This window comes from Micromys minutus (genome assembly GCF_963924665.1).
Source record: "Micromys minutus genome assembly, chromosome: 10".
Taxonomy (NCBI): domain Eukaryota; kingdom Metazoa; phylum Chordata; class Mammalia; order Rodentia; family Muridae; genus Micromys; species Micromys minutus.
This window is the reverse complement of record NC_137979.1, coordinates 50,865,837-50,937,925: the sequence shown is the minus strand read 5'-3', so window position 1 is coordinate 50,937,925 and position 72,089 is coordinate 50,865,837. Positions and strand designations below refer to the sequence as shown.

At 46.4% G+C, this 72,089-nt stretch overlaps 1 protein-coding gene across 1 annotated transcript; it reads right to left on the bottom strand.

Moving 5' to 3' along the window:
• Window positions 1–15,271: 15,271 nt before the first annotated feature.
• On the bottom strand, window positions 15,272–65,117 carry ITGB3 (integrin subunit beta 3). The gene is made up of 15 exons (XM_080924638.1): window positions 65,027–65,117; window positions 49,584–49,669; window positions 41,126–41,321; window positions 39,920–40,172; window positions 37,763–37,925; window positions 37,010–37,171; window positions 34,672–34,767; window positions 33,980–34,069; window positions 32,925–33,059; window positions 31,282–31,711; window positions 24,229–24,451; window positions 22,209–22,309; window positions 20,058–20,177; window positions 17,086–17,252; window positions 15,272–15,389 (listed from the first exon to the last, which is right to left on the bottom strand). Exons 1-15 carry the CDS (start codon window positions 65,100–65,102, stop codon window positions 15,324–15,326), a joined length of 2,364 nt encoding a protein of 787 aa, XP_080780764.1. The 5' UTR covers window positions 65,103–65,117; the 3' UTR covers window positions 15,272–15,323.
• Window positions 65,118–72,089: the final 6,972 nt, after the last annotated feature.

The following is a 72,089-nucleotide window of genomic DNA, read 5'->3' as shown; positions in this document are numbered from 1 at the left end:
CACCTCTCTGCAATGTTCCTCCATCCCGTTACACTGAGATTCACCTTCTCCTTCAATACTGCATCTCTTCTCCTCAGCCTCTGAGAGGTCTTAAACCTTTTCCTCAGCAAGCCTCGCCAATCCAGCTCTGTCACCTGTGGGGCCTTGAGTCTCTGAATCGTTTTTGAACCTCCATTGCCCAGGTGTCCCTTGGGTTCTGCATTCTGTGCTTCGTCTCTCTTAGAAGCAGAGAGGCCTCCATCCTGTGCTTCAAGCCTCCTCACAGGATGCTCCAGGAGCCTACACTCGCGCTCCCTGCCCGCGAGGCCCCGCCCCCGAGATCACCTGATCAGCCCGAAGCTCCGCCCATGGGACCGCCTGAGGGATCTGGCACAAAGACCTAGTCAGAGGGGCGTCGTCCCGGCTCCCCAGGAAGCGGCTGAGCTGGTGAGCACCTGCCGCCTGGGCGCCTCCTAGAAAATGCTGAGGTGGCGCGCGCATCCCCCACACCTCACAAGGGCCTGTGACCTCATCCGATCCAACCGAGGCCGGTTGTGGACATCGTTGGAAGACCGTCCTCAGACCTGAGTCCCAACTACCCCCTGTTCGATGTTCTCTCTTTCTCTGGTACTCTCGGTCTGGCTGTGGCCTGTCCCCAACTTGAGGTTTGTCTCCTGGCATTCCTTTGACTACTTCCACCATCCCTTCTAGCACCTTCCATGCCTCCTAGTCTCTAAAGGACAGCAACTCAAGGTCATCTGTCCCGCGGAGTTGTTTATATGAGGCCTGGCTGCTTCCTTTGTGGGTCTGAGCTTGGGGTATGGGAATCAGGGAGTCCCATCCATGAAATAATGTTAACAATGTGTCAGCCCCATCCTGTGGGGGCGGGAATAAAAAATATATATGTTTTAAATTCTGTGATGTAAAGAATGTTTTGAAGAAAATACTTTTGTTCAGAAGTCTATGACATGATGTGTCTTTAAAAAAGAACTTTATCATGTGGTTTGTTTTAGATAGGAAGGCAGTATATTCATTCCACAGTATACGTGTGGCGATCAGAAGAGCCTCTAAGGTGTTGGTTCTTGGTACACACTTGTGGAGATCAGAAAAGGATTTAAGGAGTTGGTAGTTGGTTCTACCATGTGGGTTCCAGGTATTGAACTCATATCATCAGGTTTGACAGCAAGCACCTTTCCTCTCTAAGACATCTTGCTGGCCGTCAAGTATATTATTTTTATAAACAGATCAGTGAATTCTTTCATACTATTAACCCAACCGAGATTCTTCCCTATTTACATTGGAGTGAACAGCACAGGCCTTAGATAGATTAATACAATTCACATTCTGCTCTTACTGTGGACAACTTGCAAATTTCTTATGCTCTTTGAATCTCTTTTTTTTTTTTTCATCCTTCTAAAGTTATAAGAATTAAAAGTATGCCTGTGGACTGGCCTGGACTCCTTAGAGCCCCCCCCAGAGACTAGACCAAGAACCAAGGAGCGTAAAGGGCTGGTTCATGGCCCATGTGTGTCATACAGGACTGCCCTGTAGGACCTCAGTGGGAGAGGGTTCACTGAATCCTGTGGAAACCTGATGCCCCAGAGAAGAGCGATGTTGGAGGGGTGGGTGAGTGGGTGAGGGAGCACCTTCTCAGAGGGGTGGGTGTTGGGCTAAAGAACTTGGGGAGGGGCAACTGGGAATGGGAGCAACTTGCAGAATGCAAATAAAATAATTTTAAAAATATGTCTGTGGTGCTTTAGCACATGTTACTGTATGACATTCATTTAGTGATCTGTCCTAATGCTTTGCAACATGAAGTAAATTTATTTATTTTTATTTATTTTTAAAATAACAACTCATAAATTAATAATTCCTAACTATGTTATGATACATGGTGTGTTTTAATATATGTACTGAGAGTAGAATGGTTGAATCAAGTCCTCACCTCACATCTAAAATTTACTCCCCAGGCAATTTTTAAACATAAAAGACACTGGTAACAGAATGCTGTGAGATAGATTTCAAATGGTATCCCTCTTATGAGGAACTCCCGTCCCTATTCTGTATCATTCTCTGACAACCAGAAAGTTCTTATCTACTTCGATATGACTTTTCTCATATTTTCTCATATTCTACATATATGTGAGTATTTGTCCTGGGCCTGGCTTATTTCTTGTGGCAAAATGTCCATCCATTTTCTTTGTGTTGTCACAAATTACAGGATTTCCTTCTTTAAGGCTGAAATAATCTTTAACTATGAATGTACACAGTTCTGTATCCATTCATCCATTGACAGACACCTCTGTGGATGTACAGTTTTCTTATTCATTCATCCATTGACAGATGCTTCTGTAAATGTACAGTTTCTGTATCCATCCATCCATTGACAGACACCTCTGGGAGTGTACACAGTTTCTGTATCCATCCATCTGTTAACAGATGCTTCTGTTATCATATGTTGGTTATCAGGAATAGCGCAACAGTAAACATAGCTATGTGGCTCTCCTTGGATAGACTGGCTTCTATTCTCTTGGGATTGCTAGATCATATAGTAACTGTTTGTCATTGTTTGAGAAACCTTTGAGAGGGGACCAAGTCTTTAATCCCAGCACTTGGGAAGCAGAGATAGGTATGAGGCCAGCCTGGTCTACATAGTGAGTTCTAGGACAGCCAGGGCTACAAAAGGAAACCCTGTCTTGAAAAAAAGAAGAAAGGAATGAAGGAAGGAAAAAGAGAACAAATAATAAATAATGAATGAAAGAACAGTATACAAGGGTGTATACTTTATGTTGCCATGCTAAAATATTGCCTAGATGAATTTGGGGGAGGACAAGCTTTAGTTGGTGTCACACTCCATTTTGGATAGAATTCATGGCAGAAGCTCAAGCAGAAACCTAGAAGCAGGAGCTACAGCTTTCTACCCTGCTTCCCTCTCTTCAGGTCCCTGTCTTAGATAATCCAAGAGCACCTGCTCAGGAGTGGCACCACCCATAGTAGTCTAGAGCCTCTTCTGTCAACTAAGTAACCAGAAAATGGCCCCACAGATAGGCCTACAGGCCAGTCTGACAGAGGTGACTCCCCCGTTGAGACTCCCTCTTCGTAGCAGTTCCCAGTTGATCTTTGCCTCTTCCCAAGTGTCTCCCCTTTGTGCCAGGCTGACAAAACCTACCCAGTACAGTGCCCCTGCCTTTACGTCCTTAGCAACATGTAGCATTTGCCTTCTTTGTAATAGGTGGTCTAACAAATATAAGGTAAGATCTCACCGCTGTCTATTTTCATTTCCCAGATGAGGCATGATGCTAAATATTTTTCAGATATCTGTTGGCCTGTCTTCTTTCCAGAAAATGTTAAGAGCCTTTGCCCACATTTTCCCACACATGAAACTATTTACTTGCTTATTGCTTATTTATTACATCTTGATTAGATATTGATTGTTTATTTAAATCTGTTCATTGACAGCTTCATAACACGTATACAGTACCTTCTGATTGCTCCCACTCCGAGTCTCCTACCTCCCTCCCACCCCCATCATCAGACCCAAGTCCGTTTCATGTCTTTTTGTTGCATGACTCAGTGAGCCTAACCAAGGCCTGGGACCTCACCACCAGGACCTTTGCCCTGTTTTCATTGAATTGTTACTTTTCTTGCTATTGAGTCATTTGGTTTCTTGCTATTGAGTCATTTGGGCTGCTTATATACTTCCGCTGTGAAGCCCTCACAGAAGTATTCTTTGCAAATATTTTCCAACATTTTAGGTTGTGTCTCGACCTTTGACTCATCTACTGTGCAGAAGCTTCTCTCTCAGCTGCTAATATCCTCTGTGTCTAGTTCTGCTTTTGTTGCCCCTGCCTCCAAGATCGAGTACAAAATGCTGCCAGGCCAAATGTCATGGGACGTATTTTCTTCTAGTAGTTTTATATTTTCAGATCTTACATTTAGGTATTTTATCCATTTTGCAGTGATTTTTAAATTATATTTATATTACATAATATAAGTTATATTACATTTTAAATGTATATTATATAATATATGCATGCCCAATTCCTTTCTCTGGTATGTAGATATCCTCTTTTGTCAGCATCATCTATGGAAAAGATTACCATTTCCCCCTTGTCTATTCTAGGTTCTTTTATTAAAAATCAGTTAACTTCTAAAGAAACATAAAGTCTTTGTCCATCAGCAAAAGCACAAAACAAAGAACTATGTCTTAAAAAAAATTTGTGAGACTAACTTTAATCTTTTTTTATTAGATACTCTGTATTTACATTTGAGATGTTATCTCTTTACACTGCCCTGCTCCCATCCCCCTCCCTCTCCATTGGCCTTCACAAAGGTGCACTCCCTCCTGATCACCCTCTCCACCCCATTGCCTTGGCATTCCCCTACATTGGGAAAACATGCCCTCCCTGGGCCAAAAGCCTCTTCTCATATTGATGCCAGACACTGCTATCTTCAGCTACATAAGCAACTGGATCAATAGGCCTCTCAAAGTGTGCACAGAGGTTGGTGTTTTACTCCATGGGAGTTTTAAAGGGTTTGGTTGGTTGATAATGTTGTTCTTCCCATGAGGTTGAAACCCCTTTCAGCTCCTTGGGTCCTTTCTTTAGCAGCCTCATTGGGGTCCCCGAGTTCAGACCTATGATTAGCTGCAAGCATGCTCAGCTGTATCTACATGACTCTAGCATAGTCTCTGAGGGGGGCATCTCTGTCTGGTTCCTGCCAGTAAATACTTCTTGGCATCAGCTATAGTGTTTGGATTTGGTGACTGCATATGTGGTGGATCCCAGGGTAAAGTGGCTTCTGAGTGCCTTAACACAGTAAAAGCAATATACAGCAAACTTGTAGCCAACACTAAATGGAGAGAAACTTGAAGCAATCCCATTAAAATCAGGGACTAGACAAGGCTGCCCACTCTCCCCCTATCTATTCAATATAGTACTGGAAGTCCTGGCCAGAGCAATTAGACAACAAAAAGAAATCAAAGGGATTCACACTGGAAAGGAAGAAGTCAAAATATCACTATTTGCAGATGATATGATAGTATACTTAAGTGATCCCAAAAATTCCACCAGAGAACTTTTACAACTAATAAACAACTTCAGCTTAGTGGCTGGTTATAAAATTAACTCAAACAAATCAACCGCCTTCCTCTACTCAGTGGATAAACAAGCTGAGAAAGAAATTAGGGAATCGACACCTTCACAATAGTCACAAAGACTATAAAACACCTTGGGGTGACCCTAACCAAGCAAGTGAAGGATCTGTATGACAAGAACTTTAAGACTCTGAAGAAGGAAATTGAACTTAAATCTTTTAATCCCATGTACTAGAGCTCAGTAAGATTTAAACGAGACTAAAAAACATCATTGAAAGATTTTTATTTCCAAGAACACTTACAAGAAAGTGTGATCATGCATGAGCACACACACACACACACACACACACACACACACACACAGAAGAGCTGAACCTGGTCATGCTGGTGACGCATACTATAATGTAGAACTTAGGAAGCACAGACAAGGTTGCCATGAATTTAAGGCTAGCCTGCTATACATACTGAGGTCAGTAAGACCCTGACTCAAACCCATGCAGAGAGGGGCTGAGAGGATAACTCAGGCAGGAAAGTGCCGGCCTTGCAAGCAGGACTTGACTTTGATTCCCAGCGCATACAGCAAATTGTCAGGTGTGGTGGCATGCTTTTGTACTTGGGAAACAGAGGCAGATCCCTGGGGCTCGCTAACTAGCCAACCTTAACTTGCATTCAATTGGGTTTTGTACCTGAGGAGCCATAGATAAGAAAGTGTACCCAAGAAACACAATCTTCTACTCCTATACCTATTTAGAGGCTACGAGTTGGTGCTATAATGGGATAAGATTTTGAGGCTGTGAGAGGGTGAGTTTATTTTACATGTGGGAAAGCTAAAAATAATTTGTGGCCAGAGTCTAGACAGTGGTAGTTTTAGAATATATCCACAAATCCTGCTGTTAACATTTTTCCCACAAATTTAGTGACTTAAACATTTCTGGAGGCCAAAAGTCCAAAGGGGGCTTTACAGGGATAAAATTAATGACTCCAAGCTCTAAGTGTTTATAGTCATATTGACTTATGGCCACATTGACTAACTTATGTCCAAATCACTCTGCAAGCAATCACTTGCTTACAGCCAATTCGTCACCCTACTCTGACCCTTTGGGTCTCAAAAGGACTCTTCTAAGTATATAGTGCCTACCAGACAATCCAAGATAATCTGAGCACAAGACCCTTAGTTATTTATTTCATGTAAGGTAACAGTCTCAGATTCCACTAGTAGATATCTTTGGGGAAAATAGGGACTGCGGCTCTGCCCATAAAAATTGGAACCTGCTCAAAAGGTGGCAATGGTTCCATCCTCAATAGAATATTGGTTGGTTCAGTGAGCTACTTAGACAGCTAGAACATAGCTTATGATGTGACATCATAAAACTAAGTCATAAAAATCATGTGACTTCTTCCCTATACTCTGTTACTTACTCTGAGAAAAGTCAACAAACAGGCAGTCTGGCCAGCACAGACTCTGTGAGAACGCCTTCTTGGGAAAAAAAAAAAAAAAAAAAAGATCTTCCAGTTCTTATGAACCTTCAGTTGACTGGAATACTTCGAACTCACTCTCACGAGACTCTGAGCCCAAACCTCTGAATGAAAGCCATTCCTGAATTCCTGACTCCAGAGGCTGGGCAGCAGTTGCTGAATTGTGATGTAACTTGTTCTGTGTTCATAGGCAATAAACACAGCCCCCTGGATCACTTCCTGATCCATTATGGCTGCTTTGCTTCTAATTCCCACAGAAAAGAAGGGGGGAGGCCATGCGTCTCTCCTTAGGTGATGTTACTGGAAGCCATGCACCTCCTTCATTTGCATCTTGTTATCTAGATGGGCAAAGCACATCTGGCTGTAAGATTAAGAGAAATATGCTGGGATACATTAACTCTGTCTCAAGGATGGCTACAATTGTCAGCTAAGTCCAGCCCACAGCCATCAATATTTTTCCTGTTTCTTAAGTAGCAACTTCCACTGGCCACCAAAGTGACATTTACACACCCATCACTGACCCCTCCAAATCTTGCCAATTATGCATTAGTCACTGGAAAGCCCAGCCAATACATTTTGCAAAACACTTAATTGTGGAATTTTTAAAGTTCTTTTCAGAGTAGCCCAGGATATAGCTCCACTTGTAGGGTTTTCTTAAAATGTACAAAGCCCTGGGTTCAAATCCCAGTGCTCCAGTTGAAGGCTGAAGGATCAGAAGTGCAAGGTCATCCTGGATTACATAGTGAGTTCAAGGTCATCCTGGATTACATAGTGAGTTCAAGGTCATCCTGAATTACACAGTGAGTTCAAGGTCATCCTGGATTACACAGTGAGTTCAAGGTCATCCTGGATTACACAGTGAGTTCAAGGCCAGAGTGGACTACATGAAACTGTCTCAAAAGAAAAAAAAGAGAGAGAAACTGTGGAGCTGAGCATGTGGAGCAAGAACAGAGCATGTGTTACTGGCTAGCCACCTCCTACTCCTCTCTATTTCGTTCCGTGCCTTTGGTTGGTAGCACCCAAATTCCAAGTGGGTCTTTCCCCTGTTTGCTGGGATGCTTCATTTTGGCTGTTAATTTGGCTCTGAATTCAACTAAAGCATGCTTTTGGGTGGGTCTATCTAGAAGGATTAACAAGAGGAAAGCCTCCCCTAGAGCAAGTAGCATCTCCTTGGTTACCCAGATGTGAGGTCCAAGGAAAGCCGTAGCTGGATGCCTGCTTCAACCCCTGGCTGGTTAGTGCGTCCTCTTGCTCGTAGCCGATGCTGCTGCCTGTCCTTCAGTAATGTGAGAACCCAGCTCCTTCAGCCTTCCAGTGTGGACTGAAGACCAGTAGCACTCCCGGCCCTCCACACCAGCTTGTGACAGTGCTGCTGAGGCATCTATACCCGGCACACACTGTGTGAGCCAGCCTAACACACCCCCTATGTGATACATACGTTCTATATGTTCTCTTTCTCTGGATAATGCCTCATAGGCCAGTTACCTCGAGATCTGAACAATACAGGTCACACTCACCAAGTGTCATATAAAAATGAAGACTTTGTTGTGAACAGAGATGGAAGCCATTCGTGTTACATCCTGACACACCCACATGGAGGAAAAATCAAGGCAGTAAAACACACAGGTGGAGCCAGAGATTTCACCGGCTCCTCTGAGCCAGGTTTTCTAGAGCCAAGAGTAGAAGAGAGGTATAAACTTATTTGAAAGACTTTGCTTCGAGAAGAGAGATCCAGATTACTCTGTTGCACAGAACTTTGAGGGAGATTTCTCCATACTCCATCCTGAACACTCAGAAGCATTAGCATTCTCCATGTGCTGGATTTTCTGACATACAGAGTGCAGACCTCGGGAATTCAAGGATGCTTTGGTCAGATTTCAAAGGAAGGCCCAAGGAGGTCAGGAGACATGTGGTAGCATCAGAACCCTGTGGACAGCCTCTGGAGAGTAGTGCATAAGCTGTATTTAAAAAAAAAAAAAAAAGGAAAGAAAGAGAGAGAAGAGAGAAGAGGGTTGGAGAGTTAGAGAGAGGGGGGAGGGAGAGAGAGAGAGGGAGGGAGAGAGATAGAGAGAGAAGTGGGGGAGAGAGGGGGGGGGAAGGAGGGAGGGAGGGAGGGAGGGAGAGGGGGGGTAAGAAGCCAAAGCTGCAGTGAAGACTCTCTGAGATTGGAGAGCACAGACTCTTCTGAAGAAAGCTGTGGGCAGCGAGTAGGCCAGCTTACCAGAGGAGCCAGGTGGGCACGCCACAAGGCCGGGGCTGCGCAGCACATCACCGCTCACAATACAATGCCCCAGAGGCGGGACACAGAACTACAGGACCAATTGCCTTATTGGGGAATAGTCACACTTTTGTCTCACTCTTTCTATACACCAAACCCCCTATTTAAATTTTTAGTTTTTTTTTAATTTTCATGTGTGTCCGTGCGACATGCAGACAGATATATGCCACCATGTATGTGGAAGTCAGGGGACAACTCTGTGGAGTTGGTTTTCTCCTACAACCTCTGTTCAGCTCCGGGGATTGAACTCAGGTCACCAGGCTTACCCCACAAGCACTCCACTCACTGAACCCTCATACTGGTCTCCACTGTTTCTTAAAGCATGTACCCCATTTGTTGGTTTTTTTTCCTAAAGGTCCCAGCTCAGAACCTCTCCAGAGTTGACTTTGGACTTGGACAGTAAAAACCATTTATACTATGTAGATCCTTAAAAACAGACTAAATGAATTTTTCATTAGTCATGGTCATAAGTTTCTGAGAAGAGAATGTAAGGGTTTGGATACAAAATAAACACGCACAAACCCTTATGTATCCAAGACTCATCCCCATTGCAATAATCAGAGGAGAGGAGTTTTAAGGTGGTATTTGAATCATAAAAGGCTCTGGATCTAATTAATAGATTAATTCACTGATAGATTCACAATTTGATGGTATTGGGGTAGTGGAACCTAGGAAAGAGGGCCTAGCTAGAGAAGGCTGGTCACTGGAGGTCTGCCTTTTGAATGGCATCTCATCCCCAGCCCTCCCCATACCCCTCCCACACACTGTTTCCACCTTACCGAAAAGCAAATGGATCCAAACCAACCAGACTGAGCACAAAACTGTGACCTAAAATAACTCTCTCAAGTAAGTATTTTTCTCAAGTATTCATCACAGAAACAATAAACTAGCATAAACATTCCATCCCCAGACATTTAGTTACCAAATATCTAAATGTAAATAAAACACAGAGACTCTCACAGGATCTCAGACGAGATTGAATACATTTGGGGTGATATGACTGTAGACAAATCCCTCAGATTTCAGCTTTTGATGGTTGTCTATGTCCACTCCAGTCTTTATGAGGCTGAATACTGTGTTGCCAAAAGAATGGTTTTTTACGTTTGTGTATGGGTGTTTTGCCTGCATCTATGTCTGTACCATGCATTCATGCCTGATGCCTTAGGAGGAGAGCATCAGATCCCCCTGGGACTACAGTTATAAACAGTTGTGAGTCACCATGTTCATGCTAGACACTGAACCCCAGTTCTCTGGAAGAGCAGTGAGTGCTCCCAATCACTGAGCCATCTCTCCAGCCCCAAATATTTATTTTTTTAAGTTTTTCTTTTTTGGGACAGTGAGTGTCTCACTGTGTACCCCTGCAGTCCTGGAACTTACAGGCCTCTGTCTGCTTCCATCTCCCAAGTGCTGGGATTAGCCTCATGTAGTAACACATTCTGGCAAGCCTTTTTTTTTTTTTTTTTTTTTTTTTTTTTTTTGCACAGGGAGGAAGGTATGTGCACTTGAGTGCAGGCGCTCACACTCCAGAAGATGCCGTAAGATCCTCAGAAGTTAGCTACAGGCAGTTGTGGGAGACCTTGTGTGGGTTCTGGGAACCGAATTTGTGTCTTCTAAAGAACAATTATGCATTCCTAACCACTGAGCCCTTTCTCCAGCCCCACCCCGAAATGTTCATGATGTAAGGAATTTTTGAGGCAAAGTTAAGGGCTATTGTAGACAACTAGCCTTATACTTCTGGTTTGCCGGGGACCCGGACATGATGTTTCTTTGAGTTTCTGTTGTTTTGTTTTTCTGTTTGTTTTTAAGGAACATGTGATATGAAGAATTCCAAGATGAAAATGGATCAAAAGTGGATTTTCAAGGCTGGCGAGACAGCTCAGTGAATAAATGCACTTGCCACAAAGCCCTGGGTTCAATCCTCAGGACCCATTGATGAAAGGAGAGATCCAACTTACTTCCACCAAGGCATCTTCTAACCACACACACACACACACACACACACACATGCACATACATGTAGTTTTTAAAAAGAATCATTTAGAGATTTTTTTTCCTGAGTTAATACTTGGTTTTCTGAATCTGTCCAGTAAATGTCTACATGTGGTAACTAAGCTAATGATAAACATCTGTGTCAGAAGGATAAGGACGTGCCAGCAACATAGCTGTCATCAGGCATTCCTGTTAGCGACTCTCAAACGAGCATTCACCAAAGCCATTGGGAGGGGGTCATTAGAACACAAATTGCTGGGGTCCACCCTCAGATTTTCTTCCTTTTTATCTCTTTTATTAAACAGATTCATTTCTCACAATATATCCTGATTATGATTTCCCCTCCCTCTACTCCTCCCAGCCCCTCCCCACCTCCCCTCCCATCTGGATCCACTTCCTTTCTGTTAAAAAAGAACAGGCTTCTAAGAGATCATAAGATACAACAAAATAAAATGTAATAAAACAAAAACTATCATCTCAAAGTCGGACAAGGCAAACCAACCGAAGGAAAAGAGCGCAAGAGAAGGTGCAAGAGTCAGAGACCCACTCTTTCACACACTCAGAGGTCCCCAAGGACACTAAACTGAGAGCCATCATACACCCGAGAGGATCTGGTGTAGACCCACACACACCCTATCCATACCACTTCAGTCTCTGTGACTTCATAGAGTTTTGTTCATAGTGATTTAGAGGTCTTGTGTCCTTGGTGTCCTCCATCCCCTCTGACTCCTACACTCTTTTAGCCTCCTCCCCATGGGGTCCCTGAGCTCTAGGGGGAGGATTTGATAGAGGTATCCCATTTAAACATCATCCCACTGAAATGTTCCAAGGAATCTACTATCTGTCTGTCTTCCTGTCCATCTAAACTCTCCCTCCCTCCTTCTCTCCCTCTCTCTCTCTCCCCCCCCCTCCCTCTCCCTCCCTCCCTTCTCCCTCTCTCCCTCTCCCTCTGTGTGTGTGTGTGTGTGTGTGTGTGTGTGTGTGTGTGTGTGTGTGAAAATGTATGGCTATACTATTCAATCCTTACATGACATTTAACAACATTTTGTATATATGACAACGGTCTCACAAGATTATAAGAGTTGAATTTTCATATCACCAAGTGTCACCATAACTATCATAATCTCATTCATACATAAAAGAGCCTGTTGCTGCCAAAGTGCAACACATCCAATTGTGTACCTGAAACACAATACTTGACAACAGCTACGTCACTGCTTGGATATTTACCATGGCTATGCTACTAACACTTAGTGTGTCCTTTTTTTTTTTTTTCAAGGTTTACTGTAAAAAGGGTATGTCCTGTTCCCTGGCAGCAGCCTCTTCCGTCTTTGGTGTACCGTGTGTTGGGACCGTATCAAGAGGCCTTATGATGTGATTCCCTTGTGCTCCCCAGGTTTCTGGGTCCACACTGCCACAGCACCAGAACTACTCAACATTCTCAGGAGGTGTGACTGTGGTTCTAAGACAAGACTTGCCAATTTTCATTTCCTTGTGAGTGCACGTGTGTGTGTGTGTGTGTGTGTGTGTGTGTGTGTGTGTGTGTGTGTTTCTGTCTGACTATGTCTGTCTGTACATACGTCTGTGTCATCTGGAAGCATGCTTTTGCTATAGTCACTTTTGAAGTAATGACACTCTTTACACCCAGCAAAAACAGAAATAACAACGCAGGAGTAGCCTTCGGCCAGTTCTTTTGGAAAGCACATTTAATTCCCTGTTACACAACTCGGAGGAGGTGGTGAGAGTGTCAGGAAGGCACTTAAAGTGATTTCAAGCAGAAATGAACAATGGGAAATATCCTGATGTCGTGGACAGCTTCGGAATATCTCTGAGGTAAAGAACTGAGTCGAACAGAGCAACCTGCCAAGCATGCTCAGTTTGTTCCTATTGTCCTCAGACACTGAGGCTGGACTGAAATCACCTGTAAGAGAGGGGGCACAATCCCACTGTGCTGTGTATTCAATGCCAGAGCCATTCTAGATGTTCTCCCTCGGGATACCAAACAGACTGTTCCTCGGCCTCCCGAGTGAATGGCTACAGGTATGCCCGTGTACTGACCGACAGTGCTGCTCAAGAAGTACAGCCTCATTCCAAAACAGACAAGAGTCCTACTCACCTTTTCACCCTTGAAATACATTTTCTTCCTCCTCTGCTAGTTTCCTCATCTAAACTATCTTCCGTAAAGAAAACCCCACTCTCCTCTCACGGACTCTGCCTCAGTAGCTAAAGGTTGGATCTCTGACCACCTTCCTTGGTCCCTCTACTGTATGCCCACCACCTAAGCCAAGAGTAACCCAAGGACAAGACAGGACAGTCACTGGCATATTCCTGTACTCAGGGCCTGCTCTCCACACCAACATCTGGATCAGCCACTCCTTTCTGACCATCCGCCCTAGTACACAGATACAAACATATGCAGAGTGAACAAGAAAGAAGGAACTGGACCAAAAACTAAGAGCTACATGAGATGCACCCACTAACAAAAGATGAAGGGAGTCTGAGAAAGAAGGAAACTCACTGAGACAATTTATAGGAATAGCATCCACTCTTGTGAAAGCCAACGCATTCAGTCTCAAAACTGAAAGACAAACACTAGCAACAGCACCTTCCCAACACACACACACACACACACACACACACACACACACACACACACATTTTCAGTGCTGGGAATCAAACTCAGGATATCCCATAAGTGCTGCTTCTACCACTGAGCAACATTCCCATCCCCTTATATACACAGATCTTGACCGCATGCTTGATGCCATATTTAATCTCAGCATCTTAGGATGTTGATACTAAAGCTGGGACTACAGGTCAGTTGGTAATGTTTTCGCCTAGCATGCATAATGTCTCGGGTTCTATTCCCAGCACTGCACAAAACAGGCACAAGAGCACATGACTAATTGTAGCACCTGAGAGGAGGAGGCAAAGAAGATGGGAAGCTCAAGTCATCCTTGGCTACATAGCAAGTTCAAGGCCATCCTAGACAACATGAAACCCATCTTTTAAAAGAATACTGACACTTGAAATAGACCTTCCAAGCGACCTGGTCCTAAAGGAAGATGAACTCCAGAGAAAAGAAAGCAGCTTTCCCAAATTAAATGTTAAAACGTCTCAACCGCAACCCCGAAGTCTATGTGTGTGTGGTTTTTTTTTTTTTTTTTTTAATGCTCTCCTTTGTCATCATACAAAATTACAAATACAATAATGCATATATGTTTATATGCTCCTTTAGAGTGATTGGACCTCATTATAGTTCAGGGAGTCCCCATAGGGAATAAAATAAAACTGCACTTGTGACCTCCCAGATTAAAGGCTGAGATAAAATGAGGTTGCTCAGCCCTCAGGAGAACAGGCCACACACGCAGCTCTGACTGGCCTTTCAACTCCTCTCTGGCACTTTGCACAACAGACTCATGGGAATGACTCCTTCCCAAGACACCGAAGAGGTAGATAAACACAGTCACCCCCATGGATGGGTGTAGCAAGCACACAGAGGAATAGGATGAGGCATGTGGAGGTGCCTGGAAAGATGGTCACTCTCACTGTGGCTGTGCGAGTGTAGAATCAGGAGGTAAGAGATGGTGTTGACACAAGGACACTTGTACACAAATTTCCAGGGAAGAGCTACCAATGAAGCAATTCTGAATGGCTGCGATTATGAACTTGGAGGTGCTGGCACACACACACACACACACACACACACACACACACACACACATACACACACACATACACACACACACACACACACACACCATATATGACCCCTGAGTGGCCTCACCATCCTCACGCTCAACAGGCCAAAGAGCCAGATGACAAGGACTTTCCTTATGAGGGAACCATCACAGGACTGAGGTGTTGGCAAAAGACACAGGCAACTCTTGAGGACCCGGTTCTCCCCTAACTCCGCCGTCAGCCTGAGGGAGGGGCGGTGGACAGAGGCACAGAAGATACAACTGAGCTTCAACGCCAACCACTTTCTACCGTGGTTGTTGACAGTCAGGTCCAAGAACCAGAAACTTACAAAGTTGGTATAGAACCAAGACTTGGCATCACTCCCTCCAGAATGGAGGTTGGAGGGACCTCAGCCCTGCCCTTCTCTTCCGGGAGAATGGGCTGACATGACAAGATGGCTTCTCGGAGGTAATAAGCACCTGCCAGGCATCAAGAGTCCCCTCAAGCTAAGCAGGAAGAATTTTTTGGGGATGGATCCTGAGGACAAAGGCTGTGTAGCTCTGCCTATGATACACATCGAAAGTTTTAAATTACACGTTTCCCCACATGCAACAGATACGTACACACAGAGAGATACATCCACACATATTGACATTCTTCCAGCCCACCCCACCCCACACCCCAACCCCTCTCATACACATACACACACACACACACACACACACACACACACACACACACACAAATGTCCTCTGTAAACGTAATGGCAGAGACTCCCACAGTCCTGGTGTCATGTGACGACGGTCTAAGGATGACCTCTTCTCATTAAGTCCCCCGGTAGGTGATATTGGTGAAGGTGGAGGTGGCCTCTTTATACAGCGGGTTGTTTGCCTGCAGAGGGAAAAAGAGGAGAATCCATGGTCAGCTTCGTGCACTTCCTTACCCCAAACGGTTAGACATCACCTGAGAATATTATCCAGGACATCCTTCTCTGTGAACTGTTGGAAACCAGCCACTTCTCACATTTACACAGCTACTCTTAGGATGGGATTAGAAAGGAAAGAAGGGGAGGAGAGGGATGGTGTGTTGCTGGTCTGCAACTGTTTCTAAGGGTTTTTAACTCAACCCATCACTTTGGGCGGAAGGATATTTTGGCAGTCCCAGAATGGTGTACCGTTTTGCCCCATCTCTCCCATTTCCTCTTCTGTCCCTGCTCTTTCTTTTCCTTCATCAAGGCAGCAGCAGGCAACGGGGGCCAGAAGGAGAAACGCAGCAGGTAGGGTCAGAACACAGAGCCCAGATTTTGCTGAAATAATTCTTGGTTTTAGTCTCATCTCTCAAATTAGTTGCTACCCACAGACCTGTTGTGTGCCTTCGCCAGTTTCCCGAGTTACTTCCTAACAAAAAGTAATGAGTCCTCCTTCATGGTACTCAAGAAATTTAGAAAAGCCCCTCAGAGGCTCAACTGGCGCACATCAGCATCATAATTACAGATGGTAAGTAGCAGCAAAACAGTTTTTTGGTTGGGAGAACCGTAAGATGCGCAGCATTAGGAAGGCTGAGAACCACTGAGCTACAAAGTCTTAACAGAAACATCTATTTCTTGGGTCCGGTGGATACAAAGTTTGGGGTCACCAGGAACAACGCTTCAGCATAACCCTGGACCCTGGAGAGTTAACGGGTCACTTGGTAGGTCCAGGAAAAGTTAAATGAACTGAAGGAGAATAGACTAAAATTAAATTGACAGACAGTTCTCAAAGCAATGCTCATCCGATGAGCTGGCAGAATGGGAGAAAGACGGTTGCTGCCAGGTGTGATGCAGCTGAGTCCCACCCTCAGGACCCACGTGGGAGGTGAGAACTTACTCCTGCAGGCTGTCCCCTGACCTCTGAAAACACACCGTGGCCCAAACACACATGCATGGGGTTCTTGTCATTTAGACGCTTGTTTGAATGAATTAAATCAGGTTAACCTGCATTCTGGGGTCTCCAGTGGAGCCCAGTTTGGCAGCCACCACGTCTCGTTTGCAGGAAAGGAGAAAAATGAGGTAAACGGATGTGAGGCCGCTACATCTAAGAGGTTGACCCTGAAAGTAATTCCTGTATTACCCCATCCCTTTCTTTGTCAGGCAAGCTACTTTAATTCTCTGCCCTCGGTTTCCTTGACTAAAGAATGGGAATAATAATACTGTCTATCAGAAGGGCTGTTACGGAGATTGTCAGAAGCATTTAGAATAGTTCTGCAGAGCCCTCAGGAAACGTTAGCTACTATGTCACTTTCGGTGTGTCGTATGTCCCTGATACAGATTAGTCCTGTCCTCTCAACTGGACAAGCTTTTCCCTTTGTCACAATATCCTATGTGTGCTCAGTGATCACAGCATGTGATCACTGTGAGGTAGAAGATTAGGAGGTCTCATGACACATACAGACAAAAGAACAGTCAAAACGTTTCCCAGTTTCAAGAGCAGAAGGATAACTGGGGACAGACTGTCGAGGCTGGCCGGCCACTAAGCAGCTGCTGCCTCAACCTCCTCGGGTTCGTGAACCAAAGACTCCGGAGCACATGAAACACAACACAGCCACTCACTGTGTCCCATTTGGCCCTGGCTCGTTCTTCCTCAAATTTAGCAAATTCCTTCCGGTCATGGATGGTGATAAGTAGCTTCCAGATTAGCAGAGTAGCAAGACCAATGAGCAGAATGGCTCCCATCACCGACAGCAGGACCACCAGGATATCAGGACCCTTGGGGCACTCTGTGAGGGAGAGACAGAGAGCAGGAGTCACCAGAAATGTCCAGGAATGAGATCGTAAAAAAGGGATACAGAACTGGAGATGGGACCGTTAAAAACAGTAAGTTCGTCACTTTTTAACACTTTAGGACAACAATCTCCCCTCTGTGGTCCAAATTGAAGTTCTCAGGCTGAATCTAACCCATTTGGTGTGGCTTCGCTCAAGTGTACATTTGAAAATTTAGTGGAAGGATGGCTCCAAAGCTAAGAGCACACATTGATATTGCAGAGGGCCCAGACTGAGTTCCCAGCACCAATATGGTGGCTCAGACCCATTTATAGCTCCAGATCACCTGACACCCTCTTCTGACCTCCACTGGCAACCAGTCATGAATATGCCACACACACACATACAAGTAGGCAAGTCGCTTATACTCATAAATCTTAAACCCATTTTTTTAAAATAATACATTGATTTGGGGAACAACTAAGCTTGGTGTTAAACAGCTTGTCATTTTCCCCGAAGCCTTGGGCTCTATCCCAAGCATTACAAATACACACACATACACACACACATAAACACACACACACACACACACACACACACACACACACACACGCTAATCCTGGAACTCACATTCCTGTAGAGCAGCCACTAGCTAGCGGTCCTTGGGTCTGTGCCACTGGGCATTCAGGATCCAAGACGGCCTGGGTTTGAATACTGGCTTTAATGCTTACACTGCTTATCTGACCTCCAGTTAACTTTTCTGGGTGTCTGTTTCCTGCACGTTTTTCTTTAAAATGGAGCAAGTCTTCACAGTCAAAAGCTTGTGATGAGGAGTGACTAAAGCTAAATAAAGAGCTCAGAACAGTGCCTGGCACAAAGTTAACTCCTCGATAAACACCATCGTCACGAGTGGTGTCTCACAGCTAGCCTTGTTATTTATTGTCCTGTCCACATGTGCAGTACATCCCTGAGAGCTATAAACTCAGCAGCCCTTCTCGGCATCCTTGGAGGCCAGGAAGCCTGCCAGCCAAGATAAACTGTTAATCTAAAATCAAACCAAAGCAGACAGCAGTTGTGATGCTTATCCCTGGGTCAGCTGATTCTGTTCTATAAAACTCAACTTCCCATAAACCTCGGGTGTCTAACAAGTGACTTCATGCTGGCAACCTCTAGTGTTATGAAACCAGGTATTTTCGTGTATGGGTGCTGATGAGAGGAAGTCACACCCACTTTCCACTCTGTCTCCCACCTTCTCTAAACAGACACCCTAGGCTCACCACATACCACACAAAACAACTGCCACCACAAACCACTCTGGCCATTTCCCAACCCACCAAATTATAACCTATCGATACTTAAGGGGCTCCTTGGGGGAGCTTGTGAGGTTTGTGTCCAAATTACCAGGAGCAAAGGGCCCCAGATCTTCTGGGAAAAACAACTGTGAATTCTTTGAAAGCTTGGGATAGGACTGACCCTCAAACCTCCAAGTGAATTGTTTACACAGTGGTCTGGGCAACACAGGTGAAATCCTAGAGGAAAACAGGCTGTCACCGCCAGGAAGGGTCCCTCATAACCAGTGGGTGACCCAAAACCAGACAAACCTTGGAAGTGTGAGCAGATGTAGTAAACAAAAGGTTAGGAAGTCCAGATCGATCTGATTTCCGATAAACAAGTTATTTTAGTGTGTGTATACTAAATATTGCGTGAAACACGCCATGTTATTTCTGGCAGCGCTAGCCAAGGATGAGGAGAGCCCAGTTCAGAGGCCCATTCCGTGTGGCTGAATCCATTTGGAAATATTCTTTACTGCCCTGCGGTGACTCAGTCCTCCAAAGAAAACATCTGCAAGGCCATGAGGTGACAAAGAGAAAGAATAATCTCTTCCTATGCTTCAGAGCCCCAGCTGCCTAGGCTGCTCCAAGCTGGAGTCCCTGGAAATTGTGGAGATTGGGTAAAAGGAGAGGCAGAGTGGGGAGGGAGGGTTGGCAATGTGGGTATCCAGTTGAGGGTGTAACTTCTAAATACAGCACATCAGGAGCCCCCCCCCATTCTATTTCCAGCACCACAAAGTCAAAGTGCACCCGTAGGTCGCTAGACCTAGGAATCCCATTTCCCAGTGTTAAAAAAAGAAAAAAGATAGATAGATAGATAGATAGATAGATAGATAGATAGATAGATAGATAGATAGATTGGCTGAGAACATGAAACGTGACCATGCCCTGACCCTGGATTATTCAGCCATATCAGATAACTCTAACCTTTGCTCCCAGTCTCAAAAGCCAAATGATTTGGGTTAGTGAGCCAACAGGAACACCAGCAGATTGTATGGCAAAGAGGTGACGTAACGGCAGAGCCGACAGCAAAGGCCTAACACCCTTCTGAGACAAAGGGCTGAGAGCATCGGCTAGGCTGGGGTGAGCAGGAAGCCGTGGTCAAACCCTAACATGTGTGTTCCTTCACAGACATCCACAGGCTCCTCTTTGCCCTTCCCACAACAGCTTTCTCAGGAGGGACTCTCTAAGCAAAATGAAGATGGTAGCCTTTCTATTCTTTAGCCCGTATATAAAGGTTATGCTACTTGTGAACCACCTGGTCTTGGTACTGCGGACCAAGCTCAGGTCCTCTAAAAGCGCAGCAAGTGCTCTTAACCATGTGAGCCATCTCTCCAGCCCCAGTGAGGCACCTTCTTGCTAGCACTTAATAATGTATACCCGCTTGCCTCTTTGGCCTATTTTGTTTGAAAGGGTTACGAGGAGAAATTCCTGCCTAGCCAAGTCGTTTCTTTCTCCTAAGGGAAGGGCGGGGCCTTGGGACTCACATACCAGGCTCTTCCACCACATACAGGACGGCCCTTCCACTGGTGTCTTCATAGTACTGGAATCTTACGACACAGTCATCCTCGTTCTTGTAAGTACAATTCACCGCGTTCTTGCCAGTATCCGCTGACACCGGGAAGGAAGAATATGGAGAATAAGGAACAAATAAAATCTCAGAAGGTAAGAGTTTTTCCCAAACCCAGCCAAAGAACATCTACAAAGTGTATGACCAGAAACTGCCTGACATTAGGCAAGACCACATACAGGTTGGAGCTCATGCTTGGCCATCAGTGATGACCTGTTTTGCCCACGGACCCTTTTTGGTTCTTATTTCTTCTTCTGAGCAGGGCGTGCTACCAGAGCATTGTACATTCTGACTCAAAGCCTGTCTATGCCACCTGGCACCTACCTATGTACCCTGACCATCTTCACCTATGAAAGAAAGATGATGTCCCCGGTATACACAAACCACTGACACACCGTGGGTGTCCCCTCCCCCCTCTTCCCTTGACCTGCTTGCTTCCTCGGTGCTCCTCGGATGGTTTGTGCAGCCTTCCAGTTCCTTCGCCTCTCTTTCTGACCTGGTGTGCCTCTCCCCCTCCCCCACCCTCGCCCCTGCCCTGTCTCTGACTCCCATCATGCTTTGCAGGCTTCTGAAACCTGCTAGTCACTGTGAGACCCCGTGGGTTAGTTACTCTCCACTGCGTGCACCCCGCCATATACTAATGGATGCAGAAAGGTAAAACTACGAGGACCACATTAGGAGATGAATGATAACCACTGGGCGAGCAGAGAAAGGGGGAGGTAGACAGCTCCACTATGTGAGCAACTGTCTGTTTCATGTCATTTAATTCTCCCCGTTAGGTGGGGCCATTGTTTCTCTTTCATAGATGAAGTAGACTCAGTAGAGTCAGATAAACCCTCCCCCACAGCCCCAGCACCCCACCCCCACTGATCACAGTAAGCCTGGCCTCCTCTCAAGGAAAAAACACTTCTTGGAATTCAACCCCTAACCACCCACCTCACTGCAGCCTACTTCTGATATCAAAGGTCCAGAGATCTGATTCTCCTGTCACTCCCCTGGCCGAAACTGTCTTCCTGCAACTCTCACAGAAGAGGCACTTCCCCTCTGCACGGGCGATTGCCATCTGTGCTGAGATGGTATCTCCTGGGCACCACCCACTCCCTCTCGACTCAGACAACGAAGCCGACATATTGAAAACAGCAAATACTGTCCTTTAAAGACAGCGTGGAGTACAGACCAGAATGACAGTAAATAAGAAACCTGATCCCTGTTTATTTATACTTTGGTCTTACTTCAGGGTGGGAGGAGGGGGGTGCAGACAGTCAAAATAGCTATGGGGGAGTTGTCATGATCACATATCCATAAGGCTGAAGGTTTCCCTCCAAACCAACAAGCTATAAGCAAAAGCCTGGGCATTACTTAAAACATTTTAGATTTGGATTGTATTTTCTGTGTATGAGTATTTTGTCTGCATGTGTATGTCTGTGCACCATGAGTGTGCAGTGCCCAAACAGGCCAGAAGAGGGCACTGTATCCTCCGGAACTGGAGTTAGAGATGGTTGCTGGCACCATGTGGGTGCTGGGAACTGAGCCCATGCCCCTCTGCAAGAGAAGCACGTGCTTTTGAGAACAGGTCTTGCTCTGTACCTGGGTCTGGCCTGGAACACTCATGCCTATAGCCCAAGGTTGCTTCAAAGTGAAGATCCACCAGCTTCAGACTCCTGAGTGACAGGGTGACAAGTGTGTGCCACCGGGCCCAGTGTCACTTACTCGCCTCTTAAGCTAGGGACAGCAGCTACGGGTTTCTTCATCTATAAAATGGAGTGAGTAACCTTCCTCTCCTTTAAGAGTAAATTAAGAATTATCTGACTTGCACATCCTTGCACGGGCTCTTGCTGAGCCTGGGGCTTCAGTTAGCAGGAAGTGTGTGAGCTGCAGAACACATCTGCAAGGACGAAGGAGACTCTCAGGAAGCCAGCCTTCGCCATGTGACCACTGCCCATCAGGCCTGTGCGGCACTTGTTGAGGTAGAACTACTCTTCCACCTTAGAAAGGGAAGCTGGTGGGTTTGGAGACAGAAATGGAACTGCGCACATTCTGGGTTTGTGAAACTCTTAGACCTGTGGACTTACTCAGCTCCTTCACAGACTCGATGTCATCTCGGCAGTAACGGCTGCAGGTGTTTTCTTCATGGAGTGTTCCCCGGTTGAACTTCTTACACTCCACACACTCCCTAGAAGAGAGGGGACAGGGCAACTAAAGAGAGGAAGGGACAGCCATACAAATGCCACATACCCAGAAGGTATCATGGAGCTCAGGAACGAAGAGAGGACCTGGCCATCCAACCCTGGATCTGAGATAGAGTCTCACTACAGAGTCTAACCTGGTCTTGAACTTTTGAAACCCCTGCCTCAGGCTCCTGAATGCTGAAACTCTATGATTGAATAGACTTCATTGAGCTTCTTCAGAAATGATGATGGTGATGAAGGTGATGGTGAGGGTGATGGTGAAGGTGATGGTGAGGGTGATGGTGAAGGAGATGGTGAAGGTGATGGTGAGGGTGATGGTGAAGGTGAAGATGAAGGTGATGGTGAAGGTGATGGTGATGGTGATGGTGAGAGTGAAGGTGATGGTGATGGTGAAGGTGATGGTGAGGGTGAAGGTGAAGGTGAAGATGAAGGTGATGGTGAAGGTGATGGTGAAGGTGAAGGTGATGGTGAGGGTGAAGGTGAAGATGAAGGTGATGGTGAAGGTGATGGTGAAGGTGATGGTGAGGGTGATGATGAAGGTGGTGGTGAGGGTGATGGTGAAGGAGATGGTGAAGGTGATGGTGAGGGTGATGGTGAAGGTGAAGATGAAGGTGATGGTGAAGGTGATGGTGAGGGTGAAGATGAAGGTGAAGATGAAGGTGATGGTGAAGGTGATGGTGAAGGTGAAGGTGATGGTGAGGGTGATGGTGAAGGTGATGGTGAAGGTGATGGTGAGGGTGATAGTGAAGGAGAAGGTGAAGATGAAGGTGATGGTGAAGGTGAAGATGATGGTGATGGTGATGGTGAAGGTGATGGTGAGGGTGAAGGTAAAGATGAAGGTGATGGTGAAGGTGAAGGAGATGGTGATGGTAAAGGTGATGATGAAGGTGATGGTGAGGGTGAAGATGATGGTAAAGGAGATGATGAAGGTGATGGTGAGGGTGATGGTGAGGGTGAAGGTAAAGATGAAGGTGATGGTGAAGGTGAAGGAGATGGTGAAGGTGAAAACGATGTTGAGGGTGATGGTGAGGGTGAAGGAGAAGGTGAAGATGAAGGTGATGGTGAAGGTGAAGATGATGGTGATGGTGATGGTGATGGTGAAGGTGATGGTGAGGGTGAAGGTAAAGATGAAGGTGATGGTGAAGGTGAAGGAGATGGTGATGGTAAAGGTGATGATGAAGGTGATGGTGAGGGTGAGGGTGAAGGTGATGGTGAAGGTGAAAAGGATGTTGAGGGTGATGGTGAGGGTGAAGGTGATGGTAAAGGAGATGATGAAGGTGATGGTGACTTCGCACCAATTCTCAGAGGTTTAAGGTCAGAGTTGGTCATGGGAATTGAGAGTCCACTGAAAAATTAAAACTCTGTTCAAACAGACCTAAGAATTTCAAGACAATGAGCACAGAGCCTTAGCCCAGCATGAGGCTCTTTCTTCTAAGCACTAGGCCCTACTGCAGCTCAGAGTGCATGACTGTGAACCCGGCAATGGCAGAGCCACAGACTTGTGCTGACTGATGCTTCCTCAACGGCCAAACAGGACAACTCTGTACTGATAAATACCCATTTCACCAGAGGCCCACCAAAACTTCAGCCCCTTGAACCTCCCATAGAAATCAGAACGCTGCACTGGAAATTTAGGAGAATGTCCTATCTGATCCCCCTCCCGATGCAGAGGGCTTCATGATGCCACTCTGGAAGACAGCTTGCTCCGACTGGTTCCGCTTCGGTCCCTGCTCATCTGGTGCCACCGCCAACTTCCCCCAAAGGAAGGCGTTCATGGGAAACAAAGGAAAGTGGGCGTTTGGCAAAATGTTCTCTAAGACAGATCCCTGAGAGTTCGGGGTTCTGGTCCAGGGGCCCTCTTCCTTCTTCCAGCCCCCCAGCTCTCTCCACGCCGTTCACTCACTTCTTGAATGAGCAGGCGTCTGGGCAGGTGGGACACTTCTCACAGGTGTCTCCATAGGAACCTGGCTGGACGCACACACAACTGCCACACTCACAGTTGCCCCGGCCGCTGCACAGCAGCCCGTTGGAGGACATGCAGGTGTCGGTGCGTGTTGTGCAGTTGCAGTAGTAGCCAGTCCAGTCCGAGTCGCACACGCAGTCCCCACAGTTGCACTGGCCATGGCCTACAAACAGAGCCGCTGGTGAGAACCATCCACCTGGTCTCCCAACCACACTCGTGGTTTGGTTCTCATGCTATTTGTGTTAATTCGGCTCCCAAAATTCACACAGAAATCTGCTCATCTGCCTGTAAGACGCTGAGCGTCCCTACCCCCAGTCGGCTCTAATTGGTAAATAAAATTACCGGCCGCCAATGGCTGGGCAGGGAGACAGAGACGGGACTTTAGATTTCCACGGCAAGGGACCACTGGAAGAAAGAAGGTGAAGCAGGAAGTTGGGGCTTGAGAGATGGAGAAGCGAGAGTGAACAGCCACGTGAAGGAGCCCAGAGCGCATGGACCGAGAGGGCTGTCCAACTGGGTCCAGGCAACCAAGTTAGGATGTCGATTTTAGTAAGTAATAATTCAGGAATATCAGAAGAGAGAGGGTGTGTTAGCCGCAGGGAGGTTTAGAAGTGCCCTGCCACTGAGCAGCCTAGGACATTAAAATAAGGCATGCGGTGGGTGCAGAGCGGTCACGTGGGCACCAGGGAGTTTAGAGCGGATTGATGAATTACCGAATCACCACACTAACAGTGATCCTGAGCATGAGCAGGGAACTGGCTCAGTGCCAGGAGAGCTCTACCCCATAGAGACAAACAGCAATCTAGGTATCCCAAGGACAAAACCCCTGGAAAGCAAAGGAGTGTTCGGATCTACATCTCCCAGACTTCCTGCCCTTTTTCTTGCCCCGTTTTGAGTCCTTGCTCCTTCTCTGCCAGCATCTGTCAGAAGACTAGAGCCTGTTCCTTAGCCCCAAGTGCTGTATCGCCTGTGCCCACACTGGGCATTCGGGAACGCTGACAGAGTAGTGTGGTGTTGGGAAAGGGCTCCTCCAGCCCCTACACCTGACTTCTCCTGACCTGACATGACTGTTCCCTCTCCAAGACGACACGAAAGGCCAGCCATCACTATGTCTTCTCCCTGTTAAGGCAGACGCTGGCAGGGGTTCTGACTTGAACAAGTTAGTCCCTCCCACCAACAAAATAATGGACCCACCACCAAGGTCCATTACTGTGTTTCTCAAACCAGCCAACTGCCACCTTGAAAAGAAAGAAGCAAGGCTCTGAGGGTGATGGGGAAGTGTGCTGGAATGAGATGGTACAGCCTTGTGCCCAGCACCAGGAAAGGAAGGTACACAGAAGGTATGCAGGTAGATAGGATAGCATACCCAAGGGCCAGAGAGAAGGCACTGAGAGCCCATGGAGTCAGCCAACAGAACCAAGGAAGCACAGGGAACAACTATAGCCTACCTTACAGTCTGCGGGTGGCCAGCACTGCTAAATAAATCCCGTGAATGCCATAGAAAGTGGGCAGCAAGAAAGGAGAAAAGCCGGGTGAGGAGAGTGTCCAGAGGTAAACAGCAGGAATCTGGTAAGAAATAACCTCACACAGCCCAAAAGCCTCCTAACAAACTTCCGCTCATCTTCCATTCCTGCACCTATGCAGCAAAGCTGCAGAAACATTGACCGTGAGTCATCTCCAAAGCCAGAGTGTAGGGCTGGGGTGGAGCCTGTAATGAGGACTGGCATTGGGGGGGCAGGTTGCCGAAAGGCAGGTTTTACCTCACAATTCTGTATGGCTCTAGTAGTCACTTAAGAGGGGTTTAAAAGTTGGCCACTAAACCCTACAAAGAGTGGTCTGTTCTCTAGAGCCCTGCATCAGAAAGAAATGGACAGATCATCAAAATGTGACTGTTAATTAGAGGAAAGAAAAGGAGCAGATACTAGTCTGAAAAGCACAACAGTAACTCCAAGAAGGGGAGGATGGAACAAGGCCATCCTCTAACGATAACTACATCACGCCTCCTGCTCTCAGTGAGCCCACTGTCATTTGGACACAATGGGCCCCTACGCTCATGGACCTGCACTGCTCTCTCAAAAGCACATCATCGTCCAAAACTTAATCCTGTAAATACAACTCAGCTACAGAATTCCCTTAGAAAGAAATGTGTGTTTCTTAGGACAGACGGGCCAGCTGTAATAGGCCCATAGCATATGCTAAAGAGACAGAGGCAGGAAGACCCCAAGGTCAAAGCCAGCCAGGTTGTACATTAGGGCTGGAGAGATGACTCAGTAGTTAACAGCACTGGTTGCTCTTCTAGAAGGCTAGTGTTGGAATCCCTCAACCTCCACGGTGGTTAACAACTAACTCCAATCCTAGGGAAATGCAGCGTCTTCTGGCCTCCTCGGGCACTGCATGTACATGATTTAGAGGCATATACGCAGGCAGAACACCTGTATATATAAAAGGGGCTGGAAAGACAGTTCAGTGGTTAAGAACACTGGCTGCTCTTCCAAAGACCCAGGTTCGGGTCCCAGCACCAACATGGCAGCTCACAATTGTTTGTAACTCCAGCTCCAAGTGATTCCTCTCACACAGATATACACGCAGGCAAACACCAATGCACATAATATAAAAACAAAGAAAGCATTTTAGAAATGTAAAAACTAGCCAGGTAGTGGTGGCACATGCCTTTAATCCCAGCACTTGGGGATAGGAGAGCAGAGGCGTGTGAGTTTCTGTGACCAACCTGATCTATAGATCTGGTTCTAGGACAATCAACTAAACAAAGAAACCCTATCTTAAAAAACATTAATTAATTAGAAATATGTTTCAATTTTTTTTTATTATGAGATCAGATTAAGTTGGGGCTGGCAGGAAAGCTGGAAACCAGAGATACTCTAAGTCCTGAGACTGGGCTCTCTAGAAGCGTATTATGGTTAGAATCTTCTTCACTGAGGAGAAGGAAGGGAGGAAGGAAAGCAGTAGCCAAAAGCCAGTAAGGCTTAGGAAATAGGGCAGTGAGTAAAGTGCTTGCCATAGTAGAGAAAATCTGAGTTCTAGCCCCAGAACCCGTAAAAAAGCCAGGTGTGCTGGCTTGTACTTATAATTCCAACACCAGGAAGGCATGCACATGCTAGTACATGCTTGCACGGGCACACACATTCGAACACACACATACAGCAGGTATGTGATCATGAATAGCAACTCTTTCCAGCCTGAGCCCATGGGGAGTTTAGAAGGATGAGTAGACCCACTCGGAGGAAGAGGAACTGCCCTTGCACCACCTTCGCTGCTCAACTTCTGAAGGCAAGGCTGATCCCGTCAGCTCCAAAGAAAGAGCAGCTGTGAGCTCTAAGGAGACAACCTCCCAAGCAGCAGCTGGGGGAGGCTATGCCAGACCGTAGGCGCTCTGCCTTGTCCACTATGCTTGCTTTCAGCCACGGATCCTGGATAGAGAAAGCAGGATGCCACAAAGGCCTGGCAGCACTCAGAAGAGGCCTCAGAACCCTCACCCCACAGTGTTTCCTTTGTGAGGCAAAACAAAGTGGTCTTTGACAACAGGATCTGCTGGGCCAGCCAGAGAGTGATGTTGGGAATGGAAGTGGGTAGCCAGCAGGCTGACCCCAAGCCCTGGCAGAGTCAGCCCTTAACAGGAAACCACAGTATAGTAATGTCACAGTGTTGGTACCTCTCCAGCCAAAGGAGGCCTTGGCTGGGTTCACAGGAAAGCCAGAGAAGGGAGCAAGAACTGAAGGAGTGGGAGAGGAGGAAGGGTTTCAGTCAGAGGGAACATGAATACTCTCCCTGCAAAGCCAGACTTTCCAGACCGACTTCCGAGTCCACTCCTTTCCTGTGAGAACCTGCCTTCCTTCAAGAGCCATCAGATATCCATGAAACCAGAAGTCCCCCATCCAGAAGTTTCTCTCTGAGAACTCTGAAGACATCTCATTTCTGGGTTCTAGCAGGTTATGACTCCTAATGTGACAGACACGTTGGTATATTAATAAATGGCAAAGTCTGTTGACACCTGTTCCTCCCGTGTGGCTACAGCATAAGGCCTAGCCCACAGAAGAAGCCTGTGTGCAGCAGGCAGGAAAGAGCCTGGGAGGACGGATGCAATCTCTGTCCCCCTGCTGTCTGAGGTAGAGGGGGGACAGGTTGAAAATACAGGCAACCTCAAAGACCAAGCCTGAAGTGGGGGGGGGAGCAGACTGAGCAGCCACCTGCATGCTGAAAGGCCACAGACTAGAGAGGAGAGGAGCAGAGTCACAGCACTGCTGCCCCATGATACCCACAAGGCAGGCATCGAAGAGGTACACTGATGTGCTGGACACCTCCTCTGAGAGGTCAGAAATCACCCACAGGAACCACAGGTCAGCACAATGCCAAGCACTCCATGAACATGTGTCCCTAAGGATGTGATAACAGTGTCATGGGAACAAAATGTGACACTCAGTGGGCACCAGACACCCTGACAAGACGCAGTAGAACGTATGTGGCATCCAAAGGACTCCCCCCCCCCCCCGGGGGGGGAGGGACTGAAGTGGAGGACACAGGACCAGATATTTCCGAACCTTGGGAGGTGGGAATTGGCAAGGCTCTGTGGGGTTGGGGGCCAAAGCAAAATGCACTCCGGCTGGGACCCCTCCCCCCAGGCCACACACAGAATCATCTCTGGAGAGATGAAGGGGCACAGAGGCCCTTCCTTAGGCCTTTCCTAGGCCAACCTCACCCAGCCCTCCCAGCTTGCTGCTTCGTGTGTGCCTCCAGTAGTATGAGCATGATAAAAATACTGTTAAATATCAAAATGAGCTGAGACCCCTGCCTCACCCCCTTCAAGCTGCCATTGCGTGCCCATTTTCATCACCGGGGTCCTGATCTAATCTAGCTAATCTAGCTAATTTGATAGTGATATAGTAATTTAGTAATCATACGAATTAATCATTAAGTATTATTAATTACTTAATAATTTATCACTAATTGTGATATATTACTCCCCCCCAAGGTCTTTCTCAAAATTTGCCAGCATAACTGAAATGAACCATGTTACAGATCAGAAAAGGTATCACTCTTATGTGTTTGTGGCATATTTTTTTAAGTTTTTTTTTTTAATTATGTGTACGGTGACCACATGTACTTTGAGTGCCTTAGAGGTCAGAGGCATTAGCGCCTCTAGGGCTAGAATTGCAGGTGCTTGTGAGGTATCTGGAAACTGATCTAAGGTCATCAACAAGAATAGTGCATGCTCTTAACCACTGAGTGGTCTCTCCAGCCCCCTGGGGCCTGTTTTTACATGGCATGTTTATCTTTCTTATTGAGTTTTCTGGTGGTGGTGGTGGTGGTGGTGGTGATGGTGGTTGGGTGTTGACGAGCCTCAAACGTACTATGTAGCTGAAGATGACCTTGACCTCCTAATTATCGTTTATAGCATTGGGATTACAGACATGTGCCACCGTGTTAAAGTGAGCACCTGACTCATTTAGCTCAACTGGCTAAACCCCAATGCAAATGAAACCCATCTGGGTCTTAGATCACCACAGAAAACAGTTATACAGCTTCTGCTTAATTGACCACACAGTGTACTGCACATAAATCAGCTCCAGCCAATGCAACCTGCAAATGCCTGCAGCCTGTCTGTTCCAAACAGAATCTATAGCCCAATATAAGGCTCCCTCCAGAGCCTAAGAACTCAGGCTGTCCATTTGCCCTTACAGTAATCAGAGGAAGACCATATTGACCATGATTTTGGCTCCTCTTTGTCAGGAAAGAATCCAAAAGTGGTCTTTGGGGCCAGTTTGAAGTTATCAATAGGCCTCAGGACTGCACTAAATTTCACAGTAAAGACAATTCAGAATACTTTGGGTCGAAGGGCTCAAAATTCTAGTCCTCAGACTGGAGAGATGGCTGATGTTTCAAGCATGAAGATCTGAGTTCAGATCTCCAGCACTAGGTTTTAAAAAATTAAAGCCAGGCTCAGCAGCAAATATCTATAGGCTATAATCTCAACAAGGAACAGTTGGATCTCTGGTGCTCATGGCCAACCAGCCTAGCCAGCTGGTAAGCTCCAGGGTCAATGGGAGACCCTGTCTCAAAAAAGAGGGTAGAGAATGATTTAAGAAAACACACAATGGCCACCTCTAGTCTGTATAGCAAAATATACACACGTGCATTCACAGACATACACACACATGCACACATGCACACACATGCACACACACACACACACACACACACACACACACACACACACACTTTTCATCTGTAGGTAGGAAGACCCTATGGCCACACCATCCTGTGGAACTTTTCTGCTATGTCAAAATGTTCAATATCCACATGGTCCATTATGATAGCCATTAGCCACACGTGGCTACCGGCCAACTGAAAAGCTAAACTTAATGTTTTCTATCTCAACTAGTTTAAATAGCCACATGTGGCTGGTGGCTACCATTTTGAACAGCACAGGGGCAGAATACAAACAATAAGAGATAGATGATAAACGGGTAGCATTTAACACGAGCATACTATTTTCCAAGGACTGTTCTAAGTGCCCCAGTGTCTTGCATATGTACCACTACTTTCTAAGTCTCTGGAGATAGAAAAATAAATTCAAGTAAAATTATCATTAACCTTACAGTATATTCCAACCTCATATATTTCTCATCTGTAAACACGAGAAGTTAACTACCATGAGACTGATTATTTTTTAGATGAGAAATATGTTGGCCCTTAAATTCAAAAGGACCAGGAACCTGCAACATTATCAGAGAGAGCAGAAGAAAGAAAAACAAGATAAACTACTTTCTCTTGATGTTCTGTGACTCCTGCCTACTCCTTTTAGCTTCCTCGGGTCCCAGGAGCAAGGGGAAAGGACTGCTTCCCTCCCCTGCTCCTTTCTGTTTTTCAATTCAGTGAAATGGATCCTCAGTTCTGCCCATCTTGCCAACCTCAAGCCCTCCACTTGTTTGTTCCCAAGGCACTATGCTGAGCATGCGGGTGGACACTCGTACTCACCAGAGCACATCTCCCCTTTGTAGCGGACACAGGAGAAGTCATCACACTCACAGTACTTGCCAGTGATCTTGCCGAAGTCACTGCTGTGACAGACACACTGGCCACAGAGGCACTCGCCCCGCTGGCTGCAGACGGGCTGGCCCTCCTTGGGGCTGCACTCTTCCTGCTGAGAGGGTCGGTAGTCCTCCTCGGAGCACTCACACATGGACCCCAGCCAGCCCTGGTCACAGCGGCACACCCCACACTCAAAGGTCCCGTTACCATTGTTGCAGCGTGGGCTGGAAGGCTGGGCAAAGGCCTGGCAGGCACAGTCACAGTCAAAGGTCACCTGGACCGTGAGGCTGTCCTTAAAGCCCACGGGCTTAATGGTGAAAGATTGCTCCTTCTCCTGGGGGCAGCCACGCACCTTGGCCTCGATGCTAAAGCTCACCTGGATGGAAAGACAGCAATCAGACCTAAGTGGAGATGGGTAACACCAGCCCCAGAGGATATGCTATGCTGCAACCTTCAAGGACAACAAAATTGGGTGTCAAATCCACCTGCCCAGGGGAGTTCCTCAGCCTTCATTCTATCAAGTCCACAGAGTAAAAGCTACAGTGGCATAGCAGTAATACTACGGTGGCTTGTCTCACTGGACAGTCACAGACAGGCAACAGAAGATGGGTTGTGTCCTGAGACATAAACCAACACAAGCAGGACGGAAGCTATGATTTTGTGAACACTTTACTCTGGCCAGCTACACTATTGTTACATAGTAACCGCAAGACACAACAAACTGTTGCTTTGTACCATACCATGGCAAACAGAGATGGCTGCATAGCATTCTATTGCCGGGTGTGCTTAGAATATAAACGTATGGGGCACTGGACCTGAAGATCTATTTCTTTTCATTCCTCTCTCCCATCTACCAGTCCGTTAGGTCGAGCAGAGGAGAACCAGCAAAGAAAACCAGGGGATCTGGAGAGATGGCTCAGAGGTTAAGAGCACAGGGCTGTCTTTCCAGAGGACCTGGGTTAAAATCCACACAGCTGATCGCGACCATCTGTAACTCCATTTCAAAGGAATCTATTTGGTACTCAATTCTAGCCTCCATGGGTTTCAGGCACATGTGTGATACACAAATATACATGCAGGTAAAATAGCCATAAACATAAAATTAAAAAAAATAATAATAATCAAGAAAACGGTGGAGGGGCATGAATATTGACGCTCTTTAAGTCTCAAGAGGGTGGGCATTTTCGCCTGTTCCACTTGCCGTTGGATTTTCGTCAGCCAGAATAAAACCTGGTGCAGTCAGTGCTCGGCAAGACTCCACAGGTGCTATACTGACCCGTTTTTGTGTTGCTGAGAAAAGAAATGCATTGCCCTGGGTGAACAGAGAGGTTAAGAAACATTCTCGCTTTCAATCAGATGTACAGATGCAAACACCGAAAACTAAAATAGACTTTCTTTACATAAATTTGAAAAAAAAAATGGTAGAGAGGGTTACTCGGCAGCTATAGAAACCTTAGGCATCAGGAGCTTCAAGGGGGAAGATTGGCAACTCCACTACTTTAACATCTAACTCCGGAAAGTCGGGGCATACAGACTCCGGGGCCCATGGTCAGAGCTTCAGTATCACACCCTTCCCTAGCCCACCTCACCGTGTCTCCAATCTTGAGGCCCACACAAGACTTGAGGCCCGGGATGACCTCGTTGTTGAGGCAAGTGGCATTGAAGGACAGCGACAGCTCTTCCGGGAGGTCACGTACTTCCAGCTCCACTTTAGAGCGGATTTTCTGAGCAGAAAGGGGCAGAAGAAGATTAGGACATAAGCAAAAGCCAAGCCCACCCACACAAAGCCAAGGCAGTGAGTGACCTTGGACTTGTCCTGGTGTTTACCTGGCAGTGGCTGCCACACGCTATACTCAGTCACCTCTTCCAGATGTTGCTGAGACCTGGCTTTCCCTACTCTACCCTACAATTGCATCCTCACGCATCCAGTCCCCATTTGCATCCCCCTCCACCTCTAAGCTCCCCACATGCTTCCCGTTCCTCCCTGGCCTTCCTTTCTGGCCCATTTCAGAAGATGCCATTTCTCCCAAGGCTGGCTACCATCTATCTCTGAGGGCATAAGGGAAACGCCGTAAGGCCACATGGGAGAATGACAATCAGGACTCCCAAACCTGAGTTCTGTTAGATCATGAGCCTGCACCTCACTCTCTTTGGAACACAGAGTTCCAAAGCAATGTGTGCTCTGACTTGACCATTGTTGCTGAATATAGTACCTCCTGACTCCTCTATGTGCAGTGTTCAACTAAATCACACAACAGGAAACTTCCACTCCTAAAGCATATAAAAAGCTGGAACTTTCCTTTGTTCTAGGGACTGGTCTTAGACTCTTCGGGAAGATTTGGTCTGGAGATAAAGGCTACTCTTTGAAGAGGTTCCTTGAGCCTTGCCTCCCATAGCTTTCATGAAACTTCTCCCTTTTAAGGTCCTATTATGTTCAGACTCCCACATTGTATTGTTTTTATCTAATATTCTCCCACCCACAGGCCAAAGCATGGCTTCTTGATAAATTTCATTCCTAAAAGAAATGTATGTGCCTGCTTTCCTCTGTAGACCACTACATCCTGCTTCTACTTCCTTTTTTAAAGTTCTGATGAGTAAGCAGCATCCAGCAGACTCACTGGGCCTCCTGGGCCAACATCCTTACCCCGTAAGCATCAACAATGAGCTGAAGGACATTGCTTGAATCATCAGACAGGACTCCCACTGTGGTCCCTGGGATGAGCTCACTATAATTCTAGAAAGGAAGACAAAGATGTTCACAGCATACTGAAAAAAGTGGTCTCCTCCTCAAGCCCTCCTTAGTCAGACTAGCAGCCTTTGGTTGGTTAGTTGGTTGGTTGGTTGGTTGGTTGGTTGGTTGGTTTGTTGGTTGGTTTTTGGAGACAGTGTTTTCACTGTGCAACCCTGGCTGTCCTGAAACTTGCTCTGTAGACCAGGAAGCCTCAAACTCAGAGATCCACTTGCCTCTGCCTCCCAAGTACTGGGATTAAAGGCATGCACCACTACCATACGACTGGCAGTCTTAAAATAAAGTTTGAAGGGCACTGTGGAATATTTTTCTTGTTACTGCAAGAACAGATCTAGTGTATGTTCATATCTGAGAAACACTATATTTGCAAAAGACCTTTTATGACCCTCCCCCCACTGAGTCATCTCTCAGCCACCATCTCAAACCACCACAGTCTTCCTTATAGGTGAGAGGTTGGAGGGGAAGGCTATAGGGAGGAATGTAAACTGCCTGGAGAATGGGTTTGAAAAGGGTTTTTCCTGGTTGGGTCCCTGGCCACTGGGACAGGTCCACCTGTGGACAAGAGAGAAGCCAGGAGTACCAATTACCTGGTAAAGGCTGACGACATTTTCAGTCACTGCAAAGATCAAGTTAATGTTTTTCTGGGATAGTTTCTCAGTCATCAGTCCCAGAGATGGGTAATCCTAGAAAGGGGGGAAGGTGAAGGTTAATGGAGGCATCTCATGGGTGTTCCTGGATTCTAAGTCTCTGAGCCTGTCTTATCTGGGGTATGACCAAGGAAATGTGCAACTTAAAAAATGTTTACCCACTAATCAAAGTGGGTGTTGTGTTTGGGTATAGCTTCAGCAACTCCCTCAGGTTTCATGTGCTTAAACTGAAGATGCTGAAGGTATGGACACACCAGACACACACCAAGACGCACACAAACACACACCCAGAGAAACACACACACAGACACACACACACACACACACACACACACACACATACACACACACACACACACACACACACCGCTAAGGTATTTAGGGTAGAGTCTTTGGGAAGTTTGTAGGTAAACAGGATTAAAAGCCCCCAGAGTTGAATCTCACTAGCTTTACAAAAAGCAACCAATGAAAACAGAAGCCCACACGCATGCTCCCTGACCTCCCATCTCAGGACAACATGAGTCTCGGGACTCAGCCAGCAGTGATCATCACCAGATTCAGTCCCTCAAATTCACAAATTCTAAAAACAAAACTAAAGCTCTTTTCCAACGTACTATGTCCCTGCTATTGTTTCCTTAACAACAGAAGATGGTGCATTCCCGAGTGAAAGGGTAAAGCCACAGAAGCTATGAACCCTGGGCTGGTGGTTCCAAAACCAAGCACCTGCCTTCCCACTCAGATTCAAAACATCTCCATGGGCTAGGCCTCAGTGTTGTGGAATTACAGACAAATGTCCTGACTTTGCTCTACTGATCACCTGTCACAAACGTCACTTACCCCTGCCCCTTTCCTACTCAGCACTGACCTAGCTCATTCCTCCTGCTACCTGAAGTGACTGTCATCTTGGTAATCCTCCTCCTTCCTTAGCCTAAGCTTACCTCCTCCAGGAGGCCCCTCCTTGACCATCCCAGCTACTAAGAACTTTCTCCTTCAGCCCTTGACTGTTACCCAACCACTTAGTGTTCTTCATGCGTTCCATGCTATTAATAATATGTAGGAATAGATCCTCCCTTTTCATCTAAACCAAAATCCTCATAAGAGTTGGTCTTTAAAGCTTTTTTATCTCTTGCAGCTCCTGCTAAATGCTCTGTACAGATCTGTGCCAAAGCTTGCTGAACGCGCTCAACTTAGATGTGGTTAATACCAAAGAAGTAGAATGACCAGGAAACAGTAGGAATCATGACTATGTCTGTGAATCCTAGACCTTGCAAGGGAGCTCATGAGATCTGTAGTCCAGTGCCCTGCCTTTGATCATCTTAAAGCAGTTGCTCTATTTATTCACTTTAAAATAAACAGAGTAGGCCTGGGGGTGACTTGGTAGTTGGGTAATATCTAACATAATGTGAGACACTGGATTCAATCTCCAGACCTGAAAAAGATTAACAGACATGGGGGCCCAGACTCCTAATCCTAACACTCAGAAGGCAGAGGCAGAAGGGTTGACAGTGAATGAGACCCTTTCTCAGAAAACAAATAAGAAAGCAGGCATAGCGGCACATTGTTGTTCCTCACATCTGTGAGGCGAAGGGAAAAGGGCTAAGAGTGTGCAAGCCAGCCCAGAATGCATAACAAGACCCTGTCTCAAGAAAATGACATGGGAGTGGGCGGGGACAAAACATGTAGAATGTCAAGACTTCCTCCCAAATGCCCAAAGTGCCACTGTGTTAAGCATCATTACATTTGTCTCATGGCTTACAGCAATTTCTCCTATTTCAGTTTCAGCTCCTTTCCTCTTATTTAATTAACCGTCTATACTTAACTAAAACACATAAAATAACTTCTCAAAAGTTTTCTTATGTATCATCCTAAATTATCCACGGGACATCTCTCCTTCAAACCAAACGACTCTGTGCCCTTTAACCTTTCCTCAACAGGCTCCGCTCTCTGAGGTTTTTTTATTTCATCAATGAAACCTTTGTCCTCCCCCCCCCCCACTCCTTTTTTTCCTCTGTAACTACAACTGAGCTTGACTCCACGAAGGGGCCATTCACAGAGGAAGGGAAAACATGAGCCGTCCAGCTGTGCCTGGCACATCGCTTGGGTCCATTCTGGATGCCAAGATGCTGGTGCTGATGACTGTAGGCTCAGTGTGAACACTGACCACAGGCATGGACATCTCCATGGTCAGACGGTTTATCCCGTGGATGAGACAGTACCGGTGGGATATGCGGGAGCCTTGCCAGGGTGAACAGACCATGGCTGGGACAAGGCATCTCACCATGGTAGTGGAGGCAGAGTAGTGGTTGTCAGTGCCAATGTGGCAGTGCCCATCATTGGGCAGGACAATGCCTGCCAACCTCCCATCCAGGGCGATATGGGTCTTGGCATCAGTGGTGAACACCAGCAAATGGGATGCATCATTCCTCCAGCCAATTTTTTCCTATTAAAAAGAAAGACACAGTGACTTCATCAATACAAAACAAAGACCCCAGAACCAGCATAGCTGAAAAGCTGGACCAGTTGTCTTAGAGAGGAACCTCAGCCCCAAGCCCTAGGACATAAACTAGGGCTTTCCAACCCGGGCTTTATTCCCCATAAGGAAGTCATCCCATTGCTGATTAGTTCATGAGGCTAAAACATGCCTTCTTCAACTTCACACATAATTCCTCCAGTGACAGGAACCCATCTGCACCCACAGAGCTGGCCCAGGCCAGACAAAATCCCACCCTGCCATCTGCTCACTTTGCTGAGGTCAAGTTAACCCGGGCATGACTCTGAAATTATTCCAGAAAATGTGGGAAGAGGTTCTCCCTAGGAAAGATCTGGAACTACTGTGGTTTACAGAAGTGTCGGCTGTGTCCTTGGCGTGGACATACAAACAGACTGTGTATCAGGAGCAATTCATTACACATACAGAACAAAGTGTATGGCTCCCACCCCCTCGTACGGGAAATTCCCAAGTGAACCATTTCCTTCCCTGAATTTTGATTTGTGCCAGCTACACCTGGCAGCCCTTGCCTTCCAAACTCACATCACAGACTGTAGCCTGCATGATGGCGTCAAAGCCGCCCTCTGGGGCATCTCGGTTACGAGACACACTTTGTTTCTTCACTTCCTCATTGAAGCGGGTCACCTGGTCGGTTAGTGTCAGCACGTGTTTGTAGCCAAACATGGGCAAACAGGCAGTCTTCATACTGGAGGGAAACAAGAGGTCATCTTAGCAGAAGCCATAATGGAAAGGTAATGCAGGGATCAGGGAAAGAGAGAAGGAACAGATATGACCAATGGTATCCCTCCCCGTGTGTGTGTGTGTGTGTGTGTGTGTGTGTGTGTGTATGTGTGTGTGTGTGTGTGTCTGTGTCTCTGTGTATCTTTCTGTCTCTCTGTGTGTATGTGTGACTCTGTGTGTGCATCTGTGTGTCTATGTGTTTATGTGTGCCTGTGTGTGTCTGTGTGTATCGCTGTGTCTCTGTGTCTCTCTCTCTCTGTGTCTGTGTGTGTCTCTTTCTCTGTGTGTGTCTCTGTATATGCATCTGCTGTTCTGTGTGTCTGTGTGTATGTCTGTGTCTCTGTGTGCATGTCTCTGTGTGTCTCTTTCTCTGTGTGTGTGTGTCTGTGTGTGTGTGTGTTTATTTATTTATAGTTTATTTTTAATTATGGAGTGGAGAGGTAAAAAAAGAGCAGAGACAGAGAGAGTGAGTGTATGCAGGTGCTAACAGAGGCCAGGAGGCAGCATTAGATCCCCTAGAGTCAGAGCTGCCTGACTTGGGTACCAGAACTGGACTCTTTCGGATCCTCTGGAAGAGTGGGAGCATTACCAGCCCTAGTAATCACAGCTTTAAACCACTGCTGTGCATAGATTACAGTCTTCACCAAGTAAGCCATTCCACAGTAAACTGCTATGGTTTGAATGTGAGGTGGGACCCACAGGCTCACACATTTGAACACTTAGTTCCCAGGTGGCAGCACCATTTGAGGGAGGTTGTAGAACCCTTAACATAGACCCTCGCTGGCATACATAGGGTTATATGGGCAAGGCTGAATTGGTCCAGGCCAGCTCCCTGTCCAGTCCTGGTGGTGTGTAGCAAGTAGGTTCCTGTCACCACAGACCAAGCCACTTTCGACATGCCATGCCTTACCTGCTATGACGGAATACGTACTCAGACACATGAGCCAAAATAAACCTTTCCTCCCTTAAGTTGCTTCTGTCAAGTGTTTGATCATAACAACAAGAAAAGTAACTATACATAAGCTAAAAGCCCAGGGCTGGAGGCATTGTACGGGGGTAGAACACTTGCCTAGCAAACATGAGACCCTAAATGCAATTCATAGAGCTCCTCCAACCCCAGACGTAAGGTGTGTTGGCTTGTGTCTGTAATACAGCACTTGGGAGGCTGAGGCTAGCCGAAGCTAAAAATCTCTGTCTCCAAAACAAAAAGGAGGTGTGAGGGGCTGGAGAGATGGGAGGGTGGTTAAGAGAACTGAATGGTTAAGACCAGGGGACCCAGGTCTAATGTCAGCAGGTAACATTTAGACACATGAAACAATAACTTTTTTAAAAATATATATATTTCTATAAAGGAGGTGAATAGAGAGAACTTAATGCTGTTAAAGAGTTCAATAAAGTGATTTAATTTTCTTGCATTCTAACTTTGTAAGATTTGTGCCCTTGATGACTATAAGGGCCACAGAAGCAATTCCTCTGAGATCACAAAGACTTCTCTCTGCCTTTGAGCTTTCCCCATCACGTCTGTTCATTTGTGACAAAGAGACCCCTGGCCCATGAGCCCTATTGGCACAATACTCCAGATAGTAGGCCCATCTTCCAGGCAGAGAACGAGTTGGAAATGCTATAGTTCTTACACAAAGCCACTAACAAAACAAACTGAAAGATGCTAGAGAGACAGCTCAGTTGTGAAAGCACTTGACGCTCTCCCAGACAAACAACAGAGCTTGGTCCCCAGTTCACATTCACATGCAATCCCTGTCCCAGGGGATCTGAGACCATCTTCTGCAAACATACATGCAAACACACATACATGCAAACAGGCAAAAACATAAGACATAGAAATAGATATTAAAATAAATCTGTGAGGGAAAATCCTGGAGCTAAAAATGGGAACCAGGACTTGGACTAGCCTGAGATAAAAAGAGGGGTGCTTCACCAGCTTGTGGATAAATGGCTGACCTGTAACAGGGGTTTTTGATTGCCTGTGGTGGGGAGATGTACATGTACGGTGATACAGGCTTGTCCACAAAGGCCCCAAAGCCAATTCGAAGATTGCTAGTAAGCTTGCGCATCTGAGAGGCCAACTTGGTACCCAGGGTCTGGATGCTGGACAGGTCATCCTTCATGGAGAAAGACAGGTCCATCAAGTAGTAGATGTCTACAGGGTAATCCTCCACCTGCCGTACTTGAAGTGAAAAAATCTTCGAATCATCTGGAAGGCAGAAGAATATTAGTTTTTTTCATCTCCTTTTCTAGAATTAAATACATGAGTAGGTCTCCAGGGGTGATAATAACTGCTTGATCAAATTATGCTTGGAAGTTTTGGTTGCCTCCCTTCCCCTCACCACACACACACACACACACACACACACACACACACCTCTAGTCCTCTTGCAGTCTCTTGAACCTCTTTTCCATTCTATGATTTCACCATCTCTAAATCCCCATGTGTGGGACCCTCTGGGTCCCCAGGGTCCACTATTCCAAGTCATCCAACTGTCAGTTGCTACAAGTCAGACTCTGTAAAGGACAGGAACTATCCTGGGTATGGTGGTACATGCCAATAATCCCTACAGGCACGAGTCGGAAGCAGGGAGACCACTGCAAAATCTAAGCCATCCTGGGCTGCACGTGAGTTCCAGGCTGAGCAGAGGTACTGTCTCCAAAGTAAAGAGCACCCTGCTGTTCTCCAACTCCCACAGATGCTTTGCATAGGATGGCTCTCTCTCAAACTCATATTGATCCAGTCAAGTCTAGATACTTCAAAAAGCTCACCTTAGCCTACTAGCGCTCCCTTCTCTGTCCCTACTCGGTCAGCTCCCAAACAGCCCCTGTCTCCTGAGGGAAAGAGGCTTACAACTTGCTTTCTCATCCTTTATCTCATCCACACCTCCGCCAAAGCTATAAACTCCATAAAACATAAGGATTAGTGTGGTGGAGTTGGGGTTCACACTCAGATCTTCTGACTCCAATCCTCTCACTCTTTCATTCTCCTACCCACACCATCCCCATCTCCTCCTCTTCCCACCCCTTTCCTACCTTGTACTGCCCATCCTGCAGGAGTTCCTACTCAGACGATGTCCTGTACCCACGGTTTCAGGTCTCTCGTCAAGATGATCCCTCCTCACTCCCCCTCCCCCACTCACACCCATCCCTGGTGCCTACCTGGCCTTAGTCGAAGGGCAATCCTCTGGGGGCTGACTTGAGTGATCTGGGCGCTGTCTCCAGAGCCCTTGCTGCTCAGTGGTCTAGCCTCCAGGATCTGGGCCTCGCTGACAGGGAACTCGATAGACTCTGGAGCACAGCTATCCTTCAGTAGGTTCTCCTTCAGGTTACAGCGGGGAGAGCCCTGAGGCAGAGCCTATTGAAGACAAGAGCCCAAGAGGGAGGCGGACATCAGAGCTAGTCACCTCCCTGTGGCTAAGAGCTCCTCTTTGGAACTAATCTAGCATAAAAGGACTGCTGTGGTCCTTCCAGGTTCATGCCTGGGGACACAAACGGGAAGGGCAAGTAGACTGAGTTAGTACCTGCTGGTGATTGACAGCTGAGAAGAGGAACCATTAAGTAAGAAGCCCGCTAAACTAGTGTTTTCCAGATTGTAAAATGTAACTAGTTTGTGAGTCTCAAAATCAAGTTTAGTAAGTAAAACATAATTAAATAGAATAGAAAATACCCAAGTATATAAATAAAAGTTTCAATGTTATTCGGGGAATCTTTTATTTACTGGAAGATAGGGTTGAGCATATATAACGAGTGACAATACATGAGGAATTTCATTCTGTGGGTCAAGGTTTAAAAGCATTTATAAATGCTGTGTTACATGCTGGCTGTTTTATACAGTCCATGTTTGTGTGTTTCCTGCCTCCCCCTCTTTATCCAGGACAAAGATGACGGAGCAGATACTATGGAGGGTAAAGAATAAGAGCGCAGGAATGAGCTGGCTGGGACTGGCTGAGACTGGCCGAGACTGACCCCAGCATCGTCATCCCTGACTGGGGACCAGAGCATGACACACAGTTCTCTGAGCTCACTTCCTTCAGCTGTATCATGAAGGGAAAACGTCATCCTTGACTGCAGATAACAATCAAAACCACCGAGACTGAAGGGGAAATGATGGTTGCCAGGGGCTGAGGAGAAGAAGGAAGAGTTGTTCAATGAGCCCACAGTTCTAGTTTATCATAATGAAATTCAGTTATGGGGATGGATGACAATGACGGGCTCACATTATAAATAGACATAATGCCATTCACCTGAACACTTAAGATGGTTTTGGTGGAAAAATAATAAAAAGGGATGGTTAGGAAGGGGCTGAGATGGTTGAGTCAGGAAAGTGTTCACTGCACAAGAATGAAACCTGAGTTCAAACCCCAGGACCCGTGTTAAACGCACACACATATACACATATACACACATGCACACACACATACACACATGCACACACAATACACATACACACACACACACACACACACACACACACACATCTCTGCTCTGGGTATAATGACACATGCATGCAAGCCCAGAGCCCAGAGCTAGAGAAGCAGACAGGAGGATCCCTAGGCTTCCTGACTAGCGAGGTTAGCCATCTTGATGAGGTTCAATGAGAGACCCTGAGTTCAAGAAATAAGGTGGGAGGGGAGACACATAAAAGGAAGACACATCCACACACCACACGCACTCAGAAAGGTCAAGATAGTAAGTTCTGCTATATGTGGTCTACCACAATAAAAAAATTAATAAAACTTTAACTGACAATAAGAAGAACCTTTCATCATAGGGATGCCAAGCAAAGCTGAATAACACCATGCAAGCAGTAAGTACTCAGCGTCAGCTAAGGATACGATCTGTAGATAAGTACCTATGAACTACCTATGAACAAACGCCACAAGCTAGAAGAAATGCCGGGAGGACAGGTGCTACCGTCAGCTTCCTCCTTCACTTCGGACAAAAACGGCATTGACAGGCTTCAGCTCAGCCTCAGGGTCTCGGCCTGGGTGTCACATGCAAGAATTAAATGTTCTCGGGAGGACACTGAAATCAGGAAACCAGCCGCAGATCTAGGTCACCACTAGCTAGCCATGTGACACCACAGAAGTCACTCTGAGCCTTGGTTTCCTGGTTTGTTTGAAAAGTGAGGTTAGCAGACATGATGTTTTCCATCCCATCGAACCCTGACACTAGGTATATTTAATCAGCACTGAGTGAACACACGTCCAGCTGATGAGGGCCGGGTTGGGGGGACCGATCTGAAAGCTGGCACACCCCTATTTCCTACTGTCTAGGTCTTCAGACTCTCCTACCACCTTCCAAAAGCTATTACCTGTGTGTGTATATGTATGTATATGTACATACATTCATTCATACATACATACATTCATACATACATACATACATACATACATACATACATACATACATACATACATACATGGACAACTATTAACACTTAGCCCTCGCTGCAGACAAGCAAGGGACAAGCACTTCAGGAGTTACTGCAATGCTCACAGCTTGGAAATGCTGGGATTGCTACTTACTGTTTTACAGGTGAAGCACCTGAGGCTTCACAAATGAGGAGGTCAACTGCCTGGCTAAGAAATTTGAGGCTTAAAGAAGTCTGGTAACTTGCCCAGTGTTGCAGAGCTTGGGAGCGACACAAGTGAGATGCCACCTGGATCCTCTGCCGTGAGTAGACTCATAAAGTAAGCTTCGTTGCACTCTGAGGACTAGAGAGTGTAATAAAGAGTAAGACGCTGGTCAGGAGGAAGGGTGTGGGGAGGAGCCACAGCAGAGAAGGCCCCAGGCATTCAGAGACGGGGATGCAAGATAAAGCTGTGAGAAGAACAGAAAAGATAGACAAGTCCTTCCTGTTCATCTGTGTATAACCTGGTCACCAGGACACCTGCAGAGAGATCAGTCCACAAACAGCCACACACATTCTAAAGCTCAAGGGGTCCTTTGGTGAGTTAAAGGCCTGTGTGGGTGGTGATACAGTAACAGCACTAACACACACTCACACCTCATCCTCACCTACACACACACACACTCACAGCTCACCCTCACCTACACACACACACATTCACACACACTCACACTTCATCCTCACCTACACACACACAAGCATATATGACACTCTCTCTCACACATACACATATATCACCCTCACTCACACACAATACACACACTATACACACACTATACACACACTCCACCCTCACACACACACACTTACACTTCATCCTCACCTATACACACACAAACATACACACACACATATATATATAACACTCTCACTCTCTCTCACACATACACACATATCACCCTCACTCACACATAATACACACACTATACCCACATACACTCCACCCTCACACACACACACTATACACACACTCCACCCTCACACACACACTACACACATACACACTCACACCTCACCCTCACCTACATACACACACACATACTAAACATGCACATTACACGAACATACATATCCACTCTCACACACTACACATACACTCCACCCTCACACACACACACACACATTGCCCCCTCATACATACATACTTCACCCTTATAGACACACACATACACATACCACCCTCATTCACACACATACACCCCAACCTGACCAGAGCAGAAAGGCAAAGGGGCTTCTGGCCAGTCCTTCCTTCTCTCTGTGCTTTTCAGATATGAGGCAGAAGAGTAGCCTCCACAAGGGTAATAAGACTTAACCTTCTTGGTTACAAATGTCCCATAAGGGACACCACAGACCATCCCTGACTGTGAGAGAAGAAAATATCTATCCTGACACCTATCCTGAAAAGCAGTAAGAAGAACTAACTAAAACTAACTGCTGGGTAGACCAAGTTTTGTGATCAGCCTCCCATCTCTGTGCCTGTCTCTCATCCCTCTAAACCATACACTTCCAGGAAGCAGTCTCTTCCTTCTAAAGCATACACATGTACATATACACACATGTACATGCATATATACATACATTCACACACGTACACACACATCATCATCATTCTCATCACCCTATCTCTGATTCCAACTGCCCACAGACTTCAGGAAAAAAAAAAAAAACCTTCCCAAAAAGGCATTGATTAAATCACCGGGATGCCAGAGGAGCTGAGTCTTTCCAGAGCAAGTCAGAGGCTGATGGAGGGAACCAGGAGGGGGAGACCAGGGAGCTGAGGGAGAACAGCAAGCCACCCAGGATCTGCAGGCTCAGCGAGGGGCCCTCCTCGCTCCTCTTTCTAACCTCAGTCTTAATGAGAGAGGGTTGAATGTTCGGACGTGCCTACAGTCCTTATGCTTCCCATAAATTTCCTTAGAAAAACAAAAATAAACACTGAAGAGTAAGACCAGGCTGTCTCCCTCCCTTTACAACCGCTGACGTTAGAGGTCAGAAACCTAACAATTGCTCAATGGCCCAGCTCTTCCTGAGAGCACCCAGCTCTGGAAAGATCCCAAAGATACCAAGGCACATCTTCAACACCCTTGACCACAGTCCCACCCAGAGCCCAGATAGGAGAATCGATATCTCCAGGTCACTGAGAGAGAAAACTAGAAAAGGGGGTTGATGTTTTAATGTTCTATTCTAGTTCCTATCAAAATCGAATTTTATACAAGAGTCAAGCCCCGCCCCCTGTGGGGTGATGGGGGGAGCACCCACGGAGGTGGGAGGCTCCAGCTCCTGAGCTCTGTAAACTCTTGGATTACATCCCCCTTCCTGGGAGAATGACTCACCACATGCAATTAGGAGCAGTCCCCCTTAATCCAGTTTAGGGAAAGTACGGCATGAATAATCCGCACTGTGATATCTGTCTCATGGGTTGGGCAGGGGTTAAAATAAGACTGTGAGATGATCTCAAAACACAAAGTCTCCACGTGATACACTCAAATCCTCTGGGGGCCCATTGTCAATAAAAGCAACAGCAATGGCTTTCCTACAGTCCCCATTATAACTGCCACTGCTACTGTGTGCTCCTCTCCTTGGAGGAAGCCCTGGGAGTGAACTTTATGTACTATGTTTTATTACAGAGCTGTCTCCCTAGCCCCAAACTATTAAGAGTCATGCTTTGTTGGTTCCAGGGATGAGGAGCACACTCAGACCACTGTCTGTCTGTTTGTTTGCCAACTCAAGGTGGACATCTATGCTCCAGGTTAAAAATAAGTATAAAGAGACTTCAGACATGATCATAAGAACCTGATAAACTCTCGCGCACACACACACACACCGAACACACGCCCTGACAGATACAGAGCAGGGAGTAAGTCCCGCTGGAGTCTGCTAACCGAAACCCGTTCTCTCTCTTTCCTTCCTGGATGTCAATTTGTGAACTGGCCCACCTGCCCCACCTAGCTCAGGTATCCTGTATCAAATCCTAGCATTTCTTTCTGTCTTAATTTGTTGCCAATGTTAGGAAATGTGCAATGCATACCAAGATGGAAATTATCTGTTCTCTAAGCAAACCTGAATTAGGTGTTCTGTATTTATCTGGTGAGCCCATTTCTAGCTCCACCCACCTTGTCCGGTCCCAGCCCTCCACCAAGTAGCAACGTTGTCCCCCTTGCTACCCTAACAACCTGTTCTGAAGCAACAGGTCCATCCTGGGAGCCTTTATGTTTAACAATCACTTCCAGCTTGTTAAATTACCTTACGATTTTGGGAAGTTCTAGACTCCAGTATGATACCACCTAAGCCAAAAGTATAGGGTTCTGGCTGTGTGTGAAGCTGGTGCCTCTGCTAACTGTACTGATGAGAGAGAACACATTACCGGAGTCTGTGTTATCTAATCATGTCTCTGTCTCTCCAAGAACACACCCTATGTGGATGGGCCCAAGACACCACACTCATACACTTGGCTCCGTTTTCCTCTTACCCAGCCAAGTGCTTGCTATACACACCCAAGGGCTGCTGTCCTTTAAGGACCACAAGCTGAGCCCAACCAGTTGTTTTAGGAGGCACTGCCAGCATCAGCACCACTTGAACCAGGGGAGGCAGAGGGCTGAGCAGCCTCCCCAGCCCCACCTTTGGTTGTTTAAAGTCAAGATCCAAACACTTTCAATTAGGTAAGCTTACCCTGTGCAAGGGAAGTCCAGCTCCCTCAGGAAAAAGATAACAGCCGTGTTCTAGTTACAACCCAGGGTTCCTCCCTGCTTGACACATTCTGCCCCACGTCAGACTCCCCAGCCCACCCCCCCCCCCACTTAGTGATGGTAGATGCTGGCATTCACTTTATTCCATTCTGAAAGGACTATTTCATTGGGCTTTCTACCTCCCTTCTTGGGTCTCCTTGGGTCCTAGTTGCTACCCATTTCCTGACTCCACCCTATCAACAAGCTGATCCTTCCCTCCCTCTGGCTCCTCAGTCTGCCCCAGAGGGCAAAGATTCACCATAGTGATCCGTAAATATTCCACATTTGCACCTAGTCACGTGGAATCTGTTCATTTGGCCTAAGGAGGGGCTTTGGCTAGTCAGTACCCAGCTCTGGTTTATCCCTATAAGATCCAGATGGGGAGAAAGAGGGGGAATTATGCTTGAATAGCAGTAGACCTTCAGGGAGCTCCCCTTTGCTTCCCTCTGCTCTGGCCAACCAACTTCAGGCCATCCGATCCAAACTCGACACCCTCTGCAACCCACTCCTTCTTCTGGAATTGTTGCAGAATTACAGCTTCCTCAGAAAGGAAGCTGAACAAGACCATGATGGTGACCGAAGGCAGGAGGATATGACAAACAGAAAGGAAGACAGCCACGCCACCACTTGAGCCTCCAGTGCAGCCCAGAGGGGAGGGGCACCTGTGTGGGGGTGGAGAAGAATGGGCTCGCCCTCCCCCAAGCCCCAGAGAACGTTTCACTCGCTAAATGAGATCAATCTGGCCCAGATGTTAGGCAGCTGCCCCTAGAAGCAGTTCCCGGTACTGAGCAGCAGAGGCCAAGGCTGTGTAGGGAGCTGGCCTTGGAGGCTCTGGCAGCCCTCCTCCAGGGGGTAAACACAGCCTTCTGCTCCCTTCCTCCCCAGTCTGCCCAGGAGGTTGCCTTTTTAGGAAACCCAGAGGATCCAGAAGAGAAGCAGACAAAGATCAGGAAATAGCTAAGGTGGTTGAGGAGCTGTATAGGGCAGACTCTGTAGCTCCAGTGAGTGAATCAGCCAGGCTTGCAGCTCAGGTAACCACCTGCTGGGTGGGGGGGTGTTGACTCACTCCCTCTGTAACTACTGGGAACCTCTCCAGCCATGGGCACCCCCGACCTCCATCAGCTCCTGCCAGCTCCAAATTCCCAGCCTGGCCACAAACATAGCCATTTCCTCAGACACACTCATTCCCTAGGGACTTAGACACAACAAGCCCTCAGCCTAGACACAGCTAACCCTTTCCTGTCATCGTCTGGTCCTCACCGAGGAGTTGTGCTCCTTCATCCACTGATACTTTAGAGAAGAAAGTACAAAGTACGGAAAGGAGATAGAGGGGCCTCATTGTCAGAGAGGAGGGAAGAAAAAAGGATCTCCAAGAAAGTGCACACAAACACATACACAAACATACACATATACACACAAACATACACATATACACACATACACACATATACACACATACACACATATACACACAAGCACACACAAACATACACATATGCACACATACACACATACATACACAAACACACACAAATACACACATACACACACATACAAACACACACACAAGATTCCTCTTCTGGGTTTTTAGTTAGTCTATTGGTTTTGTTTTGTTTTGTTCTGGGGGAAAACAATAATCTGGCATCCCTCTATACCCCTTAGTGCCTCTCTCATTTTGAGAGTAAAGCCCTTCTTCCTTGAGATGTTCCAGCCCAAAGCAAGCAAAGGCTGGGGAATGAACGGTAGCAAGAGTCACAAGAAAGACGCCCAAGCAAACTGACTAGGGCAGAAGTGCAAAGCAGGCTTTAGGACGCATTGCCAGCTTTCCACCACACAGCTTGGGAAGGCTTCACCTAGTAGACTTGCTCAGAAGGGGGACAGCATTTAGGAGGAAGGAAATAATTCTGTGTGTCTGCACCTATACAGAAGCACCTAAATCTAGGGAAACAAGGTATCAGGGGTGAGCTGGGGTGGGGGTGGGGAGCCACTCTTGTGTTGAACATTTAACAAGGTCAGATGAATGCTACAGTTTGATCGCCAAATAATTTAAGGCTATATCATTCCCCCTAATTAGCTACCGATTGCCTACCTCTGGGTCTAACTTAACGTTCTTAAGAATACTAAGTAAACTCCTCTCTAAAATTTGCAGACCCCTAGCTTTCACCCAACACAGAGGCTGGGACTGTTATGAGGCAATAGCAGACACTTGTAGCAGAGATTTCCTCGCCTTGCTCTAACCACCTCACTGATGGGTCACCTATGTGTGTCTAAAACACCATGCTCTATTACCTTCTCTGTTCCGTTACTATAAAACGTCCATTATAGTGGTTATCATGTTGGAACACAGTATTCAAAGCAACTTGAATCTATGTTCCTTGGCCATGGTCACTTATATTTGGCTCCAGGATAAACTACCTCATATTCCTTTTGAGGCAAGAGTTGTGTTTTTGCACTGACAAATAAGGCATAGGCTCCTTACCTCATCTGAGCACCAGGCACACACAGGACTCACAGCCAGACACTGCTGACAGGAGCTCACACCTCGTGTGGTACAGATGTTGGATTCTGCAACAGAGAGGCATAGACATTAGCACCTGATTTGCTCAGAGCAGTGACCACCCTGCTCCGACTATCCCCAAATTTCCCAAACACTCAGGTGAACACTTCCTAGGTACATACAAACACCCTAACCCTACCCGCTGGACATTTACCAAACATGGGCTATTACACAAGAAAGAAAATAACCAAGATGGGGAGAAACTCACTCCTTTATCAACGGATGAGGCCACAGCAACAATAGGTGGTAAGACTGAGTGACAGACCCACGTGTCCCATTGTCACTGATAGAAACACTTTAATCAGTGACTGGTCTTATACCTATACTGGGAGAATGAAAAGCCTAGACCTAGAGCAATGGTCATGTTCCTTCTCCAGTTGTCTAATTGCAGTCACAGCCACTACACAGAAGACCTAGGGCTCAGATACAGTAAGATTAACATCTAAATACTGTGGGGCTTTAATGAAAGCAGGGTAATCTTAAGCCATGTCCCACTGTCTGAATTTGTGTTAAGCTTTCCAATATATCTTTCTTGGGGGGGCCAATCATTCAATGCACAAAAGAACTAGACAGGTGGTTCTCAACCTGTGGGTCCTGACCCCTGACCCCATCCATCAGATATCCTGCAGTTATAGATATTACTACTACGATTCATCGTAGCAGTAAAGTTAAAGTTATGAAGTAGCAACAAAATAATGTTATGGTTGGGGGTCACCACAGCATGAGGATCTGTATTAAAGGGTCGCAGCATTAGGAAGGTTGAGAACAGCTGAACTAGAGATCAGGAAAAACATGTGGTACTTCTGAGGCATTCTGAAGCAAGGCCTGTGCTCCATGCTGTGCCCTTGAGCAACTCACCTCCTCTCTATGAAATGACTGACCTATCTTTCAGGATTTCTGCAAGAATTCAATAAGCCAAGAGGATGCTTCGAGATGCCACTCAAAAGTGAAGAGTCCTCGTGTTGACAAACAGCAGGGAGAAAACTGCAGGGAGGAATAAGGATAGCCAAGAGGACCAAAATAGCACAGAGACGTGCAGCCAGAAAATGAACCCCAGGCAGCTGCTTCTGTGGAAGCCTCTCCCCTGGCTTGGTGTCCCCTGGCCACAGACAAATTAATCCTCTCTGCCTATTGCCCCTCAGGGATGTCTTTATCAGCCAGGAGCAGGAAGATCTAACCCTCCTCACTGAGAGTTCTCAGACGACTTTCTTAAGGGTTTCTTTTGCCCATGACTCTTATTTCTTGGCTTTGCCCCCAGCAAATCTATTTTCAAATAAATTATCCTAATTCCTCAGGTGATCTCTCAATATCTCCAGAACACCTCATCTACTCAGACTTCAACTTTATTGTGACTGAAGTCTAGCTATCTCAGCAGCTGAGCAGGACCCACTCAGAAAATGCCTTGCCATGGTCAGAGACTATCTGTGTCTGTGTCTTAAACTGATTGAAATGGTTTACAACGTTGTACAAGTGGAAATTAACACAGAAAATGGATGGTGATGTAAATCTATTTTTATGAGAAAGACACATACGATTCTCATTGAGCAAAAATGTCAACAATGTCCACCTGGTAGAGAACATAAGCTCTAAAGGTTAAAGCTCATTGTCTTACAGGCTTTGGCCAATTTTCAATAATCTATTAGCCAATCCCTTTCCATATGACTGACCAACTATAAAACTCCCTTCCTCGGATTCTCTTTTGCACAAGTCCTAACGCCTTGCTGGTTCCCACACTGTTTAAACTGATTACAATCTTTGATACGAGTTCACTTTGTATGTTTGTATGAACATAACACCTTGTACTCATTTAACAATTACATTTTAAGAGACTGAAAAAAAAAAAAGCTCCATGGCACAGCAAATGATTAGCATGCATGTGGCCCTGGGTTTCATCCCCAGTATGGAAATAAAATAAGGAAAGAGAGAAAAGATTTGAGGGAGAGGAAAGGGAGAAAGACAAGGAAAGATCAGTCAGACCCTGGAGGTTTGCCTGCCTAAACCAGCCCAAAGGTGTCCTGGTGTCAACAAAAAGGTTTAGGACTAAATAGTTTTATTTTGCTGAAAACGAGCTCATTTCTAAACAGTATACACAGAGTTCTAGAATAAAACGTGTAGAACAAAGCTTGGTGGTGCACACCTATAACTCTTAACAGTCAGGTGGCTACAGCAAGATTACTGCTGAGTGGGAGCTATCCTGGACCACAGTGCATCCTGGACTACAGTGCATCCTGGACCACAGTGCATCCTGGACCACAGTGCATCCTGGACCACAGTGCATCCTGGACCACAGTGTATCCTGGACCACAGTGCATCCTGGACCACAGTGTATCCTGGACCACAGTGCATCCTGGACCATAGTGCATCCTGGACCACAGTGCATCCTGGACCACAGTACAAGTAGCAGGCCGGTCATAGCAAGATTCTGTTTTGATATCTAGATTTAGATTTAGAGCTATAAATACATACACACATATAATATATAAATGGAATCTCTGATCGTATCATCCATCTCCTCAGAACACTGGAGTGTATGTGGAATCTTTTAGGCACCATTTAGAAGCTCCAGGGTTCCTCAGAGGCTGGGCTCTGTCTTGCTTCAGAGGCCTTTTTCCATTCCACATGTGACCAATGAGGCACCACCACAAGCTCAGGAATAACTATTGGCTCTATTCTCAGATGTGGATAAAACAGGTGTGTGTGTGTGTGTGTGTGTGTGTGTGAGAGAGAGAGAGAGAGAGAGAGAGAGAGAGAGAGAGAGAGAGAGAGAGAGAGAGAGAGAAGAGAGAGAGAGAGAGAGAGAGAGAGAGAGAGATGACAATTGTGGCACTGGCTCCATGCCTTGTCCCCAGTGCATGAGGGTAGGGCATCTCTTAACAATGCCAGGTCTACTGGAGGAAAGGTAGCTGATGTCTACAGACGTCAGGCTCTGGGCACACAAGCAGGAGTGCCACCCAAGGCGTCTCCCTGCAAGGGCTGTCAGGCCAGACTTTAGCCTCGCAGCTGTTCCCGAGGCTGGGCGTAGCCCTCTTCAGTACAGCTCCATCAGAAGAGTTCTGAGAGGAACCCAACCTGGACTATTTCAGTAACTCCCTCTTTGGGGGGGTTTCCATGGAGACTGACAGCAAAGAGCGAACCTGGATGTAAAGACCATAGATGCTCACTAGAAAGAGAGGAAGCCCGAGGGGAAATACTTACAATGATAAGGGGTGTGGGTCAAGTCAAGTTCCTTTTTCTACTTGTATTGGCTTTGTTTGAGGGAGAATGAGAAAGAATGGATGGGCGCAAGTGCTACAGTGCATGTGTGAAGACAGAGGACAACCTGAGAGTTGGTGCCCTCTTTCTACCTCGTAGGTCTTGGGGATCAAACCTAGCCTGTCAGGCTTGGCAGCAAGTGTCTTTACCTTCCTGAGCCATTTCTACAGCCCAGCCCACGTTATTGTTCAAAACCCTTCCCATTCTATCCGTTTACCCATTCACCCATTCTCAAATTAGCATCCTTTCTGAGTCCTTGACTTACAGTCACAAAAGGGAGCCTCAAACGTGAAATCAGAGACAGCAGCCCTTTCCCAGTGTACCAGCAGTCAGTGACCTCAGAGGGCGGGCTGAGCTGCCCCTTTAGGAAGTCCGTTACTCTGCTCCCTTGATGTCTTATTTTTAATGAATCCCAGGTTGATAGTGGAAGAACCAGTGATCCCCCAACAACCTCTCCAACCGAGGCAGGAGCCTTGGAACGCAGGGGTTAAAAGTGGCTGACTCATCAGAGGTCTCTGAGCTGGGCCCAAGCTGATTCAAAGGCCTGCTACTCCCAGGCTGCCCCTCCCTTCTGAGCCCATGGGCCTCCTCCAGCCTTCTGTTTCCAGTCATTCATAAAGCCTGGATTCCTTCTCTGCCTTTGTAGTCCAGGAGAGCTTACTGGAGAAGTGGGGGTCCTCACCAGGACATCAAAGAAAACAATGGTGGCTCCCCAAAACCTGTGTCAGAGAAGCCAACCAAGGTTAGCCAGGACTGTCCTACTGTCCTGGTTGTAACATTTACATGAACATTCGTGAACACAACAGCTGGCGGACATAAATGCTCAATGCAAATGCTGGGGGCGGAGTTGGTTTTGCTGTTGCCTTTTTTTTTTTTTTTTTTTTTTAAATCCTTAGCTTCAAGCTATTTAGAGCAGGCAAATGTTTTGCTATTTTCTTTTTTCAATTCCTAAAGTCACTGTATAGGACACGGGGCCCAAGATTAGAGATTCGAGGATGGGGCCCAAAAGTATTAAGATGAGGTGAAAATCTAAAGAGAGCAAGGAGTGTGCGTTCAAAACCCAGTCTAGGAACGGTGACTGAGAGAAGGCGGGTCTCTGGGAAAGACAGGCAGGGCCAGCCAAGAAGTTTGCCTGGAAAGTGGAAATATGGGGCTGTGGTTTGGCCTTTCAGCCTGGTTCACAGAACCAGAAACAAGATAAAGGGGGTGGGGGGGGGGGACAGAGGTACAAAGGAAACAAGTTGGAACCTCATTATGCACCACTGAGGTCTGTGTGGAGGACATGCTGTCCACTGACACAGGATGTCAGAATGTAGAAGCCATACACCCTGATGAGGACAGGGACCTTCAGGACTGAGTCAGGGTTAGAATGGAGCACAGTCCACGCCAATGACCACCATGCAGATCTCTCTTGCTGCCTCCCAGAGAAGAACCCTGGCCTGGAGCCTCCGCCCTGTCCCTGAGCTTTAGCCACTTCGCACTTAGGTCCATGGGGTCACCGGGTGACCCAGGTGGTGCCTGATTTTCCATTGCACACTCCTGGGAGGGTGAGTCAACAAACAAAAGGACTTGTGCTAACAGCCCAATGCATGCAGACATGGCTTACCAAGGACAAGTTGTGAGAAATGTTTTTGGTTTTTATTTCTCTCTTAAGAAATGGCTTGGTAGCTGAAGGAAGAGAGAGAGAGAGAGAGAGAGAGAGAGAGAGAGAGAGAAAGGGAGGGAGGGAGGGAGGGAGGGAGGGAGGGAAGTGAGGCTCATGAGAAAACAGACTTCTGCCCACAGGAACAAAAGGCTCCAGGGCTCATTGCTCCATCAACAGAGAGCTCAGACTGCAAAGTCTCATCAAATCCAAGACTTTGGTGCAGGGATATCTGGTTTCAGATTTTAAATAGTTTCTTAACTGCATCCAAGTCAATTAAATGTGAAATTTTAACAATATAAATCGTGTGTGATTTGCCTCCATCAAGAGTAAATATTAAAATACATTAATTTGCTTAAATATGCAAACACACACAGAGAGAGAGAGAGAGAGAGAGAGAGAGAGAGAGAGAGAGAGAGAGAGAGGGAGAGAGGGAGAGAGAGACTCTGCTGTCTTAACCCCCAGTACCTGTGAATGTGACCTTATTTGGTCACATAGACATAAACAAGATGAGGTCATTAGTTAGTGTGGACACTAACCCAAGATGACAGATACCTTTGTAAGAGGGGAAACCCCCACATGAAGACAGACACAGAAGGCAGACACCAGTGGCATCAGATACAGGCTGCAGTGAAAAAGTTAGAGGCAAGGAATACTACGGAGTACCAGGTGCACTAGAAGCTAAAAAGAGGCAAAGATGGGTTCTACCCAGACTCTCAGACACACGTTGCTGATGTCCTAGGCCACCAATTTAAGGACTTTGTCAAACAACCCAAAGAAATTAATTCTAAGTGGATTTGCATTTCCATAGCCATATGAGACATTAGTTTGGTGAGCAGTGTGCCCTTAGATACTTCCATGAATGGGAGCAACAACAAAAAGCCATCCTGGAATGGAAACTTTGCCATGTTTCATCCACTCATGAATAAGGTTAGAGAAGGTTTAGCTTTAGAACTTTCCACCAAAATTTATCAATTTAGCACACATTCATTTATTCATTCATCCATCCATTCATTCGCTCAACAAACATCCAGTGAGCACCTACCAGCATTCAGCATTCTCCTAGGCACTGGAAACACATGGATGAACTAGAGAAGCCCCTGATTCGGCAACGCTCATGTTTTGGTCAAGAAGGTGATAACAAAAACAAAAATAGAAGAAGGAAAAACAAAAAAACAGCAAAAGCAGAGGCAAATGCTTCCAAACAAAGTAAGGCAAAGCAGTTGTTAATAAACTAATCCAGGAGTGTCTGCTACAGAAAAATGGTTGTTCTGAAGGTTGACATTCTATAATGATGCTATGGAGTGGGTATGGGGAAGCATTCACCAAAGAACAAAGTTGGATGGATGGACCTCCTCCTGTTGAAGAAATAGCAGGAAGACAGAGGAAAGAGGAAGAGAGAGGCAGAGGAGACTGGAGAACCAGCACACGGCTGGGAGCATGGTTTACACCACACAGTAGGGATGCAGAAGGAATCTGAGCAGAAGCGAAGGGGAAATGCTCAGCCTGACCACCAAGCACAGGATGGAAGCCAGAAGGAAAATGGATCAGTCAGGATATTATTAAAAACAATCCGGGCAACAGGTACCAGTGGTTTGGACTGAAAGGGCAGCAGTGTTGATGGTGTGGTCAGACTCTAGATGTATTCTATTCCAAGGACTTGCTGATGGATTAAGCGTGAAGAACTGAAGAGGAACTTCATCCTGAACAAGTACATCCACTTTAGAAAAGGATCATATGTTTGGGCTACTGGGTATCCAGCTTCAGAGTCCCTTTCAGGTACTAGGACCCTACCTTTATAAGTAAAGCCGGATCATGTCTGGTTATCGTCTCTAAAGGGGTTAGTTAGGAAGCTATGGGTGAAGACTGTAAAATCCCATCCTATGAACACTGTGATCTAAAGCCAGCACTTAGTGCTGGAGAAACAGAGTGGGTGTGGTAGAGAACGCAGTTAGTCTGAGAGGTCTAACGTCCATGCCTTTCTGCAGACCCTATGATCTCAGTGACACCCAACCCTCTGGTGCTCTCTTTAAAACCCGGTCACATACCTACTCAAGATTTATAACTGCCCAGCAGTACTCGGCGGGCCACCCAGCTTTGTCAGACAAGCTCTGAAAAGCCCAGACAGCTATTTTTGTCCCCTTCCAAATATGGGCATAGTATTTACTGCACGAAGATTAGGCGAGGTAATATATGTGAAAAAGCCATACGGTAACTTTTCAATCAATGATCTGTTATCTTCCCCATTATCCTTCCTCTGGTTGCTTCCAGCACCACAATTGCACCTCTCTTCTCTTCTACCTCAGGGTCACATGTAAGCGTGCCCTTTGTCTATGAGGGGACATAAGGAGGAAGTCATCCTGGCAAGAGACAAGAACCCCCAGTACCAGACCTTGCCAGTCTCCAGTTTGTGATTTGGGTGAGTCCCTCACTTCTTAGGAACTCTCTTTCAGCTTTTCTGTACTTGATTAGAGGATCTCCAAGATGCTATTGGCCACAAAAATATATATTCTTTCAGAACCAGAAGGTGCCAACAAGGCCTCTAATATTCTAGAAGCCTTAGATAGCATTCTTGGACTTGAAGTCCCTCGGCATACAAGTGGACATTTCTTCCTCATGGCCTAAAATCTGGGTCAAATGCTGTATTTTAGAATTCTGGAAGATTTTATTCACAGCAGCCCCACCCCCCAACTGACTCATTCAGTGTACAGAAGAGGCATGCCTGTACCATGCTCTGTTTCACACCCAGATCACTGGTGTCCTGGAGGTGACCTTGGCATCCAGCTTCGCAATTCTGGGGTATCCCTGCCCAGCTCTCCATGGTATACCAGGCAGTTGTGGTGTGAAAAGTTCTGTCAACCAGTCTCGGTAAGAAGGCAAATCAGTTTTTCTGTTCATGGAAGGTTGTTTGTCAACATTTATTAAAGTCAGAGACAGGAATGGTAGTACACAGAATACCAGCACCTTGGAGGTAAAGGTGGGGCATCATGAGTTCGAGAATAACCTCATTAAAAAGGAAGTTCAAGAACAGCCTAGGTTAAAGGAGACCGTGTCTCAAAAAATAAAATAATAAAATCAGCCCCCCAAGTGCTGGGATTTAAAGTTACTAATCCTAGCTGTTTTTAAAAACAGCAATTTTCAAGTAGAAGACACACTGTTGAAAACTCTAGTCACCGTGTTGTCCTTAGATCTCTCCTTTTTCCTTCTGTTCTGTATAGGTCAGAGTTCAGGTCAGCCTGGTCCACAGAATGAGTTCCAGGACAGCCAAGGTTACACACAGAGACCATATCTCAAAAAAGTAAAACAAAAGAAGATAAAATAGGTAAATAAGCAGCTTACGTTTCTCACCAGGAATAAGCGGTAACTGTGTGAGCGAATTCATGCGTTCTTTAGCTTGATCTAGCCATTTCCCAATGTTTGCATTTCAAAATTATGTTACACACCAGATACAAAATTTGTATTTGTGAATTAATGGTACATAATAGAAGAGAATGAAGGAAACTAAACTTTGACCAGCCTATTCCCAAGGCCTTCTGGAACCACTCAGGGCAAAGTGTGCTCTGCTCTCAAGGGTAGAATTCCCAAATTGTGAGACTCGGCCACTCCCCAACCTCTGGTTGAGATGCTCAGATACACTCCTCACAAACACTTGGAGAAAGAGATTAATCTGGGAGAGTTAACACCAGAGTTTATAACGTTGTCGGGAGAGCTCACACACCAGATGTTCTGCCTCTAAGAATTTCATCAGCAAAGAGGGTTGACGACAGGGACTTATAAAGTGGCTCCTGAGTGAGCTTTCTGCCAGCCTCCTGGAACTTTCTTCTAGAGCAACGTTTCAAACCTCATTCAAACCTCAGGACTTCTCACTTCACAAGGAATCTTTGCATGGAGTTCACTGAGAAGGTAAAGGAAAAACTTCTCTAGTAAGAGATGACAGAAAAGGAGAGAAACCAGAAAAAAAAAAAAAAAAACCTCTTCTGCTCCTTCCCTCACTCCATGGCCTCTGAGATACCAGGATGAAGGCCTACAGATAAGGTGACTCGTTCAGTCCCCGACCAAGTTGGCATAAAAGTCCATAAAACCATGACGTGACGTAAGTTCTTAACCACAGGCTTGCAGCTCTTTTCCTGAGAAATCTTCCCACAGAAAAGGAAGTTGCATGTAGCAAAAGTTAAAGTCAGCACACACATGTGATAACTGTACTTATGGGCGGGGGGGGGGGGTCTGAGAGAATTCACCAGCTTTCTGACTGTGAGCACTGTCAAAGCTGGCACAAATTGGGAGCCAAACCGGGACAAACCAAACTTTCTCATGGTGAGCATGTCTGTACCTCACTGTTCTCACTGACCGGCCAGGGAAAGATATGTCGGGGTGGTGGGAGTCTTCTGTAGAAATGTGATGTCTAAAAACTTGGTTTGCTTTGTGGGGGGGGGGGGTTGGTTTGTTTTGCTTTGTTTTTCAGAGATGCTACCAAATACATGAGAGGCAGAACGGATCAGGGCGTACTGACCAGTCCATTGACCTCAAGAGTGACATGTCCTATTTGACCACAAAACATCTGGTGCCAAGGCAGAAGGATCTTAAGGGCCAGATGTTGGGTGGAACTAAAGTAAAGCACTTGATGTGGTGGGACAGCTCTGCTCATTCCAAGGCACCTCTGGTTCCCTGCACAGGATCACACCAGTCAGAGTTCCAGCAGGCACCGGGGATAGCTCACATGTCCCTGCCCCTAACTTAGCCGCTGTTGACAGCCGATTGCTTCTGAGGAATGGAGAGTCGGTTTTCTTCAAGGATGTGGTCCCTGGTAGGTGGACCCTACTCCAGTGCCTGGTCCCACATCCGTGAGTATAAAGACAGCACAGGTGGGACACCAGGTTATAGAACAACAGAGAGAGAAAGAGAAGGAAGGGGATGGATCTGGGAGGAGTTGGGGGGAGCGAATGGGGGAGAGTGATCATAATAAATAATACCAAAATATATAAAAAAATAACTAATAGAAATATATTTGGAAATATCTGAACCATTTTGAACCAGAAATAACAAAAAATTTAAAAGTAAAGATTGTTACAAAATTCCTCAGTTCTTTTGTTTGTATATTTGTTTGTTTGTTTTAAAGATTTTTTGGGGGGTTTATTTCATGTATGTGAGTGCACTGTTGCTGTCTTCAGACACACCAGAAGAGGGCATCAGATCTCATTACAGATAGTTGTGAGCCACCATGTAGTTGCTGGGAATTGAACTCAGGACCTCTGGAAGAGCAGCCAGTGCTCTTAACCACTGAGCCATCTCTCCAACCCTGCTTGTTTGTTTTTGATTTTTGTTTGTTTATTCGTTTGCTTTTTGTTTTGGAGCAAAGTTTCTCTGTGTAGCCCTGGCTGTCTTAGAACATGTTCTGCAGACCAGGCTGGCTTCGAACTCACAGAGATCTGCCTGCCTCTGCTTCCCTAGTGCTGAGCTTAAAGGCGTACGCCACCACCGCCAGGCTTTATCTCAATTCTTTATCTAGCGGTAGGAAACTCTACCGCTGAAATGTGTCTATACGATAGAACACTGGTTGAACCTCCACAGTCTGGAGGAGGTGGCTCTGCTTCCAGGGTAAGATCTCACTGCAGTAGGATGGAATGACCCCAGTGAGTTCTTGGAATCACTGACACAAGCAACAACCCAGATGAAAGATAAGGGCATCCCAAGTGAGAGACGCCAGACTTAAAAGGCTACGTACACACTGTGCTTTCTTCTCTGTGGGATTCTATAAAAACAGATCTTTGGGGACAGGAGGCAGAGCAGTGGTTGCCAGGGACCAGAAGGGGGAAGAGAAGATTTACAAAGAAGCTGGAGAGAACTTCTTGGAGTACCGAAAGTACTCTCTGTCTTCATATGGCTTTGTTACTTTGACCAAAATACTGAGTTGCACACAGAGGATGCTGAACCCCGTGGTACAAAAGCTATACTTCAATGATAAATGACACTCTTTTTTTAAAAACTTCTTTATTTTCACGTGTGTGTGTGTGTGTGTGTGTGTGTGTGTGTGTGTGTGTGTGTGTCTACATGAGTTTATGTGCAGCATGGGCACCCAAGAACTGGAGTTACAGGTGGTTGGGAACTGTCTCCTTTTAAAGAATACATTCATTTTAATTTATGTGTACAAGTATTTTGACTGTATGTATGGATGGATGGATGGATGGATGGATGGATGGATGGATGCAATGCCCAAGAAGGTTGGAAGAAAGTGTCAGGTCCCCTAAAATTGAAGTTCCAGGCAATTGGGAACCAACTATGTGGGTGCTGGGATCTGAACCCAATTCCTCTGCAACAAGCGCTCTTAACTGCTAGCAAGATCTCTAGACCCCAAGCCTAGCCCCTTAAAAGAAGTAGAAGTTTTCTGGGGACACGGTGTTCCTGGAGAGAAAGGTAAGCTTTATCATTATTCTATCATTAGTCTCAAGTTCCAATAAATTCTGGTAGTTTCCAAAGAAAAGAAGCCCTGGGCAGCATCATCACCAGATCCTAGGTTATATCCACTAGTAGCCTGAGTTTGCAGTAGGCACATGACCCTTTCCACTTTGGGAGAAGGGAGAGGAGGAGGTGGTGAGATATAGCAGGCCACTCTGTGGACAGCACAGAAGCTAAGGACAAGCCAAGTGGTTTATCCCTGAAGCTGCTCAGTCACACACACACACACACACACACACACACACACACACCTCTTGCCCATTTAATTATCTGTCTGCTGAATCATGACTGTGGTTTCTGTGGGCATGCTTCCTGGCTGTTTCTGCCAACAAGGGCAGGATTCATACAGCTGGAGGAGATGATAAACAGAGAGCCAAGGATGGTGGGGAGCTTCAACGGAGGAGTTTGTGTCAGGACACTCTAGAGTCGCATTCAGATCCCCCTCCTCACTCCAATTCCTCTTGTCCCAACGGATGATCTTCCGAGGACATAAATACACTTCTCACCTTTGCCCTTGCGCTCAAGAACTTGAAGGGAAAAACAGAAAAGACTGTTCCAGTGACTCCTCCAGAGATAGGGAAAAGGAGACAGACACTTCAGAGGACACCCTGTGAAGGACAACAGTTCGAAGGTACAAAGGGCTAAGGGTGTGGTCTAGTAGTGAAGCACATTTAGTGTGCACAAAACCCTGGGTTCCATTCTCAGCAAAACACACACACACTCATACACACTCACACACTCATACACATACACACAGACACTAATTCATACATACACTCACACAAAGACTCACACTCATTCACACACTCATACACAATCATATACACACATATATGCACACACACTCATGTACACTCACATACATACACTCACACAAACACACACTCACATACATATACTCACTCACAGAGATACACACAGAGAGAGATTCATACTCACACACAGACACAAACACACACAGATATACACTCTTACATAGAGACAAACATTCACATACACAGAGACACACTCACATATACTCACTCACAGATAGACACACACTCACACACATACACAGAGTTCAGGTAGAACACCTGAGGCTACGGATGTGTAAATATTGGATTTCTTCACGTAAAGAGACATCACCTCTAGGTGCCTTTTTATACTATCCCCTACATAATTTTTTTGTTGCCTGTGTGCCAAGCAAAATAGAGAATTAGACAATTTGCTCTCCCTGTAGAGACTGAAGTCTTGTGTGTAGGTTTTACCACCTTCTCTATGCAAAGTTGAGACTCGGGAAAAAATGAATGTGTGGACATGTCTCCTCCTGGGTCTTCTCTGTAGATTCTTGCAGGACCAAAGGGGCTGAAATAGGCCAAGCTACCAGAGAGGAATGAGCTGAAGTAAGAGACTGTGAGGGCTGACTTTTCAGCTGGGAGTCTGGAACTCACTAATGCATAGAGCAGCAACAGCTTGGCCGGCAGCCCATAGTAGACAGCTTAGTGGCAACGGAGATCACCATGCATGGAACACAGGACTCACCATGCATGGAACACAGGACTCACCATGCATGGAACACAGGACTCACCATGCATGGAACACAGGACTCACCATGCATGGAACACAGGACTCACCATGCATGGAACACAGGACTCACCATGCATGGAACACAGGACTCACCATGCATGGAACACAGGACTCACCATGCATGGAACACGGGACTCACCATGCATGGAACACGGGACTCACCATGCATGGAACACAGGACTCACCATGCATGGAACACGGGACTCACCATGCATGGAACACGGGACTCACCATGCATGGAACACAGGACTCACCATGCATGGAACACTTCATCTGAACCTTTGTCTCATCTAGTCTGTAGATAGACAGATACTTCTTTTACAGGGTGCTCTAAACTCCTCTGTTCCTCATCAGGACCCTACATCCTCTCAGAGGGAGTCTGAGGCTAGCTTACTACAAGCTCTCACCTCTCTAGATTATTCCAGTCACAACGAACCTGTGAACAGATATCCGAAAGGCTTCGTTGTTTGTTTCGGTATGTGTATAAATGTGTACATGCATGCACATGTACATACATGCTCATGCACAATTGTCCCTGGGCAGAGACCAAAAGACAACCTTGAGTGTCATTTCTCAAAAATATCACTTTTTTTTTAAAAAGGGATCTTTTTCTATGCTGAGCTTCCCAGGCTAGCTAACTAGTGAGCCCAGGAATCCATCTGTCTGTCTCCCCCACCCCCAGCACTGGAATTACAAGCACACCACTACAGCAAGCTTTTTTAATAGGTTCCGGAGGACAGAATACAGATCCTCCTACTATCCCAGCCCCACCTCCTCTGCCCCGCCCCCATCGCCACTAAAGGGTCTTTAAGCCCAGGGTCCTGGGATCCTACGTGGAGCACTGCTAACCAACCAGGTGGGGAGAGAGTGAGAAACCGAAATAGCAGATACACTTCATCTTCAATGGAGCTGAACCGTGCCCTGCGCTGTCTATGCACTGCCGACTCATTACTTTCTTCTCAAACTACAGCTGATGGGGGGCAGGGGGACGGTGATGGTGGTGGTGATGATGTGACGATGACACTCAGAGGTCAACTCGGAAGTTATAGATACAAACAAGCGACAAAATGTTTCAAATATAATCTAAAGAAGATGGCCGAGAGGAACTGGAAGTTGCCTAACACAGAGATTAGCGAGCTGCCTTTTGTGCAGTGTGTCTGTTGTCTGTGAATACACTCTTCACACTGTACCAAGCATGGCCTGCCATTACATGCCAATTAAAACTTGAGAAGTAGAAGACTGTAAAAGGTTTGAAATTCATGAAAGTTGGCCTGTTAGCAACATCAGCTTTCCCAGTGATTTCCCCATTCCCCATCAATGGCTATCAGCAGCTGACAGAGCCTCTAATATCTCCAGGACAGAATGTTGGAGACGCTGGTTCCTGTTCTGCGGTCACCACGCTTATTCAATGCAAGCTAAAGACCACAATTTTCAGCTTTCAGTTGGAAGCTTCAGCAACCGAGACAATGGTCAGTTCCCCACTGAAACCCTGCCCCACGTCTGTACCATCGTAAAAGGGCATTGAGGGCAGCCACCAAGGTATCTTTTTAGATTGCTTAACCTCAAAGTCAGCTTTAAAAAGTTTACCTTTAACAAATATCCCAAACGGGTCTGGAAACTTAGCTCAATTCATAAAGTGCTTGCCTGTCATGAGGAGGCCCTGGGTTCAACTTCCTGCAACATATATGCCCTTCGTGGTGCTTACATATCCATGATCCCAGACTCATCAGTGGAGACCCAGGGGAGTCTCGAGTTCAAGGTCTCCCTGACCACACGGAGGGTGGAGTATCTTAAAATATGTGAGACCGTATTACACACGTGCATGCGCGCGCGCGCGCGCGAACACACACACACACACACACACACACACACACACACACACACCTGGAGGGTTTTCTTGCTCCAGCTGACCTAGAACCAGTTTCCTCACCTCCAGCAACATCACCTCCCGCTCCCCTAGGGCTCTGCGGACAGGATCACTCCCTGCAGCCCTGGTGAGCCTGAAAGCTGACAATCCAGGCAGCTGATGGTGTGGGACGCAAGCGGGAGAGATAAAGCCAGCCCCAAGGACCTCAGTGCTCACTCCCAGCACACAGTCAGGGAGTGCTGGGTGAGAGGTCTGTCCCAGAAGGGACAGAGCCCGAATCCTGCTCCTCCTTAACGAGTGAGCGGCCAGAAGAACAAACTGGAGGAAATAAAGGCGCGGCACTCGGAGAACGGGGCAACCCAGAGCGCACACCCACCCAAGCAGGTGAGCCTCATCCTTCTGCCAGCGCACTGGGACAGCCCAGCCGAGCCCCATCTTGCCCCTGCTCCCCGGACCAAGCCAGGGTCTCCGCTACCGGTGATGCGCCCTCGAGACCAGCGGAGGAAGGATCCGCCCCCCGCAGCTCAGCTTCTCAACCCCAGCTCCCACAGTCCCACTGCAGTGCGGCGCACCCACCGCGCTCACCTCCGACGACAACGCCCGCCAGCGCCCCCAGCGCCAGGAGAGCGGCCCAGAGCTGTCCCGGCTGCCGCGCTCGCATCCTGTCCGCCGCCCTTCACGCCGCGCGCGCGCCACGGCGAGCCTGGCACCCACGGCTGCTTTTCCTGCCCAGGGAGGGGAGGGAAGAGGAGGGGAGGGGACGAGGTGGGTGGGACACAGCGGGGCGGGCCGAGGGTTGACGCTCCCTCCCTCCAGAGCCCGCCTGGACCCTGCCCTAGGCTGCGAGTGTGATGGGGAAACTCATCGCGCCTCTCTCCAGAAGCTTCCCCAGTCCTCCGCCCACAAGGACCCGCCCTCGTTCACTAGAGAACCGCGCCCCGGGGGTCGTGTGTGCATCTGGGTCCCACGTGTCTGTGCCTGGGTGCTTGATTTAAAAAAAAAATAGTAGCCATGGGCCACTTCCTGGACTCTGCTAGTCCCACCTCCGCAGAGACAACAACGGGGCTATTCCACTTACCAGGCTCACTTTGCTTTCCTCCAGTTTTCCTTCATCCCCTCAGTCACTCAGCGAGTTAACAGGCAGCTGTCAAATGCTTTCCTTCCATGCAGCCCCTTGGCAAGACCACACCTGCAGCTTGTGTTGGGAAAGATGGATCCCTACAGAGCCTCGGTCAATAAATGCTTGCTTGCATGTAGCAGGTATCTGACAACTATTTCAAAATAGTCAGTGTGCTGCCTCCAAACTCAAGTTCACAAGGTTTGTGGTATTTTCCTCAGAGATTGCTTGCCTGCCGTCCTGTCCCCTACGCTAGTTTCCTTGGGTCCTTCCCACCAGAGAGGAAACCTCTAGAAATGCAAAAGGTGAAAAATGCTGGAGCTGAAGAGGAGATCATAGGAAGTCGCTGGGCCTGTGCATCTTGATGTAAGAATGGTAGTGTTGTTTAAAAAGAAAGAAAGAAAGAAAGAAAGAAAGAAAGAAAGAAAGAAAGAAAGAAAGAAAGAAAGAAAGAAAGAAAGAAAGAAAGAAAGAAAGAAAGGAAGAAAAGAAAGAAAATAAAAAGAAAAAAGAAAAGATTAAAACTAGGACTGGCGATGTGCAATTGGAAGAGCACTTGCCCAGCAAGCACTAGGCACTACATAAAACAGTGTGTGACGCCCATAATCCCAGCGCTCAGGCAGGAGGAGCAGAAGTATCTCACCGTTCTTGAGTACATAGGGAGTTCAAAGCCAGCCTGAGCTACGGCAGACCCTGGAAGAAGGGTGTGGAAAGAAGGGAGACCTGACACCGGGCCATGATTCATTACCCAGCCTTAGCCCAAGAGATTCTTGTCACTCCTAAATGTTCCATGCCTTTCCATCTGACTGACCTTCCTTCCTCTTTCCGTTTGGAAAATTCCACTTTTCAAAACATTTCAAATGTCATCTCTTCCATGCCATCTTGTCTGATGTTCCTCCTCCTCCTTCATCCTCGTCCTTCTGAGGCGGACTCTTCTTCCTCAGACCTCTCACACGCCAGGATAGTATATTATTCTTTGTAACAGGTATGAACTTATAACTGTATAAATTCATGGAGACAATGTATTTTCTACGGTGCTATGACCTAGTGTTTTATTACTATACACGGTGACTCACAGCAGAGCATGCCTCAGTCCCGGCACTTGAGGTTAAGGCAGGAGGATGACAAGTTTGAATACACCCTAGGCTACATAACAGGAAAGCATCCCAAGCAAACTAATAGTAATAGTGAGGCTAGGGAGATGTCTTAGAGTAAGAGTGTTTGCTGGACCAACATGAGGACCTGGGTTCAAATCCCCAGCAACCACATAAAAATCTGAGCATGGACATATGCTGGCCTGTAACCCCAGTGCAACGGGAGGAAAAGCAAAGACTGGAGGCTCCCTGGCAGCAAGCTCAGCTCCAGGCTCGGTGAGAGACCCTGTCTTGAGAAAATACAGCATAATATGGCAGAGAAGAACACCTCACCACTCATGTTCTCCTCTGACCTCCACATGTATGTGCAACCGTATACATAAGCCTACACCACACACACACACACACCACACACTCATGTACACATACACACAAAACAGCAATTCATAATTTAGGTTTTTTTTTTTTAATAGCTATTCACTCTTAAATAAGGAGAGCAAGAGATTCATCCACCTATCTACCTCCTCTGGTTCTCTTTACTCCATTCTGTAGTTCTGAGTCTCAGTCTAGAATCATTTCTCTTCATCCTGAAGAACATGTTAAGTTAGCAACTCATGGGGCTGGAGAAATGGTTCAGAGTTTAAGGGCACTGCCTGCTCTTCTAGAGGACCCAGGTTCAAATCACCCTCATGGCAGCTCACAATTATATGCAACTCCAGTTCCAGGGGATCTGATATCCTTATCCAGACACATGCAGGTAAAATATCAATACACATAAACTTAATAGATTGTTTTTTAAGTTTAGCAATTGTTACCACTATCCTTAAACACATATGCTAAACTTCTGAACATTTCACCGTGGTTTTAGTGATATTTCTCATAAGTAACTTTATAAATTGTCAGAGGTTTTCCCTCCATCCCTTACTATGTCCCTTTTTTTAGGTTAATTGTATTTGGGGGGTGGGTATATGTGGTGTTTTCAGGTACATACATGCCGTGGTACACATGGAGGTCTAAGACAACGTGGGATCCAGGAATGGAACTCAGATCCTCAAGTTGGCTTAACTAACACTTCTACCCGTGAGTCATCTCACTGGCCCTCCTCCTAGTGTTAAAGTTTGAGTCTCTCTCAACAGAGAAGGACCTGAAGCAGCCAGTCACATTGTGACAGGAGACCAGGGAGAAAAGAGACTTAGACCTGGGTGAAACTGAGCTATTACCTTCCAAGGTTCTCCTCCACAGCCAGGTCTCGCCTTTTTGCATTCCAAACCTCAAAGCTGTACCACCAACTGGGGACCAGTTATCAGAACAAATGACCCTCTAGGGGACATGTGTTCAAGCTGTAACAAAGACATCCCACTGTGTGCTGACCCCACTGTGTGCTGACCCCACTGTGTGCTGACCCCACTGTGTGCTGACCCCACAGTTTCTGCTGAAGCTTATTATTTTCCCTGTTCCTTTCCCTATCTTTTTGTTCTAGCTGCCCCGTCCCCACTTTAACCTTTCATTTCAAAATTCGTTCTGGTTGATTTTGTAGTTACAGAGCACTAAGTTCCCTTCTGTCCCCCCCCAGCTTTTCCTAATGTCCACATCTTGTATTGATTGCTGAATCATAGTTACCAAACAAAAAAATCGTTGATTCAGTACTATGAACCGATCCTGTCACAGAGAGTGACCTGCGGTGCTTTTCCCATGACCCCATTTCTGACCCAGGCTTTCCGTTGTGTTTATTCACCGTGCCTCCCAACTCTCCTTCAACCCATGATATTTTCACATTCATTCTTTTTAAACACCATCCCTGCTTGGAAAACAAAAGGGATGGTGTCTAAGAGTTCACAGGACCTTAGGCAGAGATGCAGACATCGCCTTAGCCTGCACGCAGCCTAGCATCCTTCTGTAACTGCCTCCTCTCCCAACCTGAAACCCTGAGGGAGCAAGGGCAGTTCCTGGTTCTCATATTCCAGCCTGTGATGTGCTTCCTGGATACAGATGAATAGATAGGGGTGTGTGTACACCATGAGCTCAGCCAGTTGGAGCCCGTTTCCAGAATCCTGAACTGAGGGACACCCAGAGTTCACTGTCAAGGTCTGTGCGGGCCAGCTTGGGAGCTGCAAGTTTCCTGAAGGCTGAGGCCAGGAAAGCCATTTGAAACAGAGTGCAGGAGAATGCTGGCCAAAGTCTAAGCTCTTGCTCAGTCTCAGGTGGAGACTAATCATTCCCCGTTAAAGGCTAGAAAGCATCCAGGAAGTTAGAATAGGAAGTCACTATTTTTTCTTTCTTTCATTTTCTATCACACATATGTGAAAAGTCAAGGCCAATTGTTTTATGGTTTGTCTCCTGTTTTCCCATGAGTGAGTCATTTTTGGCAAGAATACCACACACACACACACACACACACACACACACACACACACACACACACACACACAAAGGTCAAAACATGCCTTAAGAGCACAAGATGTTAATGTCTTATTACTTACATGGTTGACTTTGATGGTACTGTTATGGTAGTGTATCCCAGGTTTGCACACTACAAAGCCACCATTTTTCTCTGTAATTAACGCAGATTTCATAAGAGGTATTTTAATTCTGAGTCTGAAGGTCTGAGCTTTGTCCCCAGGCCCCACATGGTAGAGAGAAAGAACAGACTCCAGCAGGATAGCTTCTGACCTTCAAGCACATACACACAAACTACCAACTTATGAAATGTAACTTAAAGAATGAAAGAGCCCTGATGGGTGTACAGCAAAATTAGTGGGTTTTCAGGCTGTGCAGCAGGCGTGGCTACCTACTGAGTCATCTCTCCATTTTCCACCCTTGTCTCTAACTGCACCACTTGCTGCTCTGTATTTAACATGCCTTTCCAACTTCCTTCAGACGCTATTAATTAATACTCTACATGAAGAAGAGCTGTCCTGATTCTGTTTCTAAAATTTATTGGTTCATGTCACTACGAACTCATCTCCCAGTTTGTTTGTTTGTTTGTTTTCTTCCTGACTACTTTTATATTTTTTTCCTTCCTCTTCGATTTGTTTTAAGCCACTTCACTCAATGGTGACTAGGATTTTCTTTTTGCATTCAACTGTTTGGGTTCTGGAGGAGATAGTTAGATATAACTGGTTTGTTTTCATGGTACATATTAGAAACTTTTAGCCATCATTTCTTCAAACAACTTTCTCTCTTTTCCTAGGGAAACTCCAAGTAACGTGTTCGAGATTAAGTGATATCTTACATGCTGGGAAGGCTTGGCTTTTGTTCTGGTTTTTGACGCTGGAGACAGACCCCAATGTCTCACAGTCCCCCAGCAGCTGCTCTACCCCTGAGCACACCCCCGTGTCTTTCATCCATTAATCATTTCTTGTCTTGTACGCTATTCCACTGATCTCTTCTTGTGACCTCTAACCCTTTCTTTTGCCTCTCATAAGTGTCCTGAGCTTATCTGGGGAGAATTTTCATTTTAGACATTGTACATTTATTTTTTTTACTCTATTTTTTTTTTTTACTGTAAAATTTCCTGTTGGTTTCCTCTTTGCTTTTGGTTTCTCTCTTCAGATTCCTTATTTCTTCAACTGCCATGTCCCCCTATTCCTTCTTAAGTTCATGAGTCTGTTCATAACAGGGCTAGAGAGATGGCTCAGCGGCTAAGAGCACTTGACTGTTTTTCCAGAGGTCCTGAGTTCAATTCCCAGCAACCACAACATTACAGGTGGCTCACAACCATCTGTAATGGGATCTGATGCCCTCTTCTGGTGTGTCTAAGGACAGCTACAGTGTACTTATAGGGTAATACACTTATAGTACACTACAGTGTAATAAACAGATAAATCTTTTAAAAAAAATAATATATTAGCATGCCTACCTTGGTTACCATGGTAGCATTTTTTTTCTTCATGTGTATAATGTAAATATCCATGTGTAGGTGGGGTGTTTTTTGTTTGTTTGTTTGTTTGTTTGTTTGGTAGAAAGCAATGTTCTGGATTGGGAACACTGTTGCCATGGCAACAGGTCAGCCAATTCTACTTGTTTGGTTTATGTTGATTAATGTGGAGCATCTCCTTATGCACATGTTTACCATTTATAGCTCTTCTGGAGCTGGTTATTCACTCTAGAGCATGAGCTTTTAGGGAAGTCACCTAAGGGAGAGCTCACCTTCTGGTTAGGCTGACTTCCCCCTCCCCCGCAACATATCCAAGCATTGGGCAGCAGCCTCCAGTGTCTGCTAAGCTCTCGGTTGCACTATGAAAGCCATAGAGACTCTTCTGGAAACATATACATCCCCCATATGCCCATGCATCCCATCACTCGACCAGAAGACCCAATTCCACATCAATTGCTGCCAGGGTACTTCTGAGGGCATCCCTCCCCTTAGCTTCCTCATCTCTAAAGAGGGTCCACCTCAGACCACATCCTCAGCGATCGAGGAACTTCTGCTCAGTGGCCCAGCAAGCGCTTCTCTTGATCTCCAGGTCTTCAATCCAGAAAGACCCTCAAGGCAGAAAGCCTGAGGAATAAAGATCACTTTGTCTGCTTCCCTCCTTCCAGGAACTACAGTGTTACCCAAGGAACCGCACTGTTACCCTTCATATAGTTCAGAACTGAAAAGCATCTCCTCACTGTTACTTACTGTAGGGGATCAATTCCATCTCAGTTGCCGTCAGGACTAGAAGCTGAAATTCTGTCTGTATTTACTCCTCCTTGACCAGTACTTAGCGTATAGATGCTGTGAGGGCAGGGACTTGTCTTCCCAGCCCCAGGCAACCTCTGTATAAATAAAAGAATCTATATCCCTCCCCCCCCCCCCTTTATTGTCTTTCACCACAGTACTTGATAGTTGATCTTAACAATTGAGAGGCCAAAGATATGGCCCAGCATTAGATAAGAGCACCTGCCTCCAACCTGAGTTCAAGCCCTAGGACCCACGTGATAGAGGGTTGTCCTTCACACACACAAACATGACACATGTGTGCCCCCTGCACACAATAAATAGATAAAATGTAATAAGAAATCAAAGTAATCTTAACAATCTATTTGTCCCAATACCGATACTGGAGAACAGCGTGTCTATCCGAGATGTAACCCAGTCAGCACACAGGACCAGAGAAGAGCATCCAGCAGGTGGAAGACTCTATACAAGATGCACTAGAGAAGTAAGAGTCACATAATACAGTCCCTTCCCCAGCCCAGGCTGACACCACAATAGAGCTCCACCACAGCCTCAAATCCAGCCCCACAGAGGCCGCAGTCCTGTTCAGGACCTTGCTGTTGCTGCTATACATTGGAAGAAACATGGTTATGGCCATATCTTGGACTTCCTATGTCCAAAGATCACAGTTAATCCCTTTATACAAAGAATCAGAGGTTCTACATTTAGGTCCTCTACCTACTAGAGGAATATGCTACTTTGTTGCCATGAGACATTACAGTATCAGGAACCTGA

Coding starts and splice junctions, on each gene's coding strand:
- ITGB3 (XM_080924638.1), bottom strand. CDS start 65,102: ATGCGAGCGCGGCAGCCGGGACAGCTCTGGGCCGCTCTCCTGGCGCTG. Junction 49,670..65,026: donor GGCGGGCGTTGTCGTCGGAG/GTGAGCGCGGTG, acceptor TCTCTGTTGCAG/AATCCAACATCTGTACCACA. Junction 40,173..41,125: donor TGCCCTTCGACTAAGGCCAG/GTAGGCACCAGG, acceptor TCTGCCTTCCAG/ATGATTCGAAGATTTTTTCA.